Source organism: Trachypithecus francoisi, unplaced genomic scaffold, assembly GCF_009764315.1.
Source record: "Trachypithecus francoisi isolate TF-2019V2 unplaced genomic scaffold, Tfra_2.0 Lachesis_group15, whole genome shotgun sequence".
Taxonomy (NCBI): domain Eukaryota; kingdom Metazoa; phylum Chordata; class Mammalia; order Primates; family Cercopithecidae; genus Trachypithecus; species Trachypithecus francoisi.
This window is the reverse complement of record NW_022681460.1, coordinates 13,469,107-13,541,195: the sequence shown is the minus strand read 5'-3', so window position 1 is coordinate 13,541,195 and position 72,089 is coordinate 13,469,107. Positions and strand designations below refer to the sequence as shown.

At 41.0% G+C, this 72,089-nt stretch overlaps 1 protein-coding gene and 3 long non-coding RNA genes across 4 annotated transcripts in view; 1 reads left to right on the top strand and 3 right to left on the bottom strand.

Annotated features, from left to right (window-relative positions):
* LOC117097982 overlaps positions 1-3,143 on the bottom strand; it is a 17,708-nt gene extending 14,565 nt beyond the window's left edge. Inside the window, exon 1 of the long non-coding RNA XR_004443127.1 lies at positions 2,795-3,143. This is a non-coding gene — a long non-coding RNA (uncharacterized LOC117097982). The remainder of the gene's footprint in view (positions 1-2,794) is intronic.
* A 24,749-nt stretch (positions 3,144-27,892) lies between these two features.
* On the bottom strand, positions 27,893-35,290 carry LOC117097981. The gene is made up of 3 exons (XR_004443126.1): positions 34,831-35,290; positions 33,627-33,731; positions 27,893-27,947 (listed from the first exon to the last, which is right to left on the bottom strand). It is a non-coding gene; the product is annotated as an uncharacterized LOC117097981 (long non-coding RNA).
* Positions 35,291-39,928: 4,638 nt separating this feature from the next.
* LOC117097980 lies at positions 39,929-51,477 on the top strand. Its single transcript, XR_004443125.1, has 3 exons — positions 39,929-40,284; positions 48,740-48,805; positions 49,130-51,477. It is a non-coding gene; the product is annotated as an uncharacterized LOC117097980 (long non-coding RNA).
* A 4,675-nt stretch (positions 51,478-56,152) lies between these two features.
* On the bottom strand, positions 56,153-62,223 carry MARCKS (myristoylated alanine rich protein kinase C substrate). Its single transcript, XM_033234344.1, has 2 exons — positions 61,660-62,223; positions 56,153-59,804 (listed from the first exon to the last, which is right to left on the bottom strand). Exons 1-2 carry the CDS (start codon positions 61,759-61,761, stop codon positions 58,911-58,913), a joined length of 996 nt encoding a protein of 331 aa, XP_033090235.1. The 5' UTR covers positions 61,762-62,223; the 3' UTR covers positions 56,153-58,910.
* Positions 62,224-72,089: the final 9,866 nt, after the last annotated feature.

The window sequence follows — 72,089 nt, the reverse complement described above, 5'->3', positions numbered from 1 at the left end:
GTTTGAGTACAGTGGTGCAATCATAGCTCACTACAGCCTCAAACTCCTGGACTCAATTAATCCACAGGCCTCAGCCTCCCAGGTTGCTAGGACTACAGGCATGCACCACCACAGTTGGTTAATATTTTTAGTTTTTTATTTGTTTGTAGAGAGGGCTTCTCGCTATCTTGCCCAAGCTGGTCTCAAACTCCTGGGCTCCAGTGAGCCTCTTACTTCGGCCTCCCAAAGTGTAAGCTACTATGTTTTGGAATGACTTTTCATGCTGCAAAGTATAACTGGAACAGGTGAAGATTGAAAAAACCTTATATACAGTGACTACGTGATTGCCTTCCTGTCCTCCTTTCTGTCTTTGTTTTTAACAAGACAGAAGCTTCTCCTGATGCAGCAGGGGAATCTCCTGATTCCCCACCTACCTCCTTCTAGGCAGGGGCTGGGGCCCTCCACATGAGGCCTGCTGTCCCCCGGCCCTCCACATGAGGCCTGCTGTCCCCCGGCCCTCCACGTGAGGCCTGCTGTCCCCCGGCCCTCCACGTGAGGCCTGCTGTCCCCCGGCCCTCCACGTGAGGCCTGCTGTCCCCCGGCCCTCCACGTGAGGCCTGCTGTCCCCCGGCTCTCCACGTGAGGCCTGCTGTCCCCGGTCCTCCACGTGAGGCCTGCTGTCCCCCGGCCCTCCACGTGAGGCCTGCTGTCCCCCGGCCCTCCACGTGAGGCCTGCTGTCCCCCGGCTCTCCACGTGAGGCCTGCTGTCCCCGGGCCCTCCACGTGAGGCCTGCTGTCCCCGGGTCCTCCACGTGAGGCCTGCTGTCCCCCGGCCCTCCACGTGAGGCCTGCTGTTCCCTGGTCCTCCACGTGAGACCTGCTGTCCCCGGGTCCTCCACGTGAGGCCTGCTGTCCCCGAGTCCTCCACATGAGACCTGCTGTCCCTGGGCCCTCCTTGTGAGGCCTGCTGTCCTTGGGCCCTCCAGGTGAAACCTTTTGTCCCTGGTCCTGTGGCTGCACCTCCTGGTGGATGCAACCACAGCCACACGTCCACCTCATCTCTACCACATCTGAGTCACAGTTTCCAGATCAGAAAACCCTTGCTAACATTTAGGATTTAGACAGCATCTCTTTGCTTCTTTTTTCCCAATTTTAGACTTCCCTTGTAAGGAATGAAAACCATTATAATTCTGAGAAACATGGGCCAGACAAAGCCTTCCCAAGCTTCATGGCCATTTTCCTCAGCCCATAGTGCCCTGCTAGGCCAGGGGTAAGGTCACTCTCCCCACAGTCCATCCATCCTGTTCCAAGTCAGGAGCCCTCACAGAGTTTCTCAGCTTCCCACTAGTAGGTCTTTGTTCATCCCATTCTCCCACCTTGAAGCACATTGGAGCTACCTTCTTTTTTCCCCTCCTCTTGGGAGTTGCTTTATTTTGGGTTTCTTTGTACAAGTTGTTGCCATAGCCCTTGGTGGGAAGGATCAAGATGGATCCTCTCATCCTTCCCCTTACTGAGCAGAAGTGTCTGACCCTCTGGCCTTCTATGAACCACTGGGACCCACACAAAACATGTCAGATCCAAAGAGCACTGGCCTCTGAATATGGAAGTAGGTGGGCAACTGAAGGAAAGGCGAATAGTGAGAGCAGGGGAGGGGAGGACAAAGAGAAGAAGGGAAGGGCCGGGAGATAAGACACTGACATGTGCAGTGAGCTTAACTGGGTCTGGTGGTATGAGACCATAGTCACAACTCCTTGGGAGGCTGAGAGGAGAGGGTCGCTTGAGTCCAGGAGTTCATGTCTATCTTGGGCAACATGAAGAGACCCTGTCTCTTAGAGAGACTAGAAGTCCTGGACATGGCCAGGCTGTGGGCAGCCCACGGATGAGCTGAGATGTCAGTGTGATCATCCCTGGAAGTGTGAAGGAAGGGTACGGCGGGTTATTGAATGCACTGTGTCATTCAATTACTGTCATCATTTGGATTTTATATGGGATGGGGGTTGGGAATTCCTGGTCTACTTGTGCTGGAGAGATGTTTAGGTTTTCTCGGATGGTAACAGACGGCACCAGCAGTTGTTTGGTGGCATTGGAGGAACTGCTTTTTGTATCCCAAATGACCCTTTCCAGATAAAATTGAAGCTGGATTGAGACTTCGGGAGGATAAGTATAAAGTTGCAAGTGGGTGGGACAGAGAACAGTGATGCAAATGTCAAATCTTCTGCCTTTTCACTCCTATCTTAGGCTGAATGTGAGGTGCCCAGTTCTTTCCTTTCGGGGAGCCCTTGAAGCTTTTTTCCTTTTTTTTTTTTTTTTTTGAGACAGAGTCTCGCTCTGTCGCCCAGGCTGGAGTGCAGTGGCCGGATCTCAGCTCACTGCAAGCTCCGCCTCCCGAGTTTAAGCCATTTTCCTGCCTCAGCCTCCCGAGTAGCTGGGACTACAGGCGCCCGCCACTTCGCCCGGCTAGTTTCTTGTATTTTTTAGTAGAGACGGGGTTTCACCATGTTAGCCAGGATGGTCTCGATCTCCTGACCTCGTGATTCGCCCGTCTCGGCCTCCCAAAGTGCTGGGATTACAGGCTTGAGCCACCGCGCCCGGCTTTTTTCCTTTCTTTAAAGCTCACTTAGTGGTTAAAGACTTGAGATGGGCTGTAAAGGTGTGAAAAGCCTGGGAGGAAATGGTGTTGGCATGAAGGGGTAAAGCCAGGTTGGAGGAGTGCCAGTGGCAGGGACCCACACTGATTCCTCTTGTTCTTATGCCCTTCTAAATATGTCTCTGAAGCACGGGAGAACATTCTTGGGGAAAAACAATGTTCATTGACCTCATTCCAAGAAAATCAGTAACAACATCCAATTGTCTTTGAGAGGAAAGAGGAGGACATTGGGAGACATGGCATCTAGAGGAAAAGCGAGAACCACCGGTCTTCCTTTCAGACTTCGCAGTGGGATCTTGGTGCCTCAGATAAACAAAGGTGCTGGCAGAAAGGGAAGTGAAAATCAGAGGAGAGGTCTGGCAGGCCACAGCCAGAGCAGGGGCAGTGGTTGTGGGTCCGAGGAGCCTGGTTCTCTTCCCTAACAACCTTTGGGTTCCTCTTTCTGCAACAAGACTTGAGAGCATGTCCTGTGGCCTGGGGGACTTGGGTGAATCTGAGGCACCCCAGGTAGCAAGGATGGCAGGTTTTGCACTTGAGCTGGAGGGAAAGCCAGTGGTGCTGAAAGCAATGGAGATCCAGGGCACAGAGACCTTCTTGCCAAACCCATTCCCGGGCTTTCTGCCTCTCTGGGAATGGAGAGAGAGAGAATGCCTTGGCTGATTTCCTGAAATCCAGTTCGTGGAGCCACAACCCCAGTGAGTGTTCACTCAGAAAACAAATACGCAATAGAGGACAGGCACCGGCTAGGAAACTCCACTCGGAAGGGGATCAGCTGTTGTGCTCACGGGCACACTGCTTTGGTCCAGGAAGTCAGTAAAGCGCAAACAGGATCCCAGCGAGGTCATTTGTTTTGGAGAAGACAGAGAGAGGAGAAGGGAGGGGCAGCCGTGTGAACGTGCGGTTATGTCAGCAGTTATCTCAGATCCCTGGGACGTCCTGCCTGAGCACACCAGGGAAAACCTCTCCCTGCTCACTAGTCCTCGGGAAGTACAGCTCTCACTGAATGTCTGTCAGCGTAATTAAAAAACGAACACCCCTCCAATCGCAAGATCAACGCCAAGGGTTACCTTCCTGGGGAGCTGCCCAGGGGGAGCGTGGTTTCCTAAGAAAACTTTTGTGATTGTGATCTGCGTAGAGTATTTTTGTTCCTATTTTTTTTTTTTTGAGACAAGGTCTGGCTTTGTTTCTATCGGGACATGTTTGAATGTTCTTCCAGAAAGTCTACTGGTAAGAGAGCTCAGTTGGTCTTCTAGGAGAGGTAACTGTTGGCACATCAGGGGCCAGAAGCTCGTCTCTTCATTCTCTGGGCTTGGGGAAGAGGTGGCATCATTTCACCCTTAGAGCAGAGGATAAGTGTTATGATTATTCAAGCAAAAAGATGTTCTACTTGCTACTGTTGATTTAGCATTACAGTTTCTAATCTATCCCAAAGATGTACTGGCAGAAATGGAATGATGTATTCACAAGGCTGCCTATCGGAGCATGATTTGTGTATTAGAAACAACTCAAATATCCATTGATAGGGGACGCTCAACTATGGTACATTCACACAATGCAGTAGTACACAGCTATAAAAAAAAGAAGAAAATCTCTATATGCAGGTATGAAAAGATCTCCAAAATATATAGTTGATCAATTAAATATTAAGATATGATCATTAAAACTCAAAACAAAATGAAAAAAATCAAACCTAACTAGACATTGAGTTGGTGGCATATTCTCTTGGGAGAAAGTATTTCAAGTGACATTAAAACATGGGAATTGACTGCAGACATCAAGTGGGATATACCCTTACAACAAAAGGAACTGCAGAAACACACACATACACAAACTTCAAATGTTTCCAGTAATTACATTGTCATGGAAAGTTTTCCTATTGTTATTCTGAGACTATTGTATATGTTTCCTGGTAGAAAACAAGTGAGTAATGTGTAAGTGTTGTTGGGAACCGGAAATTTAGGTTGAAAAGAGATGTAAATTTAAGTGGGATCAAATAAAAGCCCTGTAGTCCTGAATCAGAATTTGAATTGGAAACATTCAATTATAAATATGATGTTTTATCTATCTATCTATCTATCTATCTATCTATCTACAGATCCATTCATTGATCTACCCCTAATCTCCTAGCTTTGTGCCCCGAAAAGGCCTAGAAACAAAGAGCAACCTGTCAGCAATGAGCATCCCTAACACACAGACAACGCTCCCCTAAGAGTTGGGGATCCTTAGAGAAGTACCCAGCTCCAGGTCTCAGTGAAAGATGTGCAAGATGCACATTTAACACCTGGTCCTACCTGAAAACAAGTATACTGTTGAAGACTGCCATGGTTGTGTCACAAGGAGTCAAGAGTCAATTTTCAGGGATTCCCATTTGAATATCGGAAATAATAACTGCAATAAGTTAAAGCACATCAATTATGTTTAAATTTATGAGTTTATAAAAAAAGAAATTCCCTGGGACGTGATATCTGTGTGTCAGTGACAAATTGCAATGATAAGTCAAGAACAATAGTGTGACCATAGCAATAACAGCAGCAAGACAGCAGAGCAGGATTCAGGGACTGACACTGGTAAAGCAGGGGCAACAGGAGCCTGAAGGCCTTGAGGAGAATGGGGGCATGATGCTGGGGCCTGGCCAGTGGACAGGAAGGCTGAGAAGGACACAGGTGGGACTGAGGTCCAGGGAAGACTGATGCAGTCTACAGGGAGGTCTCACTATTACATTCACCTCCACGTTGTTGCCTTCCTGGTGCTATGACCCAGGAAATTTTGTGTTAGCATTAAGGAAATTGAAGTCTGTCACTCCGAGAATCTCATATTATTGCAGAAAAATCCAAACCCAGAGTTTTATTATTAAAATCAATCAATTTTATTAGAAACCAAAATGTTTTTCTGCACTTTTATTTCAAGTAGAAAATTTGTTTGAAAACTAAGATCCTCTGCAGCCATCTCACTGGGATTCATATCTGCAAGAGGGTTTTCTCTTGTAATTTAAACTCTCCACAGTCCACCAATAATTCCTCTTTGCTCCTGCTCTCCAAGAGCTGAGTAAGTGACTCAGTTCGGTTTGGCTTTAAATTGTCTGTAGATACTATCAGGCCCTTCTGTGGGGGTGTGTCTGAGCAGTGACTGAGGCTAAGCTTGCTTTGCTCAGGAGGCCTGATGTTTTTCCTGACTGAGGTGCCATGATTGAATTTATGTATTTTTATGACTGTAGGCTTATTTCCTGGTTTTTCAGGTTTAAAAAGTACTATTTGAAATAATAAGCTTCATTGTTTTCTTTTGATTGAATCTATGGTGGTAATAAAAAAAATAAAGAACAGCTGCGCAGAGAGGTAACAATGACTCCATAAGGTCTAGCCAACTTTGGATAACAACAAAGGCCTACGACGCAAGAGAATGGAAATCTTCCTTCGGATAAACATTCTGGAAAACCTAACCCTAACCTTTGTGGTTTCTGTAATGTTCTGTATTTGTAAGAGAAGTGATCCACAGAGTGTAAAGACTGGAGACCCAGGAGCTGGGGGAAGCAGTTTGGTAGATTTTCCTCTTACTAACTGGTCTGATGTACTGGTAAATTTAAAACCTACTATTTCTCTCTCATCTTCCTCTGTCCAGGTTACACTCCCTTGATCCCCCAATGAAAGTGAACCTTTCAACAGCTGGCCTCACCTCAGACCCAAAGCAGAAAGGAGTTGAACATTGACTAAAGGATTTAGATTCCTTATTTTATATAGGGAGATGCAAAGTGCATAAAAACAGACACTTTCGTTATTTGATATAAATACTCAATTTGACCTATATCTAGTGGTGGGCTTTATGTTATACTGCCACCTGAGTCTTAAAAACAAGGTCTGGAATGGCATTCTGGCTTGCATGTTTGATTCTATGAAAGGTGTTTGGGAACTGAAATTCTATCTCATTTTCCCCACTAAATTTGCATGGTTATACATAATTTTCTAAAATTGTGCAGGGCCAATTTCTGATGCCTGCACATGGTTCATATTTATACAAGGACTCAGGAGATTGCTGAAATGGGCTGTACCCTGGGAAAGCTTTATAGGATAGATGATTTATGAGAATTGTTTGAAGAAGAAAAAGGGTAGGCTGGTGGAAAGGAGAGGCCAGGGATAAGTTTGGAGGGGAGTAAAAAGCTTGGAATTGCCAGAATAATATCAAGCAATGTGGAGGAATAAGTGGAATTTACTGGCTAGAACAAAGAAATCCAACTTACGTAGGTAGGCAAAGGGATGCTGTGGAAATGGCCATTGGTAACTAACTTTAATTTAACTAACTGTAGTTAGAAACTTTAATTTAAAGTAGTGAAAATTGGCAACTTGGATTTGTTGAATGATTGAGTGGTAGCCATTGGTGAGTTTCTGAATGGGAATATATCTTTCAGAGTGGGGAATTACGTCATTAAAAAATATACGAGGGGCTAGGTGCAGTGACCCATACCCCAGAACTTTGGGCAGCCAAGGCAGGAGGATTCTTGAGGCCAAGAGTTTGAGACCAGCCTGGGCAACATCTTTTGTAGAGATGCAATCTCTACAAAAGATTAAAAATTAGCAGGGTGTGATGGTGCACACTTGTAACACCAGCTACTAGGGAGGCTGAGGTGGGAGGGTGGCTTGAACCTGGGAAGTCAAGGCTACAGTGAGCTGTGATTGTGCCACTGCACTCCAGCCTGGGTGACAGAGTGAGACCCTGTCTCAAAACAAACAAACACACAAACACACAAACAAACACACAAACAACAAAGAAAGAAAGAAAGAAAGAAAAGAAAGAAAGAAAGAAAGAAAGAAAGAAAGAAAGAAAGAAAAGAAAGAAAGAAAAAAAGGATATGAGAAAGTTTCTTCTTAGTCTCAATAAGAGAACCTGGAAGAAAGGCATTTAGAGAAGTTTGAGGAATCTATAATGAGGTCAAAGGGCCTTGAGTCAGGTCAGTAGCCAGGCAAGGGCTCCAAGTGTTGCATGTAGGAAAAAGAAGTATTGTGAGAGAGCAGCTCCAGGGCTAGATATGAGGCAGAAGAAAGTTTTTGGTTGAAGGGAAACACAACGTAAAAAGTCAGGAAAATGTGAAGAACATAATGCCACTTCTAACAATGAAGCAAATGAGAAGAAAGAGGGATTGCTGCAGTAAAAAGAGTGATTGCTGTGTATAGAATATGGCATGCAAAAGCTTTTTGAAAGGTAAAAGTTAGCAGAGAGTTATGGTTCATAAAACATTTTGTAGATGCCTAAAGATTATTTTTAAGTTTTATTGGGATGGTGTACAAGAGTTTTCAAAAGGATATTTATTTTGGTCTTTGCCTTACCAATGGCAATTGGGTTCTTCCAGTGGCCTTGGGGAGGCACAGTAGGAGACCTGCAAGGAGTGCACCATGCGGGCACTGAGGCACATCCACAAAAGTAGATGAAACTGGGAAAGCAGGCCGATTAGAGCAGAGGGAATAGACCATGCCAGGAGTTTTAGATTTTACTCAACAACTAATGGAGGAATTGCTGTAGAAATTGCTAAGATGAAGGCAATTGATGCTTTTTCAATCCAGATAATGAATGGCATGGTCAAATGTACATGTTAGAAAAATCCAACTGGCAGCAGTAAGGACAACAGACTGAAGGCGAGGAGACCCTACAGGTGAGACCATCACCTAGAAAGGAGTTATTTAACGAAAGACCAGATGTCCCATTTACTGGAAAATGTTAGTTATGAAGATGCCGAGATGAGGACAGTTAAACAACATGGGCTAAATTCCCATGACATTTAGACTTAATGCCATGGCATCTATCGTACAACTAGAATACTGAGGGTTTTGAAACAGCTAGGGGTTAATTTGCTGCAGAAATTGCTAAGATGAAGGCAGGAAAGCATTTGAGTGAGCAGAGCCTTAAATGGAAAAAGATAAAGAATGTTCTGGTTAAGACGTAAATTACAGAAACTGCCTGTATCAGTCAGGGTTCAGCCAGAGACGCAGAATCAATAAGATATATATGTTTATAGGAAGGGATTTGACTTACACATGCATGAGGGCTGGCTAAGCAAGCCCAAAGTCCAAAGAGCAGGCAGGTGGGAAGGGAAGGTCATAAGCTACCTGGAATCCCATGAGCTTGAGCTGAAGCTTGGAGTCTCTGGGCTTTAGGAAGAGTCTAGTTGCTCCTTAAAAGGGCTTTGGCTTGACAAAATCAGGCCCAACCATATGATGTCCGTTTTTTATTAACTCAAAATTAACTGACTTGGGACTTTAATTATGTCTGTATAATCCCTGCTCAGCAGCACCTAGATTAGCATTCAGCAAAACAATTGGGATAAGGTGTGCATTGTCCACAAAATGGCCACTGCCCCCATCCATCCTCCAATTCTGAAAAGAGAATATCCTTGTGGTCCACCCTATCCAGAAACATGCTAGAGAGGGAATTCTGGGGGGTACAGTCCAAGCCATAACACTGCTATTCTAAGACGACATTTCAGGTGGAGGATACAATTCTTAAGATTCTGAAAGTTGAAAATACAAATTATATTCTGTCTTTAATAGTCATAAGGTGTAAGTTTCTCCATGAAGTATTGCAGGACTTTATTACTATTAAATGAGAATGTCTTATTTCAGAAAACATTCATGTTTTAGTTATATTTCATTTTGTATTAAGTAATATACACATTTAATTTAACAAAGTAGAATATATATTTATAATTTAAATAAAAGATATTCGTAAATAAGGACCAAACTTACAATCAGGACACTAATTTTCTAAGGAAAAGTCAAACGACCTCTGTTTTCATCCATGGCTTAGCTTCTAATTAGCTTAGTCTCCTTGGCCAAATCCATTATCCCATATCTGAGTTTTCTCAAAGTAATATGAGGTAGCCGACTCGACACATTCCAAGGTCTTTCAAGATCTGGAAGTCTGTTGGCAACATTCACAAAATAAATACGAAATTATTTCTTAAGAACTGTCTATTTGACATTATTGTCTACTTACATACAAATTCACTCAAATGATTCACTATCTCCTGCAAAATTAGCAACAGTTTCTATTGTTTTTTATATTCATGACTTTCTAGAAATCTGTATTTTATCATGGACCATCGACCTCCTTCAAGCAAATCCTCTTAGGCAAGCTCCAGAATGCTTTATTTAGCCTTCACTGGATGGAAAATTTGAACTGCAGTGGGCTCCCTATATCAAGATTGAACTGACAGGCTGGGTGTGGTGACTCACACCTGTGTGTACCAACAGTATATTTGGAAGGGCAAGGGGAGCAGCTTGCTTGAGCCCAGGAGTTCAAGACCAGCCTGGGCACATGCAAAACCTCATCTCTACAAAAAAAAAAAAAAAAATAAGGAAAAATTAGCCAGATGTGGTGGCACATGCCTGTAGGTAGCCAGATGTGGTGGCACAAGCCCGTAGTCCTAGCTACTAGGGAGGCTGAGGTGGGAGGATCATCTGAGCCCCAGGAGGTCGAGGCTGCAGTGAGCCATGATTGTACCACTGCACTCCAGCCTGAGTGACAGAGTGAGACCCTGTCTCAAAAAAAAAAAAAAGAGAGAGAAAGTGAGAGAGACTGAACTGACAGTATTACACATCACATGACTGTTGTAGAATAAGATATGGATGGCTGTTCCTAAGTTCTAAACTACTGTACATCGCAGACCAGATCATAGATTCACAGCCAGGCTTGAGGAATATTTACTCTGTATACTGTAGTCTAGCTCTGGAGTTACCCTTTTCTGGTTTGCTTCAGGATCTCAGCAATATAAATTAGTAAGCATTATTCCCCTAGAAAGAATGAATATGTCTAGAAAGAATTTCACAGCCGACATTTTGGTTCACATAAATAATTTTTTTTAATTTAATTATTGCCTGGTTCCTGGACAAGCCTCCAGGATAGGTTTTGGTGAGAACTCAAAGGTCTGAGTATTCTGAGGAAAAATGATATCAAACTGTTGATTCCACTTTTGATGGGAAGAAACATTATGAATGAGAACAAAACTGTGGCAATGTCTTTCATTTTTTCAAATTTAGCATTTAAAAAAAAATGAATGTGTAATACCAGGTCAGACAACATATTGAAGATCTCGAAAAGCTAAGAAAATGTAAATAATGGGAGAGAAAACACGAGACTGTTGAAAGGAGAGGAGAGAAGAAAGAGGAAGGAGGAAAGAGGAGAGGAAACAGCTAGGATGGTGTCTAACCTTATAGACAACAGTTAGAAATGACTATATTGCTACCCTCAAACTGGACTTTTTATTAGCTGGTTAGAAATATATGTCGTTCTTAACTTACATTTTTTTAAGTAATTTATTCATTCAACAACTGCATGCAAATATTTCCTAAGCTTCCACTCTATGCCAGACCTTGTCCCAGGGCTAGGAAAACAGTAGTGAACCAATGAAGACCTTTTATGGTTGATTCTCTACTGTGTCTCTTCTCTGGCCTGTGCATAATCTAAGCGGAAATATATATATTTGAAGTGTGAAATATTTTGGCCTCATAGGGAAAAATTTAAAAATTAAAAGGAAGCACAAAAATCCTATTTCTCTGATGCTCCTAGTCTATGTTTTTCTTTCCTTTTTTGTTTATGTTTATTTTTTACGTTTTTGAGACAGAGTCTCACTTTGTTGCCCAGGCTGGAGTGCAATGCTGCAGTCACCACTTACTGAAGCCCTAGCCTCTGGGACTTAAGTGATCTTCTTACCCCAGCCTCCAGAGTAGCTAGTACTACAGGTGTGCAGCACCATGCCCAGCTAATTTTTAAATTTCTTATAGAGACAGGGTTTTGCCATGTGGCCCAGGTTTTTCTTGAACCCCTGGGCTCAAGCAGTCTGCCTGCCCGGGCCTCCCAAAGTGCTGGGATTACAGGGATGAGCCACTGTTCTTGGCCCTGTTTTTATTTTCACAGAAGCAAGTTATGATCATTACTCCTTCCTAGGCATCTACAGTCAGGCATTATATGGTTTGTCCAACGTTATGCTTGTCCCCCCAAGAAAGGGCATCCTAATACAGATGACACACAAATATATAAATCTATCTATGTTGTGAAATTTGGCCATCAATAATTTCCCTTTGGCCTTCAGGAATCGAATTTCTTTAAGAGTTTATAATTACTTTTAGAAGAGGCCTTATCTTTTACATATATAGGCTGAAATATTTATAGACGAAATAATGTGATGCCTGGAATTCTCTTCAAAATAATCTAGGTGAGAGAAAGTGTGTGAGGATATAGATGAAACAGGATTACCCAGGAGTTAGTAACAATAATTTTCTTTCTTTCTTTTTCTTTTCCTTCCTTCCTTCCTTCCTTCCTTCCTTCCTTCCTTCCTTCCTTCTCTCCTTCCTTCCTCCCTCCCTTCCTCCCTCCCTCCCTCCCTCCGTCCCCTTCCTTCCTTCCTTCCTTCCTTCCTTCTCTCCTTCCTTCCTCCCTCCCTTCCTCCCTCCCTCCCTCCCTCCGTCCCCTTCCTTCCTTCCTTCCTTCCTTCCTTCCTTCTTTCCAACGGAGTTTTGCTCTTGTTGGCCAGGCTGGAATGCAATGACACAATCTCCGCTCACCGCAGCCTCCGCCTCCCAGGTTCAAGCGATTCTCCTGCCTCAGCCTCCCGAGTAGCTGGGATTACAGGCGCCCGCCATCATGCCCGGCTGATTTGGTAATTTTAGTAGAGATGGGGTTTCTCCATGTTGGTCAGACTGGTCTTGAACTCTCAACCTCAGGTAATCCACCCGCCTTAGCCTCCCAAAGTGCTGGGATTACAGGTGCGTGCCTCCGTGCCCGGCTTTAGTTAATAATTATTAAAGCTAGCTGATGGATACAGGGCATTCCTTACACTATTCTATCTAATTTATATATATTTGAAAATGTTCATAGTGAAATACTTTTTAAACCATCACATAATATAGAGTAAATTGCACGACTTTCTTCAGTGCTTAGAATTAGAACGTGAATGACTGATAAACTCAATCTGCGGAGTCAGAACACTCCCTGCCACAATGGTCCTTCCACGATGCGTTCAACCCACTGAAAAAAAGAGCGATTTGATTTTTAAAAATCAAGTCAAGGATTTTTATAACAATATTTCATGTGTGAAAACATCGACGATGATGTTTTTGGAAGTAAATTAAATAACTAAAAAGGAGAGAGAAAATGAAAGAAAAGAAAAGCCTGTAGTATCTCAACTGGTTAATTTGGGAAGAAAATAAACAAAAGCGTTTCATAAGCCAGGCTGAACATTTGGTGTCCATGAAGTAGAGAAAACACTGTGGATTGAGATCATAGAGACAGGAAAAACAATATTCCTCACCAAATGCAAAACCGGGCCTGTCAGCTGTCCCGCTGCATGTTTCCTACGTGCTCTCACTTTGTGCACTCCCAGACCATATGTTTAATAAAAGTATTTATGTCATGTGATTCCATAAACACAGAGTATATAAAGAAACTGTGGCTTATGAGACAATGTCTACACAGTGACAAATATCTGATCGGAAAATTTAAGTTACAATTAATTTTGATGTTTTAGAACATCTGGATTTCTGGTACTTTGCCTGTGCTTAGCAAATAGTTATTAAATACATACTATGCTCCAGGCACTGTTTGGGGGAGTTTAAAAAACAAGAAATAAAATAGGCAAAATCCCTACTCTCATGCCGCTTATATTCTAGTGGAAAAAGTCAGACAGTAAACACAGTAAGTTAGAGACATTCGTTGCAGAATAAAATAAAACAGGAACTGGTGCTAGGGAGTACAAGACAGGCAGGGAGGGAGGCACACTGTCATTTTCTTAAAGGCTGGTCAGAGAAGGTTCAGTGAAGACAAGTAAGAGGATCGAGGCACATAGACATCTGGGTGAAGATTATTCCCTGCAGAGAAATGCAAGTACAAAGGTCCGGAGGTGAGAGCACACCTGGGGTGTTAGAGAAACATCAGGGAGGCCAGGGTGTCTGGATCCGGGTGAGCGTGGGGAAGGGGTGGGAGGTGACGGGCCCTGTGAAGGCAACAAAGCTCTGACGGGTCTATCCACGCCTACAGAGCAAAGACTGCTACAGGAGTCCTCGGTTGGTCAGAAATGGTGAAGCCCCTGTGCTGCCACCTTTGTCTTTCGCAAGGGCCACCAAGACAGAGCTGTGACCTGGCTGGAAAGCTGAGGGGGACCCTGGCTTGCTCAGCGGCTAGAGGCTGGCAGTGCAGCTCACTCACCACAGCTGGGCAGAGTTCTTTCTTGTAGAGGGATCTGAGCAGCTTGCACGCTTTTAGACACAGAGCCTCATTTTAATAACTAAAACCTCTGAGCAAACAGAAACGCATACCTCCAAACTCAGTTCAAACTTAAAAGTTTTACCCCTCGGCTAAAACCTGTTTCAGGCTTGGACGCCTGTATGGGAGGGATGAGCATGCACAGCTGGCTCTTCTTGCCTAGTGTGAGTCCTCCCCACGCTTGGTCGTCAAGTCCAGAGGAAGCGGGATCAGAAGGAAAAGGGTTCCTTCCATCATACTTGGATGGCAAAGTTGGGGCCTTCTGGGCCTACTAAATATTCAGCACTGACTGTCTCAGAGGCAGGGCCTTAGGACTAGAGGAGAAAGGCAAAGCAGTCGCCTTAGGCACAAAATTTAAAGAGGTGACAAAAATCTCAATGGTCAAGATAAATTTTATATATATATACACACACACACACACACACACATACACACACACACACATACACACACACTCAAGATTAAAGCAAAAAAATATGATGAATAAAACTTCACATCCTTCCCTGGTGGTCCAGGATGCGGGGATATCGGCATATGTCCTATTACTCTCCTAGTCTGGAGCTGTTGAGGCAATAGAAAGAGTTGCATTTAGCATTATGATCTTTAATCTGGAAAGTACGTGCAGCTCTGCACATCTGCCTGCCTGCCTACCTACCTCTCCACACCTCTCTGCCTTGATTCCTTTAAGTTGTTCCTCATCTTATCAACCTTGTGTGCCTCTCACTCTTCAGGACCCAACTCAAGGGTTTCTCCTTCCTTGAATCCTTCATTGAATACCTGCTGCTTTTCCTGTTGCTGAGAAGAGTTTTCAGCTCTTCCATTATATTCCCCTCAAATATCACACATTTTCTTGACAATCATTTTGTGTGTCCTCAATAAATTCTGATATCCTCTTAATCACAAACACTTTTCTTCCCATTTCTTCAGTACTCTGCAGAGTACCTGGTGTTTAGTAGTTACTTAACAAAGTTGTTGGACAAATTAATACATGCGCATGCCTTGTTTGGCTTCTCACAGATTTGCCCAATGCAGCACTCTTTGGTGTATTGTAGCAAATATTTTTTCTTCAGTGAATAACATTTTGGAAACTAACAAATTGTACTTCTAGGGCTCCCAAACCTAATTTCTTAAACTTTTAAAGTAATTCTTTCTTGATTAGAGAGTAATTCTCATAATAGTTCTAAAAGTAGTTACTGGAGAATTAGTCAAGCACAAAATATGGGTCTGCATAATATCCTGGTCATTAAAAAAGTGGCTTTTCTTCTACAGTTGCTTGGCCTCCTGTTAAAAAAACCAACAGAATTTTATCAAAAAGTTACTGCCTTCTAAATGACAACATACAGTCATGTAGCCATGGGGGACTGGTTCCAGTAACCTCCCATAGATACCGAAATCCATGGATGCTCAAATCCCTGATAAAAAGTAGTATAATATTTGCATATAAAACATGCACATCCTCTTATATACCCTAAATCATCTCTAGATTACTTATAATACCTCATGCAATATAAATGCAATGAAAAGGGTTGTTATACTGTATGATTTAGGGAATCATGACAAGAAAAATGTCTGCACGTATGTGTTCTGCACAGACAGTTTTTTCTTCTGAATACTTTTGATCCACGATTGACTGAATCCATGGATGCAGAACCCATGGATATGGAGGGCTGAACTAGGAGTTCTTTTTGTTCTTCTTTTCCAGATAGTATAAAATAAAGATAGTGATTTCAATAAGGATGGCATTTTGAAAATAATAAAATGCCCTCTTAGATATGTTTTTAAGGGGTAAAGGAACTTGATGTATGCAACTGACTCAAATGGTTCAGAAAAACTTATGTAGGTAAGATAGAGTGGCAAACTGTTAGAAACTGGTGAATATGGGTAAAAGGAAGGTAGGAGTTAGTTGTACTAATGTTATAACTTTTTAGTTTGTTTTAAACTATTTAAAAATAAAAAGTTTTCTTTTTTCTTTTTTTTTTTTTTTTTGAGACAGAGTCTGGCTCTGTCGCCCAGGCTGGAGTGCAGTGGCCGGATCTCAGCTCACTGCAAGCTCCGCCTCCCAGGTTTACGCCATTCTCCTGCCTCAGCCTTCCGGGTAGCTGGGACTACAGGTGCCCGCCACCTTGCCTGGCTAGTTTTTTGTATTTTTTAGTAGAGACGGGGTTTCACCATGTTAGCCAGGATGGTCTCCATCTCCTGACCTCGTGATCCGCCCGTCTCGGCCTCCCAAAGTGCTGGGATTACAGGCTTGAGCCACCGTGCCCGGCTTTTTTTTTTTTTTTTTGAGAAGGAGTCTCATTCTGTCACCCAGGCTGGAGTGCAGTGGTGCTATTCAGGCTCACTGCAACCTCTGGCTCATGGGTTCAAGCGATTCTCCTGCCTCAGCCTCCTGAGTAGCTCAGATTACAGGTGTCTGCCACCACACTGGGCTAAGTTTTGTGTTTTAAGTAGAGACAGGGTTTTACCATGTTGGCCAGGCTGGTCTCAAACTCCTGACTTCAAATGATCTGCCTGCCTTGGCCTCCCAAAGTTCTGGGATTGCAGGTGTAAGCCACCCCTCCCAGTCATCATACATTTTTAAAGGAATCTACAGAGACTAAAAATGTGCCCTTCATAAGCTGAATGTCAAATTTTAAAATGCATCAAAAGCATGTATTAAAATACCCTTTTTTCTTTTTCTACCATCAACATTCCCTCATTCTGAACCCCATGCCTCAGAAAGGCTATGACACTGGCAGAGCCGTGCAGGGGAAAGGCGCCTGCAGGTAGAGTTTGAGGAAGAGAGCTCCAGTCAGGGCCCTGCGACGACCCTCCTCTTGGTTTGGTGGGTCATAGCACCTTAGGAAACAGCTAGAGGGGCAGGAAGTGTGTTGTCTTGAACTCAGCCCTGGTTTTAAATTCTGCCTCCAGCTCCTACTAGCTTTGTTCTGGGTGAGCCATTTAAATTGCAAGCCTCCCTCTCCTCTTCTGTAAAAGCTACAATGTAATCCCTATTTCCCATGATCACAGAGCTCATCCTGGTGAGTGTCCTCCTGGCCTCCCTCTGGGCCTCAGTTGCACTAATAATGAGCCCCTCTGTAATTTGGGGGCTCCTAACCATGGGAAGAGAGCCTATAATCCACGTAGAGAACTCTTCCGGGTAGAGACACCAGCCAAGTAGAAAAGGGAATCTAGAGACAACGATATTCAGAGAAAAGACTGCTTTGACTTCCAGAGCTAAGGCTCCCAATCTCTGCTGCATTTTCCATTGTCTTCCTTGACTATGTCACCCTTTCCTAAGGCTTCTAACATTATCTCTATTTCTATAATTGCCATATCATATCTCCATCCCTGAATTCTGTTCACAGGTCATAGGCATGAGTCACAGACTGCCAAAATGCAAAAATGTATAAAACCCTGAAATGAGAGTGGAGGCAGATGGTCCTAGATGATAGATGGCAGGTATGATTAAAGCCGCTAGGGATGACAGAAGCGTGGAGGGATCCCAAGCCCCTCCTCCCCAGGTCAGCTTTTCCCAGTTTTATATTCTCTGCCAAGATGCTCATGCTGTGCTCACATATTCTTTTCTCATCAAGACCATACTTTCCTGTATTCCATCATGTTCTTCCTCAATTCTGAGTTCAGATACCCCTTAGACAAAATTCCCAATATTCTTGGCCTTTCCTCTTCTTCTAGCACTGTTTATAGCATCCATTTCCACAAAGGCTTGGACTGACTTCAGGCAGGAGCAGGAAAACCCAGTGCCACTACCTGGGATGACTATGGGGGAATGGCCAGCACAGTGCTAGGGCAACCTGGAAGTGTGAATGACAGAATGCCCTGTGGGACAGTTGTTGACCCATGGAGGATGGAAGGTGATGGATAAATTCTTCCCTTGTCTTCCCCTTATTTCATAAGTCTTCTCGGAAGGTTCCTATAGGTTTGAGCCTCCACAATGGTGGCTATCGGATAAAGCATCTTTGTCCTGGCTTCCTGCTTCTTCCCTTTTGCATTTTCTCCTTCCTCATTCCTACTCCCTGCAATCACATTACCAAATAAACTACTGTCAAATGACAAAATTACAACAAATTTAGTTATAAATTGTATGGGCTTCATTTGTGATTCATGAATCAAGTCAGCTACCGTTCTAAAAATAGGATGAGAGTTCCCACTGGGCGATGACAAAATACTAGGTTAGGCAGAAACAAGGAAACAGAATAATAGGGAAAAAAGAAGCTGATTGGTTAACATCAGGTTACTTCAGGCTACTTTTTTTGGTGAAGGTTAAAGAATAGGGAACCTTCCAATTACACTGACTCAGCAAGACTGGAATCTCCTGTTTTCTGGAAAAACTGATCTGCTTGGGAATCTGTCTGCTTCCTTAAAGTTTCAGTTTGACTGTGTGGCATTTGGTTTGTTCTGTCACACTGGGGCCTCATGGAGGAGCTCAGCAGAAAACAATGGCTTCTCATAATTTTTGTTTAACATTGCCCACATATAAATCTTTCTTTCAGGCTCTACTTTGGGGAAATCCAAGCTAAGATGTGGAAAAACAGTGAATCATATTATGTAGCTTGTAAGATATGTTATGATAAATATGCATTACAGTGAAAACACAAAGGAAGGCACCAAAACTATACACAGGAATTGAGGAATTGAGGAAGTCTTCCCAGAGGAAGTGATGTCCACTTAAGAGTAAAGGGTGCCGGGTGCAGTGGCTCAAGCCTGTAATCCCAGCACTTTGGGAGGCCGAGAAGGGCGGATCACGAGGTCAGGAGATCGAGACCATCCTGGCTAACACAGTGAAACCCCGAATCTACCAAAAATACAAAAAACTAGCCGGGCGAGGTGGCGGGCGCCTGTAGTCCCAGCTACTCGGGAGGCTGAGGCAGGAGAATGGCGTAAACCCGGGAGGCGGAGCTTGCAGTGAGCTGAGATCCGGCCACTGCACTCCAGCCTGGGCGACAGAGCCAGACTCTGTGTCAAAAAAAAAAAAAAAAAAAAAAAGAGTAAAGGGTAAATAGCCAGAGAGAGTGGGAGGAAAATATTGGGGGTTGGGGGAGCAAACTTACAAAAAGGAAAAGGATGTATAAAGGCCTGGAAGTGATAAAGAATATGACACACTTTTATTAATGGTGTCACAACAGTCCCAGTAACCCAGGCTCAAAATCCCCTTGTGACCCTTGATTTTTCCTCCACCCAGGACCTTGACTCCTGCTAATCACCAAGTTCCACTGGTGCTGCCTCCTCCATATTCATTCCACTACCTTTCACTCTTAGGGTGACATCCTCGGTTCAGGCCCTCCTCCCTCCCTGTTGGCCATTGGTACAGTCTCCTAACTAGGATCTCATGCTCCTGCACCAATTCATCCCACACTCTGCAGTCAGAACAATGTTCTCGAATCTCTGAACAAACCTCTTTCCTATTCGAACACCTCCAGTAGTTCCTCCAGTTATGACTGCTTTCCCTTCAAGTTTACTTTATTGCTAAAAAATGCTAACATTGTGTGAGCCTTCGGCAAGTCATAATCTTTTTGCTAGTGGAGAGTTTTGTCTTGATACTGCTGGCTGCTGACTGATCAGGGTGGCAGTGGCTGAAGGTTGGAGTGGCTGTGGCACTTTCTTAAAATAAGAAAATGGGATTTGCCTCATCAATTGACTCTTCCTTCCACAAAAGATTTCTCTGTAGCATGCAATCCTGTTTGATAGCGTTTGCCCACAATAGATTTTTTTTTTTTTAATTGGAGTCAGTCCTCCCAAACCCTGCTGCGGCTTAATCACTAAATTTATGTAGTGTTCTAAATCCTTGGTTATCACTTTAACAATGTTCATAGCACCTTCACCAGGAGTAGATTCCATCTCAAGAAATAATGTTATTTGCTCATCCATAAGGAACAAGTTCTCCCCATTCAAATTTGATCATAAGATCGCAGCAGTTCAGTTCAGTTACATCATCACATCTTCATCTCCACTTCTAATTCTAATTCTCCAGCTATTTCTACCACAATATGTAGTTACTTCCCCCACTGAAGTCTTGAACCCCTCAACATCATCCACGAGGATTGGAATCAACTTCTTTCAAACTGTTAATGTCAATATTTTAATCTGAATCTAATGGCATCTAGAATGGTGAATCATTTCCAGAAGGTTTTCAGTTTAATTTGTTCATCAGAAGAATCACTACCTATGGCAGCTATAGACATGAAATGAATTCTTAAGTAATAAAATTTGAAAGTCAAAATTACCCTTTAATCTATGGGTTTCAGAATGAATGTTGTGTTAGCAGGAATGAAAACAACATTCATCCCCTTGCACATCTCCATCAAAGATCTTGGGCGACTAGGTGCATTGTCAATGGGCAGTAATCTTTTGAAAGGATTTTTTTTTTTTTTCTTCTGAGCAGTAGGTCTCAACAATGGACTTAAAACATTCAGCAGACAATGCTGTAAACTGATGTGCTGTCATCCAGGCTTTTTTTGTTAACTTACAGAGCACAAGCAGAGTAGATTTAGCATACTTTTTAAAGATCCTAGAATTTTTGGAAAGATAAATGAGCATTGGCTTCAACTTGAAGTCACCAGCTGCATTTAGCCCCAACAAGAAAGTCAGCCCATCCTTTGAATCTTTGAAGCCAGGCATTGACTTCCCTTTCTCTAGTTTTTAAGTCCTAGATGGCATCTTCTTATAATACAGTATAAGGTTGTTTTGTCTACATTGAAAATCTGTTGTGTTCAATCTGAGAAAGCTGATTGAGAAAAAGAGAAGGAAATGTATTCTTTAGTGTAATCACCTTCATCAGTGACCCTTGGATAACTTGCTGAAGCTTCTATGTCAGCACTTGCTGTTTCACCATCTACTTTTATGTTATGGAGATGGCCTCTTTCCTTACATTTCACAAATTAACCTCTGCTAGTTTCAAATTTTTCTTCTGCAGCTTCCTCACCTTTTTTAGCCTTTATGGAATTAAAGAGATTGGGTTCTTGCTCTGGATTAGGCTTTGGCTTATGGGAGTGTTGTGTTTAGTTTGAACTTCTATCCAGACCGCTAAACCCTTTTCCATATCAGTAATAAGGCTGTTTTGTTTTCTTTCCTTTTCTTTCTTTCCTTTTTTCTTTCTTTTTTTTTTTGAGACAGAGTCTTGCTCTGTGGCTCAGGCTGGAGTGCAGTGGCACAGTCTTGGCTCACTGCCATCTCTGCCTCCCAGGTTCAAGTGATTCTCCTGCCACAGCCTCCTAAGTAGCTGGGACTACAAGTGTGCACCACCATGACTGGCTAATTTTTATATTTTTAGTAGAAATGGGATTTCACCATCTCTACTAAAAATATGGAGTTTCACCATGTTGTCTAGGCTGGTCTCAAACTCCTGACCTCAAGTGATCTCCCGCCTTGGCCTCCCAAAGTGCTGGGATTACTGGTGTGAGCCACTGTGCCGAGCCTTTCTTTTCATTCTTGTGTCCACTTGAGTAACACTTTTAATTTCCTTCAAGAACTTGCCTTTTGAATTTACAACTTTGCTATTGGGCAGAAGAGGCCTAGCTTTGGCCTATCTTAGCTTTTGACTTGCCTTCCTCAAGAAGCTGAATCATTTCCAGCTTTTGATTTAAAATGAGAGACATAGAACTCTTCCTTTCACTTGAATACTTAGGGGCCACTATAGGGTTATTAATTGGCCTACCTTCAATAGTGTTGTATCTCAGGGATTGGGAAGTCTAGAGGGAGAAAAATGAGGAACAACTGATCAGTGGAACAGTCAGAACACAAAACATATATCGATTAAGTTAGCTGTCTTCTATGGGTGTGGTTTTTGGCACCCCAAAACAATTACACTATAAGAGCAAAGATCAGTGATCACAGATCACAGTAACATATATAATAATAATAATGAAAAAGTTTAAAAGGTTGTGAGAATAATCAAAATGTGATACAGAGAAATAAAATGAGAACATGCTGTTGGAAAAATGGCTCTGATAGACTTGCTCAGTGCAGCGTTACCACAAACCTTGAATTAGTAAAAAAACACAGTATCTGAAAAGTGCAGTGAAACAAGGTATGCCTGTATATATATGTGTGTACACAAAGATACACACACCCCACTTTTCTGTACCTTGGACTTTCTCTAACAATATACCTTAGACATTGTTGTGTTTATTTTATTTTATTTTATTTTATTTTATTTTATTTTATTTTAGTGACAGTGTCTCACTCAGTCACCCAGGCTGGAGTGCAATGGTGTGATCATAGCTCATCTCAAATTCCTAGGTTCAAGCGATCCTCTTGACTCAGCCTCTGGAGTAGCTAGGACTACAGGCATGTGTCACTATGCCCACTAACTAAAAAAAAATTTTTTTGTGGAGACAGGGTCCTGCTATGGTGCTCAGACTAGTCTCAAACTCCTGGCCTCAAGGGATCCTCCCACCTCAGCCTCCCAAAGTGCTGGGATTACAGGCATGAGCCACTGCATCCAGCCTGTTTTTTTTAAGCTATCTAAACAGCTTCATTTTATTGATGTGCCATAGTTCGTAAACAATCACCTCAAGATGGTTAAGTTTTTCTGATCTCTTGCTATAAAAATGGTGTTGTAATGACTGTTGTTGAATCTACATCACTTTGCACATGAATTGAATTTTTTGTTTTTTTTGAACCAAGTTTTACTCTGTTGCACAGCTGGAGTGCAGTGGTACGATCTCGGCTCACTGCAACCTCTGCTTCTTGGGTTCAAGCACTTCTCATGCTGCGGCTCATTTTTGTGTTTTTAGTAGAGATGGGGTTTTGCCATGTTGTCCTGCCTGGTCTCAAACTCCTGGGCTCAAGCGATCCACCCACCTCCACCTCCCAAAGTGCTGGGATTACAGGCACGAGCCACTGCTCCAGGCTGAATTGAATATTTGGTCAACAATTTAGTGACATGGGAGAATCACATTTGAGATTCTGTTCAAGCTTTATGTTTTGCTGAGATACCGGAAGCTATGAAATTCTCACTGTATAACGCTTTTTTCATATTTTGCATATTGCCTGACTCATACAACTGATTGTTTAGATCCTAATATAGCTTCGACAGATACAAACATGTTGAACATCCCCAGCATCTTTCTCCTTATCTAGTTTTTTTGATGAGGACACACTATGAAGTTCAGCTTAAAATCGGTGAAATAAAGGAGAGGAGAAATCACAAAGCCCCATGACTCCATGACTCCAGGGTGCTGCCTACTGAGTGGACCTTCTGGAACACAGCAACCACATGTGGTTTTCAAAGTGTTACTTTTCAGATTTAAGAAAATAGAAACACTTTGGGAGGCCAAGACGGGAGGATCACGAGGTCAGGAGATCGATACCATCCTGGCTAACACGGTGAAACCCCGTCTCTACTAAAAAATACAAAAAACAAGCCGGGCGTGGTGGCGGGCGCCTGTAGTCCCAGCTCCTCGGGAGGCTGAGGCAGGAGAATGGCCTGAACCTGGAAAGTGGAGCTTGCAGTGAGCTGAGATCCGGCCACTGCACTCCAGCCTGGGCGACAGAGCGAGACTCTGTCTCAAAAAAAAAAAAAAAAAAAAAAAGAGAAAGAAAGAAAGAAAGAAAATAGAAACACATGAAAACAATTACACAGGGGGAAAAAAAATTAAGAAAATTTGGAAGTATTTTTAGGATAACATAATGCAGCAAAAACACAAGTTTAGAAACATCTTTGAAATTCAAACTAGAATTCTTAGGTTATTTTTGAGTAGCTGAAGACAGTTGAGAAGAAACAAACATGTAAGACACCAACAAATCCCATAATTCTGTCACTGTGTGGTAACGGATAGGGGTGTGTGTGTGTGTGTGTGTGTGTTGGGTTTAAGAATACAGTGTTCAAGAAAAAATGTCAGGCCAACCATGTATAAACAAATCTCTCCAAGTTCCAAAAATTCCCTGGTGGAATATCTTATATCATCTCAGAATTTCAAAGTCCCTGAAAATAAACTAATTCGCTGAAGCCTGACCTAAGAGGTTACTCTCTAGGCCAAGTGTTTCAAATGCCCATTGCAAAGTGATAGCAATGGATGTCTGAAGGCCATTTCTGCACTCGTCAGGGTATTCATCCCTTGGTAGTCTCTTGAAAAACGCAATCTTAGAAAAGGAAGCCTCACCTTTGAAGTTACTTACTGATCTCTTTCTCCAGGCTTGGTCCATGCAGAAGAAAAAAATCAGATGCACTTCTGGGTTTCACCTGGAAGAAAAACTCACTGAAGCTGTACCTGCTCTCCTGCCTCTCAGATGAATGAATGTGGCCCTATGGGCTCAGTCTACCCTGCTACCTTGGATCTTAATCATGAGCCATAGTGACATACTAGGAGCAGCCCCCGAGCTCCTAGATTGCAAGGCATATAGTTCCCCAGTTTGAGGTGAGGCTGGGCACCTGTCTGCAGGTGAGCACACATCCGTTGTGACTCACCTCCTGATGTTCCTGGACTGGGACCCTGTCTCTGGGTAGAGCCAAATATGCAATGCCTGCCTTCTTCCTGCTCCCTTATCACTCACCTCCTCCCCTCACTTAATTTTGCTCTGACCTCTAACTCCATATCTCTTCAGTCGGACACACTGGACCAGATGCCAACTTTGGAAACAAACAGATTTAGTTCAAATCTGGCTCTACCACTGAACCAGCGTGTGAACTTGTTGCCTAGAAGAGTTAGCTCCTGCCTCACCTCGCAACACCCTAATCCTAAAGAACTCCATGTTACTGCAAAACAGATCTTAACCTTACACGTGCACATAAAGCCAGTCCAAAATTATATTTAAGACACTCCAATACAGACTATCTACTGGAGAGGGCATAGGAATTAGGCTATTGTGGGACAAAGACGGGAAGTATACTTTTGTTGCATATCTTTTTAAATTTTAAGTATTTGAATCATTTGAATATATTATCCACACAACAAAAGTTTAAGAAGAGAAATGAGGCTAGGCTCGGTCGCTTAGGCCTGTAATCCCAGCACTTTGGGAGGCCAAGGCGGGCGGATCACGAGGTCAGGAGATCGAGACCATGGTGAAACCCCGTTTCTACTAAAAATACAAAAAATTAGCCGGGCGTGGTGGCGGGCACCTGTAGTCCCAGCTACTCCAGAGGCTGAGGCAGGAGAATGGCGTGAACCCAGGAGGCGGAGCTTACAGTGAGCTGAGATCGTGCCACTGCACTCCAGCCTGGGAGACAGAGCGAGACTCCGTGTCAAAAAAAAAAAAAAAAGAGAGAGAGAGAAATGAATACAAATACATCTTAGAAAATTTTTATGCAAATCAAATGACTTTCCCGTAGATAAAATATAATAGATTTATTTTATTTAATATAGAGTTTGACAAATGCATTTACTGAAATAGTCACAAATATGAAATCTAATGAATCATATTATACCTGAATTAGAATCTAAGGTAATGAACAAAAATTGTATTATTTCAATTCTCTTTCCTTATTCCATCGAATGTGCGATAAAAATGTCTTGAGTAAAATGCTAACGTTTATAGAGCAGTTAACAGTTTACAAAGTCTTTCATGCACTCTAATTATGATCTTCCACTCACAGAAGCAGCCAGGGCAGGCATGATTATTTCACTTCCCAGCTGAGGAAATAAATTCCCATTTGTTCAAGGTCACAGAGCAGAAAAGCGGCAGAACTGGAATCCAGTTCTCCTGGCTCTGAATGATGCCGTAATATTTCCCCTAATTTCAGGCAGAATTCATACATTAATTGTTTAAATTTAGCTTAAGAGACTGGAAAAAGAAAAGTAAAATTTAAATAACTATCCTATTGACACCACCACTGTACTCAAACATACTGTGTTTTACACCTCACTGGTTCAATTTCTCTATTCTGAGACCGCCAGTGTATTGCTCAGGAACACCTGACACCGTCTCAGATCACAAAGTGCACATATTTATGGTGCATCCCTGCTTTGAATGGAGTCAAGAGTAGAGTTGGAAACAGATGGTCTAGGTGAGAAATGAAAATCAAGGCCGGGTGCAGTGGCTCAAGCCTGTAATCCTAGCACTTCGGGAGGCTGAGGTGGGTGGATCATGAGGTCAGGAGATCGAGACCATCCTGGCTAACATGGTGAAACCCCATCTCTACTAAAAATACAAAAAATTAGCTGGGCATGGTGGCACACACCTGTAGTCCCAGCTACTTGGGGGGCTGAGGCAGGAGAATCACTTGAACTCGAGAGGCAGACATTGCAGTGAGCCGAGACTGCACCATCACACTCCAGCCTGGGCAACAGAGGGAGACTTGGTCTAAAAAAAAAAGGCTTCTTTTACCCTGAAGAGCATGATGAACTAATACTGATACTATATGATGACAAGATATGCTATGTTGCACATTGGAAAAAGAGTATTTTTACATATTTAGTTTATTTAAGGGAAAATGGTAAATTTAATTATGTGTGCACCATGATATGAAAAAATGTGAAAAGGGAGAATTTTACTGTTTTGTTTTTCCCCCCACTCCCACAAGCAATTCTCTTTTTAGCAGTAACTAAAGAAAGCTAAACATTTATTTTTATCTTTTAACTGTTCCATTTTTGTCTTGTCATCATCTTTTGGTTGCATGTAACTTTTTTTTTTTTTTTAATCAGAAAATTTAGGGCAATCTAACTGCAAGGCTTAAGTGTGCGCATGCACGCATGGGCTTTGGAATCAGAAGGCCTGGGTCGTGCCTGGATACTTAATACCTGTTAAGACTTTGGGCAAGTAACTCAGACATTCTAAAGATGACTTCCTACCTTAGAATGATGCGATGTGACAATCAAGCTAAAAAACGTAGGTAAGTAAAAATGTAGTTCTTGGAACATGACATTCATTTGCTCATGTATTCACTCATTTGTTCATACATTCATTTGATGAATAGTTACTGGCACCTATTTCATGCAGGCCCCGAGCCAGGTCCTGGAGATACAGCAGGGAACAAAACAGAGTAACTCAGGCCCAGAGAGTTTATATTCTCTGAAAGGAGACAAACAATAATATGTAAGGTAAAATTTTAGAGTGGCAATTAGTCTATTGAAAAAGTAATAGGTATAGGGGACAGAGTGCTAGGGGTGCAGTTTTAATTTGATTGAACAAGGCTATGCTAAGAAAGAATGGGTTTAATTCAAGTTAGTTGTTAAAATTATTTTAATTGTTGCTGAGCACAGTGGCTCCCGCCTGTAATCCCAGCACTGCAGGAGGCTGAGGCGGGTGGATCCCTTGAGGCCAGGAGTTCGAGACCAGCCTGGAAAACATAGTGAAACCTCATCTCTACTAAAAATGCAAAAAAATTAACCGGATGTGGTGGTGCATGCCTATAATCCCAGCTACTTGGGAAGCTGAGGCAGGAGAATCCGTTGAACCTGGGAGGCGGAGAATGCTGTGAACTGAGATCATGCAACTGCACTCCAGCCTGGGTGACAGAGGGATACTCTGTCTCAAGAAAAAATTATTATAATAGTAATACATTCTCCATTCATATATCATATCTACATGTCTTTGTGAGTAAACTAATGACTGTGATATAATTATAAGAGCAAGCACAGAAGATCATTAAACACACATGCACAATGGCCACGCTCACCTTTCCTCTCTGAAAAGAATTTAACGTCCTAGAATTGTTCTGTGGCTCCCTATCATTGAACACTTAGTTTACATAAAATGTTATAGTAGATCTTGTATAAAAGTTATAATAATATTATGGTGAAAACTAGCCTGAATTTACCAAGCAAATGAAGAAGATAGATCTAACTCTCCAAAATAAATGCTTTCTGTAGTGTGGAGTCTCCATTTTGCAGTTCCTTGACTTGGCAAAGTTACTTGCTCCTGGTCTGAAGCTTCCTTTGAAGCAGTTATTACATCTGGAGAAAACAGGGCCCTGTACCTGAGGTCAGGACATAAGGAAAGGTATTTTATTACTCTTCAGAAAATAGAATCTTTATTCAGATTCCTTTTATTTTCTTGGCCCCACTAGTTCTTCCCTTTATTTCTTACCTTTTAATTTTTTTTCTTTCTACCTTTTCCTTTCTTCTTTACTTTCTTCTCTCAGATTCCTCCTCTTCTTCCTCTCTTCCTTCCTTGTTTTTGTTAGCTCTCTTCTCAGTGCAAGCTATGTAAAGAATAGGAAGCATTTTACCATCAAGTGAGAGCATTTCAGACTAAACAGAATGAGAATCTTCATAATCGATAGGCTCCCTTCACTCTGGAGAGCTTGAATCATCTGAAAGCTTGGCCCAAATCTCCAGTAAGAGGAGTGGTGCCGTGCACCAGCTGTGTGTCTCCAAGAACTCAACCTCGCTGAATCTCAGTTTCCTCAACAACCCACAATTACACATTCTGGTGGAAGCTTGTTTTATCCATTAGAAATAATAGATGAAAGTGCTTGGCCCTTTGGCATTGCAATGCGGCAACTACGGAGTGATGTCAATGCATGACATTTGAAAGGATGGCGATGGATTCATTACGTGTTTCAAAAAATATTAATAAGTTATTTTTAAAAAGTGCTTGGCATTCTGTAGGTACTAAAAAATATGAGCGATTGTTTCCTCGCTCGGAGGTGTTCTCTGCGGTTTTCTCTTGCAGCCCAATCCTTCCTTTCTATCCTCTCGGGTGTGTCTGTGCTTCTTCTCAGTCTAATACAAGCTTTTCCTCAGTTTCTTTGGGTTACCGAAGCAGCAGGTCCTTTCTTTCTGATGCTAAAGACCTTTGCCTAGGTCTGCGCATGCATGAGCTGATCCTGTCTTTCTCAGTTAGTTGTTGGCAATGCCAGGGCAGGAACCGGCGCGCCTTGACTATGGTTGTGGGGATTTTCCTTCGTGACACCATATGGCCTCTGAGAGCTGGCATATGATTTTCATTTCATTGAAATTCTCTTAGAAGATCATCAACAATACCATTAGCAGGAACCAGCTTTTTAAATAGTCAGAATAATCAGTGTCCGTTTTTGGAGATGTCTTGCTCCTAGAGCAGCTGTGACTGTGTGAACTCATCAGTGATGTGGACACTGCCCAAGTAGTAATCAGCAAAGAAATCTTAGAAAATTACCAACAGATTACTGCTTCAGCCTGCCAGCACTTTCAATGCCAGCCAGCCTGTTTTTGTTTTTTCTTTGTTTGTTTTCCATTGCAATAGGTTTCAATTTAGAGTAAGTCTTTGTGGACTATGAATGAAAATAGAGTTTCACACTCAATTGATAAGCTTTGACAAATGAAAAAACACATACATGGTATATTTGGAAGAATAAACAGGAACGTAGAAAACTAGGGATTCATCTCCCCCTTTCCTTTACCTTAATAATATGAGACAAATATAATAAAACTCTGTCTTACCCCCATCATAATGCTGTACATGTAAGGAATGCCAAAGAAGTAGATGATATTTCTTGCCCTTCAAGGATAAATGTCAGAAATTGTATCACAATGACCATGGTACAAATAATTCACCAGGACAGAAAAGAAAAAGAGGTTAAAAGTTTCCATTTGCATATATTTCGATGCACTTTGAAGTCCAAAGGATATAAGTTACATAACATATAAGTTAGATGCATTTCTAAACATCTTAGTGCTACCTCTGCTTGCTGTTGTTCACATTCTCAATTTTCCCCAGTGCCTCCTTCAGCCGTCCCTCAATGACTTCTCTAAGTTACATTTTATAGATTCTTCAAAGAATCCTTGCTTCTGTGAGGTTACCTAAACCAAGATCCCATAAAACTAAAGCAATGAGACAGGAACCACTGAGAGCACTGCAGGTGGCAGGGCAATTCTCAAATCACCAGAAGTTGATGCCACCAAATGGCTCCAGGCCTGAGCTTCTTCCACGTGCTTCTACCTACTTTCTACCTCAAGGGAACTGTTCATTTTTTAAAAAAAAAAAAAAAACAGATTTACTGCTATTACTATCCAAACAGCTATGCACTATTTTTTCTACTCTATTTTATGTCCTTCCTCTGGATGCATTTTGAAATTCTGTTTTGAAAGCATTTAGATATTTGGGGAGCATAAATTTTTTAAGATTTAAATCACTTTTGTCTTCACTACTGATTTTTTTCTTTTCTTTTTAATTGATGCATAGTAGTTGCACATACGTATGGGGTACTATGTGATAGTTTGACACGTCTACACACTGTGTAGTGATCAAATCAGGGTAATTAGCAAATTCATCACCTCAAAACTTAATTTCTTTGTGTTGGGAACATTCAAAATCCACTCTTGTAGCTTTCGAATATAAATTATTCAAAAAAATGGAAAGTAAATTTTTGTTAATTGTAGCCATTCTATAGTGCCATAGAACACAAGGATTTATTCCTCCTATCTAGCAGTAACTTAGTATTTGCTAATCAACCTCTGACTAGCTCCCTACCACTCCAGCCCAACATACACCTTCCTCAGCCTCTAGGAGACACTATTCTACTCTCTACTTCTATGAGGTCAACTTTTTTGCCTTCCATAAATGAGTGAGAACATACAGTATTTGTCTTTCTATGCCTGGATTATTTCACTTAACATAATATCCTCCAAGGTTCTCATTTTAACCAAACAACATGTCCTGGTATAGAATGTGAATTAAGATTTAGCAGGCAACTTTTATTTCAACACCGTGGAGTTTGGAAAGCACCCAAGAAGCCAACAATAAACCAAACCTTTTAAGAAGCCTGGGGCAAGTGTGTTTAAGTCCATTTTCCCATCTATCACCAGGGCACTGGGCGAGGCCACACAGGCTCTGTCCTGCACAACTTCAAGGAACATGCAAAGAGGCAGCCTGTGTATAACATGACGAAGGATGGACAAGTTAACTGATTTTCAAAGTCCCTCTGAACTGAAATTTAATCGTTCTGACAATGGATACTCCAGCATTTCTCTATATCTTCTTCACATTTGCTTTTCTTTTTAAAACGTCATTTTTTAACATATATTGTTTTAATAACTGTTCTGAATTAAATTTAGTTTAGAAATAATTTTCAGTTTGTGTGCTACTTTATGTAATGAAATGAAATAGTAAATATTTAAAATGTTAATGAGTTTTAAAACATTAATCCCATGAAAATCAAAATCTAGTAACTCATCTGTCAGGCCATAGGCACAGTGATTTAAATTGAGATCTCTAACAAATGTAAATGGATTATTAGATATCAAATACTTTTACTTTCCATTGTAATTTAAATTGAATATGGGCAAGGCTTAAACATCACCATAAACACTATTTGCTCTAGAGTGAACTTCCTTATAAGAATTACTGGTCTTGGAACTCAACCAAGGGAACTTAGTTACTGAATTGCTAACAGGAGACCCTGGGTGAAGTGATTCTCCCTGTTAAGTGGCTCTAATAGTGGTAGAATCCAGCTCTTTTGTTTTAGACAGTAGTATATTTATGTCAAATCACTATACTTCATATCCAAAAAAGATACAGGGAAGCTTCCAAGTTTACTAATGCCATCTTGACTGACACTGAGTAGGTGTTCCTTTCTTTGCAACTTCCAGCTCAATAGTATCTTACAGTGCAGTGTGCCAGGAAGTCTACAAACTTGAAGCTAAGCCTTTCCTGCTATAAATTAAACCTGTTTCCTCCTTGGTACAAACCAAATGCTTAATTATCTCTCTCCTCTTTCACAGTCCCTTCATGCAGGCCAAGACTCTTTGATCTTCCTATTTTTTTCCACATCTAGAAATGGGCATTATTTTAAAACTTCCACCAGTTTTATGGTTCATCTGGAGTCTACACCAACTTAAAAACTGGGCAGAGTATTCACTTTGATGTCTGAGTGCTTACTATGTGTCAAGATTAATGTTCACAATATCATGTGATACATGTATTATTACCCCATGAATCCTCACAGCAACCTTAAGAGGTAGTTCTGTTATCCTCCTTTTACAGATGAGGAACTTGAGGCAGAGAGAGGCTAGGTAAATTGCCCAAGGTCACGTTGCACAAATTCCCCAAAGCAGAATGCGTGCCCATAACCACTGCTCTGCACTCCTTGTCCGTTACATTAAGCTTGCTGGTTTGGTTGCCCAATTCCTAAACACTGATGACCAACATATACTAAATAGCCTCTAGAACATTCTTCTGGTAAGTAGTATTATTGGAAGTCTAAAATCAGGCTTACCCATGGAACACATTCAAGTAAACTAAGAAATTATGCTCTAGGCCTGGCACAGCACCTCACGCCTGTAATCCCAACAATTTGGAAGGCTGAGGCGGGAAGATCACTTGTGCCTATGTGTTTGAGATCACTTGGGGAATATAGCAACACCTCATCTGTACCAGAAAAAAAAAAAAGAAAAAAGAAAATAAAGCCAGGCATGGTGGTGTGCAAGTAATCCCAGTTACTTGGCAGGCTGAGGTGGTAGGACTGTTTGAGCCTGGGAGGTCGAGGCTGCAGTTATCCATGATCATGCCACTGCACTCCAAACTGGGTGACAGAGCAAGCAGAGACTCTGTCACAAAAAAAGAAGAAAGAAAGAAAGAAAGAAAGAAAGAAAGAGAAAAGAAGTTATGCTCTAAATATGTCTCCTCATCCAGTACAGTCTCCTCTCAGACCACTCCCACTTAGTTTTGTGGATTTCGTTTTTCAAATGATGATTTTGATATTCAACCCCTTTTTCATCTTGAAAAGATGGTATATATACACCATGGAATACTATATAGCCATTAAAAAGAAGGAGATCATATCCTTTTGCAGGGACGTAGATGGAGCCAAAGGCCATTATTCATAGCAAACTACTGCAGGAACAGAAAACCAAATACCGCATATTCTCACTTATAAGTGGGAGCTAAATGATGAGAACACGTGGACACATAGAGTGGAATAAGACACACTGGGGCCTTTCAAAGGGTGGAGAGTGGGAGGAGGAAGAGCATCAGGAAAAATAACTAACGGGTGCTAGGCTTAATACCTGGGTGATGAAATAATCTCAACAACAAACTCCCAAGATACAAGTTTACCTATGTAACAAAGCTGCACTTGTACCCCTGAAGTTAAAAGTTAAAAAAAAAGAAAAAAAAGGAAAACATTGAATTTTACTTTAACTATCAGATATTGTCTTGCAGCATTTAAAAACGTACTAAAGCAGCCAAGCCAAGTGGGAGATAAAAATAATAAAGGTAAAAAATTAATATACTACAAATATGGAGATTATATAGTAAACTATAAAAAATTTCGAGGCCGGGCGCGGTGGCTCAAGCCTGTAATCCCAGCACTTTGGGAGGCTGAGACGGGCGGATCACGAGGTCAGGAGATCGAGACCATCCTGGCTAACACGGTGAAACCCCGTCTCTACTAAAAAATACAAAAAACTAGCCGGGCGAGGTGGTGGGCGTCTGTAGTCCCAGCTACTCGGGAGGCTGAGGCAGGAGAATGGCGTAAACCCAGGAGGCGGAGCTTGCAGTGAGCCGAGATCCAGCCACTGCACTCCAGCCTGGGCGACAGAGCGAGACTCCGTCTCAAAAAAAAAAAAAAAATTTCGACTAGCATTGGTAGTTGAAAAGTAAAATAACAATCAATACAGTGAGAAATATAAAAATAATATATTCTTCTGAATTGTTCATAAGATAGATGAAAAAGACTTCCTTAGGAACAATTTTCTACACGTTACACTCACTTCAGCCACTGCATGGTATAAATGTGTGTTTTCAGATAATTGGGGCAAACCTAATAACTTTGAGAAAATAGAAATCAAAACAAACTGAAATCCTAGTTTGAAGGCTGAGACTATAATTTCAGTAAGTCTAAATTTAGTGCTTAATCCACTAAGGAGTGTCCTTGGCAGTGAAATTGAGATACAGTACACACCGGTGACCTCTGCGTGTCACTGCTGAGCTTTCCTTGGCTCCCTTCTACCAATCTCTTCAACGGGCTCCCACTCCAGTGCTATTGGTGTGCTTGCAAAGGCAAGAACTAAAGAGAACAGGTTTTTTTTTTTTGTTTTTTTTTTTTAATTTTAAATCACAGCTAATCTTTTCCCAAGACAAACAGTATTCAGTGTGAAGAGAAAGCTCCTGGTTAATTTATGTTGCTTAGAAAACTGAAACAGATAAAGGAATCTCCTTTAAAAATCACCACCAGACTGTAATATAATCAGGAACTGGGTAAATTCAACAATAGAAGGAAGTCAAATAGACTGACCTTTCCCAAGTTGTTTTAAAACTGACATGTGAGTGGAAGTGACTGGTGTGGTTTTGTTGCCGCTTCTTGTTTTCCTAAGGAATTTGGAATCTGAGCAGGGAAGTCGCCTGCTCTTTAAGAGTAGAACAAGAAGGAATACACTCATCCTTCTGGAAGACAAAAAAAAAAGTTATTCTAGCTGGGATGCACCTCCCCAAAAGAGATAGATAAAATCACCAACCAAGAATTTAAACAAGAAGTATTATTTATCTCTTACTATGGACCCGTACTGTCCTAAATATTGGTAGTGATGAAGGGAACAATTGTGCAAAAGGAGTATTGAAACACATGGAGTTCATAAATGGTCTCTTCTGTCAAGAAGTTGACAATCTAACTCAAAATTGTTGTATTTTAAGCATGTTTGGAACTATTTAATTTTTTGCATCATTGTTGCTTGTCATTCTAAAAGTTACCGCTATGTCTACAGAAACTGTGGTTCCTGAGTTTTCTGACACAGAACCAATATATTGTTATATGTTACATATTATTTTGTCTTTTCATCTAAATACATTAACAAATTATCAAAATGTAGTGGCTATTGCTAAGCCATCTGCTTTAATTTGGGTTTATGAAATGTGATCACTAGAACTATGCCCCAAGTTTTTAAGGGTGCTTATCCAATTTATATTTTTCAGTCAAAAAGTAATGTCTCCAAATAAAACAGCATCAGTCATTCCAATCTAGGTTGTATCTTCACCCAGAATTGTTTCATGTTTGAAATCTTCAACTTCAAACCAATAATCAAATTATCTTCTATTCATCTAACTTCACTACCTTCTCTCCCATTACCATCTCTGAGTCTGCATGGGTGCTGCTGAGTTTCCATTGTCACCTATTTCTTTTGGGTTCCTGTGCAGGACTGCGTGGTCAATGGCTTTTAACATCTCTCACATCAGTGTCCCTTCACATTCCTTCATCCTCCTCCCACACTTGCGCTGTTCATCCTCAACCCTGTATCACTTCACGATCTGTTTCCTTTGTAACTGAGTGGGCAGAAAAATATCTCATCGCTGCGTTGATGACAGTGTGGCAAATTCATGTATTTTTTGACCTGACTAGTCTACTTGTTCTTACTTTTAAAATTCATTTCCTACCTATGGAAATGCTGTTAACCTTTTTCATTCTCTTCAAGTTTTCCTCTTTATTCTCAAAAAATCATATTTAGGAGATAACCTTTCCTCTTCTTTCACATAAAAAATAGAAGCTGGGTGCAATGGCTCATGCCTGTAATTTCAGCACTTTGGGAGGCTGAGGCAGGTGGATCACCTGAGGTCAGGAGTTCAAGACCAGCCTGGCCCACATGGTGAAATCCCATCTCTACTAAAATTATAAAAATTAGCCAGGTCTGGTGGTGCACACCTGTAGTCCCAGTTACTCGGGAGGCTGAGGCAGGAGAATTGCTTGAACCCAGGAGGCAGAGGTTGTAGTGAGCTGAGATCATACCACTGTACTCCAGCCTGGGTGACACGGCGACACTCTCTCTCAAAGAAAAAAAAAAAAGAAAAAAAGAAAACCATCAGGTTTGACTCTTCTCAGTCTTCTTACTGCAACTTGTCAATATTTATAGGTCATCATTTCACTCTTCAAGACCTAGCTCAAAAGCCATCCCTTTATTGTGGCCACCCTGGATCATTCTCTTCCAGTTCTGGTGTCAGTCTTTATCAGTCACATTGTGAATATAATCACTACCAAAATGACAGATATTGTAGGAATATATTTCACATTTCTTGCTCTCTACCAAATATCTGTTAATTTTTAGTTCAGGACATGTAGCCTATGATACTTGTTATAATTTTTAGAGTTTAACTTTTAAAATAAGGTAATACATCCATATTATTCAAACTTCACCAGGCACAAAGATAAATTAGTGAGGATTCTTACATTCTTGGGTTTAACTACACAATTTCTTGTGTATTTTCTAAAGATATTCATGTAATATGTAAGTAATTAATCTTGCGTTTTCCCCTGCACCCATACTTTTTGCATACATACATAGTATATTATAGTATGTATGTATCATTATACTGTACTGATGTATACCCATTACTTAACAATAGGTACTAGAAATTATTCCAAATCAATACATAAAGTATTACTTCTTTATATTTTATAGATGCATAGTATAGATTAGAGACTGCCACAGATTCCTGGCCACTTCTCTAATTAAGAGGTAGAGTCCACTTTTCTCCCCTTGTATCTGGGCTGGCTCTGAAACTTATTTTTCTCTATAGAATGAGATAGCAGTGATGTTGTATAATTTCTGAGATCTACAGCTTTTGAGATCTTAAGATATCTACAACTTTATGTCCTGAGAAAACTCCCTGTTGGAAGCTAGCCACCAAGCTGAAAGAAGCCCAAGCCATGAAGAGAGGTCACATGGAAGAAAGCTAATGCTAAAACCCTCCAGTTCGACAGTCCATGCTGATTTCCCATCCAACAACCAGCACCAACTAACATGCATGTGAGGGAGCCATCTTGGATATTCCAGCCGATTTAACTCTCCAGATGACCCTGTGATGACCCTAGAGGACATCACACAGAACAGAATTTCTCAACTAAGCACAGTCACCCATGGAATTGTGAGAGAAAATAAATAATCGTTATTGTTTTAAGCCACTATGTTTTGGGTGTTTTGTGACTATCAATAGATAACCAAAACACACAGTAATCCATCATGTGGGTATACGCTGTTTTATTTAACCCAACCTCTACTGATGGACATTCAGGTTGTTTCTCTTCTTTCGTTATTATAAACAACGTTGCAATTAATAATTATGTAAATATGTCACTTTTCATGTGTGACTGTATCTGTGGGATGAGTTCCTAAAATTAGAATTTCTAAATATAAGAGAATATGCACTTACAGGTTTGATAGATATTACAAAATTGTTATCTGGGAGATTTCACTAACCTACACTTCCAGCAATAATATATGAAGTTACTAGTCTCCTATACCTTGACTAATACTATGTCATTAAACTTTCTGATTTTTGCTAATCTAATTGGTAGAAAATGGTATAATTTTAATTTGCATTTCCATTTTTAAAATAACATTGATCATATTTTAATATATTTAAGAGCCATTTGTATTTTTGCTAAATAGTCCATGTTCTTTGCTCAGGCTCTACTGGGATGTTGGTTTTTTAAAAAATTGATTTATAAAAACTCATCAGGGAATTTAATCATTTATTTAGATGAGTGGCAAACATTTTTTCTCAGTTTGTCATTTTTCTTTTGGCTTTACTTAGAGTAATTTTTACCATGCATAACTTTTTACTTCTATGTTGTCAAATTTATCAAAACTTTAACTACTCTGCTAGGAATTCTGCCTTGGATTCTTCTAACACTTTTTTTCACATTTAAATTTTATTGTATTTTTTAACATTTAAATTTTCTCTGAGACATGAGTTTCCTTTTTTAGGCCATTTTCTGTTATATTTAATTATGTTTCAAATCTTGCCTATTGCCTGTGTGCTTCTCAAGGGCAGGAAACCTGTCTTTTTCATGGCTGTATCCTGAAAACCTAGCACAATGGATCATATATAAAACACTCTCAGTAAGTATTGATACCATATGAAATAAACTTTGGGCCTGCACTGGGTTCCAAAGATAAAGCCACTCTTTCTGACATCATCTGAGAGGAATTTGTTGACCATGAACAAAGAAGCTGCATTTTGAACAAGCATGTTTGAAACTCTAGAACTTAAAGCTCAGCAGTATAGAAATATCTTTGAGTCTCCTTTTCTCCAGCTATATTTACTGTCTACCATGTGTGACTTCTCTTTCTTCTGATGCTAATTAATTAATACCCCACATGCCAAACCCTTATTTACCACCCGCACATGCAGACTTCTATTAGAAGTCCGGAATGTTGATGGTTGGGTAGGTATTTTAACCTAGCTTAACCTCTATTACAATAATTAATTTTAATTGCTTTTCACCTTGGTTACATGATCCCCCAACTCCATGGAAATGATATAACCTTGTAAAAAATTAAAAAAAATGAAAACCTTAACATGAGCTTCTTAAAAAAACAGACGTGAGATTTGACTTGAGCATTCAGTAACCAAAGGTATAAGATATTCAAAACAAAGGAAATGTGGTGCTTTCACTGCTTGTTTTTAGTGCTGCCACTGCTCTCCCAAGGAATGTCGCTGCCTTAAACTCTGTTCCGTGGCAGATACTTCCTGCCCCTATACATCACCTTCAGATGTACTAAATGATCAAAATCTTGACCATCTGGCCACTCCTCTAGCTCTAGTATTCCAAATGACTTATATTTTTAATGGTTCTTTGTGATCTCCCTGATATAGAAATCCATGTATGCAGGCGTATGTGCACTCAAAAAGAGTCTGTCTTCCTTCTTTGCATTCCTGTGTGCTTTAGCCAGAAGAGATGCTTTAGGATGGTGGTACAGTGAGAAATTTATGAAACAAGGGCCACTGGGACACTGAGATGACTATTTGTGGTTAAGCAGAATCCAAAAGGATGATACGGGGTGTCTCTTTCTTTACAAGTAGTAGCCACTGCCATTGAACAAATATTTAAATAATACAAACAATTGTTAATAATTATTTAGCTTCTCTTAAATTGAGTCACGTACCCCCTTTTCATGTATAAAAACTGTACTTATACTTTGTGTTTCCCTTGTGTTTCTCAAAAGATCACAATAAAAACATTCTCTTGAAAAGTTTACTTAATTTCACTGACATAGAAAAAAAAATTTTTACTGCATTTTATGCTAGATTCACACACTTCACATGGTGGTTGAACATATAAGGAAAGATATATTTTTACCGTGGCTTGATGACATTTCTTCAATATGCTATCCTCACAGCAGATTATATTTATTCAGAAAATTTGAAGTCATCTATTTGAAATTACCTCTAGTAGTTTGTTAAAATATAAAAGATCCATTTATAGACTTTTAAAAGATGGAATTTTTATAAAGGTACAGTTTGTTTGTTTTTTAGACAGAGTCTCGTTCTGTCGCCAGGCTGGAGTGCAATGGCACGATCTCGGCTCACTGCAATCTCCACCTCCTGGGTTCAAACGATTCTCCCGCTTCAGCCTTCTGAGTAACTCGGATTACAGGTGGGCACCACCACACACAGCTAATTTTTGTAGAGACGGGAGTTCACCGTGTTGGCTAGGATGGTCTTGATCTCCTCACCTAGTGATCCACACGCCTCAGCCTCCCAAAGTGTTGGGATTACAGGCATGAGCCACTGTGCCCCACCAAAGGTACAGTTATTATATGTCAATTATACAATAGATTCCCAATAGGGTAAGATCCTAGGGGAATAACATCACTAGAATCTGATGTGTCCATCTCAAATAGTTTTTTACTGAATTGATTACATCTCAATAATGTTTTGGAATCTTGATAAAAACTCATGGCTAAAGTATACCATTAACGTGACAATATTCTATAATAAATAAGCAATGTTATTTACCATATTACCTTTACCATGTGTATTTATATCCAAAACACACTAACTTATACCATATCAGGGCATAGCAACTCCAGCTTGTTTGAAGAACATTACTTGATAAACAGCAATGAAGGCAGAAGAGTTGATGGAAATTCTGGTATTACTACCACCTCCTTCCCCTACTACTGCCCTTGTAAAAGACCGAAATACTCTGTTCATGTGACCAAACTGAACTCTTCTTTCACTCAGGAATTTAGAGTATCCAACATGTACTGTGGTGCTTTAAAAACAGTCAAAATTCTTTGACATCATCTCAAGAGGTGGTGTCAATGTCCTTCTTTCCCAGAATCTGGGTGGGCTCAGTGACTGCTTTGACCAATAAAGCATAGTGGAAGTGAAGCTGTGTCAGTGTCTCGGGCTCAGACTGTAAGAGATTGGCAGCTTTCACTTCCTGTCTCTTGGAAGTCTCTTGAAACTTTGGACCTGGGGGAAGCCAGCTGCGGAGTGAGAAGTCTGACTATCCTGAGATCACTGTGAGTATAGAGAATTCCTGCTAGGTCTCCTGTGTTTCAGCCATCCCAGCCCAGGCACCACAACACATTATCAAAGGATTGTCTTGGACCTTCTCATCCCAGCAAATATCCAATGGAGAAGAAGGAAGACCCCAGACATATGATCCCACTCTAGCCATCCCAGGAGCCCTCCGCTATCCAAACAACTACAGCTGTGGCCACAAACATTGTGTATCAGGGACAAACTCTCTCTGCTTATGGCTACTCTAATCCTTGATCTACAGAATCATGAACTTTGTGGGTCCGGTCATGATCTTGATTTTGGCAATGGCTTCCCAGGTGTGTGTATGCTTATCAAACTGTGCACTTTAAAATGTGCAGTTTATTATATGTCAATTATATACAAAGCTGCTCAAAAATTTTTAAAAAATTATTTTTTTATACCACTGAGTTTTCAGATGGTTTGTAATATGACAATAGATAACCTGAACATGCACTTACTATGTTTTAATGTTTATTTCTTCCTGATATTTATTAAAATAAAAATATTATTAAAATACAAACTTGGCATATAAAACTTTACTAGGTACATTAAGTACTTTTTTTACAATATTCAATTTGTTTTTACTAAATGTCTACAATCTAAACTATAGGTTATATAGTCTAGATTCTAATCTAATCTATAGATTATATAGTCTAGATTATAATGTATAGATACATAATAAGTTATATTATTAGATATAATATGCCAAATTAAATGAATTGGCTTTAAAAAAATCACATTATGGATTATTACTGATAACATTCGTATTAGTATTGTTTTTTACTCAAGTGAATTTCCTACCAGAACAGATTCAAGTCCTGTGTACATTCACTCTTTTTTTTTTTTTTTTTTTAATTATACTTTAAGTTCTAGGGTACATGTGCATAACGTGCAGGTTTGTTACATATGTATACTTATGCCATGTTGGTGTGCTGCACCCATCAACTCGTCAGCACCCATCAATTCATCATTTATATCATGTATACCTCCCCAATGCTGTTCCCCTTCCCGAGTCCGAGTGATCTCATTGTTCAGTTCCCACCTATGAGTGAGAACATGCAGTGTTTGGTTTTCTCTTCTTGTGATAGTTTGCTAAGAATGATGGTTTCCAGCTGCATCCATGTCCCTACAAAGGACGCAAACTCATCCTTTTTGATGGCTGCATAGTATTCCATGGTGTATATGTGCCACATTTTCTTAATCCAGTCTGTCACAGATGGACATTTGGGTTGATTCCAAGTCTTTGCTATTGTGAATAGTGCCGCAATAAACATACGTGTGCATGTGTCTTTGTAGTAGAATAATTTATAATCCTTTGGGTATATACCCAGTAGTGGGATGGCTGGGTCATATGGTACATCTAGTTCTAGATCCTTGAGGAATTGCCATACTGTTTTCCATAATGGTTGAACTAGTTTACAATCCCACCAACAGTGTAAAAGTGTTCCTATTTCTCCACATCCTCTCCAACAACTGTTGTTTCCTGACTTGTTAATGATTGCCATTCTAACTGGTGTGAGATGGTATCTCATTGTGGTTTTGATTTGCATTTCTCTGATGGCCAGTGATGATGAGCATTTTTTCATGTGTCTGTTGGCTGTATGAATGTCTTTTGAGAAATGTCTGTTCATATCCTTTCCCTACTTTTCGATGGGGTTGTTTTTTTCTTGTATATTTGTTTGAGTTCTTTGTAGATTCTGGATATTAGCCCTTTGTCAGATGAGTAGGTTGCAAAAATTTTCTCCCATTCTGTAGGTTGCCTGTTCACTCTGATGGTAGTTTCTTTAGCTGTGCAAAAGCTCTTTAGTTTAATTAGATCCCATTTGTCAATTTTGGCTTTTGCTGCCGTTGCTTTTGGTGTTTTAGACATGAAGTCCTTGCCCATGCCTATGTCCTGAATGGTACTACCTAGATTTTCTTCTAGGGTTTTTATGGTATTAGGTCTAACATTTAAGTCTCTAATCCATCTTGAATTAATCTTCGTATAAGGAGTAAGGAAAGGATCCAGTTTCAGCTTTCTACTTATGGCTAGCCAATTTTCCCAGCACCATTTATTGAATAGGGAATCCTTTCCCCATTTCTTGTTTCTCTCGGGTTTGTCAAAGATCAGATGGCTGTAGATGTGTGGTATTATTTCTGAGGACTCTGTTCTGTTCCATTGGTCTATATCTCTGTTTTGGTACCAGTACCATGCTGTTTTGGTTACTGTAGCCTTGTAGTATAGTTTGAAGTCAGGTAGCGTGACGCCTCGAGCTTTGTCCTTTTGACTTAGGATTTTCTTGGCAATTCGGGCTCTTTTTTGGTTCCATATGAACTTTAAAGCAGTTTTTTCCAATTCTGTGAAGAAACTCATTGGTAGCTTGATGGGGATGGCATTGAATCTATAAATCACCTTGGGCAGTATGGCCATTTTCACGATATTATTCTTCCTATCCATGAGCATGGTATGTTCTTCCATTTGTTAGTGTCCTCTTTGATTTCACTGAGCAGTGGTTTGTAGTTCTCCTTGCAGAGGTCCTTGACATCCCTTGTAAGTTGGATTCCTAGGTATTTTATTCTCTTTGAAGCAATTGTGAATGGAAGTTCATTCATGATTTGGCTCTCTGTCTGTTACTGGTGTATAAGAATGCTTGTGATTTTTGCACACTAATTTTGTATGCTGAGACTTTGCTGAAGTTACTTATCAGCTTAAGGAGATTTTGGGCTGAGACAATGGGGTTTTCTAAATATACAATCATGTCATCTGCAAACAGGGACAATTTGACTTCTTCTTTTCCTAACTGGATACCCTTGATTTCTTTCTCTTGCCTGATTGCCCTATCCAGAACTTCCAACACTATGTTGAATAGGAGTGGTGAGAGAGGGCATCCCTGTCTTGTGCCAGTTTTCAAAGGGAATTTTTCCAGTTTTTGCCCATTCAGTATGATATTGGCTGTGGGTCTGTCATAAATAGCTCTTATTATTTTGAGGTACGTTCCATCAATACCGAATTTATTGAGCGTTTTTAGCATGAAGGGCTGTTGAATTTTGTCAAAAGCCTTTTCTGCATCTATTGAGATAATCATGTGGTTCTTGTCTTTGGTTCTGTTTATATGCTGGATTACGTTTATTGATTTGCGAATGTTGAACCAGCCTTGCATCCCAGGGATGAAACCCACTTGATCATGGTGGATAAGCTTTTTGATGTGCTGCTGAATCCGGTTTGCCAGTATTTTATTGAGAATTTTTGCATCGATGTTCATCAGGGATATTGGTCTAAAATTCTCTTTTTTTGTTGTGTCTCTGCCAGGCTTTGGTATCAGGATGATGTTGGCCTCATAAAATGAGTTAGGGAGGATTCCCTCTTTTTCTATTGATTGGAATAGTTTCAGAAGGACTGGTACCAGCTCCTCCTTGTACCTCTGGTAGAATTCAGCTGTGAATCCATCTGGTCCTGGACTTTTTTTGGTGGGTAGGCTATTAATTGTTGCCTCAATTTCAGAGCCTGCTATTGGTCTATTCAGGGATTCAACTTCTTCCTGGTTTAGTCTTGGGAGAGTGTAAGTGTCCAGGAAATTATCCATTTCTTCTAGATTTTCTAGTTGATTTGCGTAGAGGCGTTTATAGTATTCTCTGATGGTTGTTTGTATTTCTGTGGGGTCAGTGGTGATATCCCCTTTATCATTTTTTATTGCATCTATTTGACTCCTCTCTCTTTTTTTCTTTATTAGTCTTGCTAGCGGTCTGTCAATTTTGTTGATCTTTTCAAAAAACCAACTCCTGGATTCATTGATTTTTTGGAGGGTTTTTTGTGTCTCTGTCTCCTTCAGTTCTGCTCTGATCTTAGTTATTTCTTGCCTTCTGCTAGCTTTTGAATGTGTTTGCTCTTGCCTCTCTAGTTCTTTTAATTGTGATGTTAGAGTGTCAATTTTAGATCTTTCCTGCTTTCTCTTATGGGCATTTAGTGCTATAAATTTCCCTCTACACACCGCTTTGAATGTGTCCCAGAGATTCTGGTATGTTGTATCTTTGTTCTCATTGGTTTCAAAGAACATCTTTATTTCTGCTTTCATTTCGTTATGTACCCAGTAGTCATTCAGGAGCAGGTTGTTCAGTTTCCATGTAGTTGAGCGGTTTGGATTGAGTTTCTTAGTCCTGAGTTCTAGTTTGATTGCACTGTGGTCTGAGAGACAGTTTGTTATAATTTCTGTTCTTGTACATTTGCTGAGGAGTGCTTTACTTCCAATTATGTGGTCAATTTTGGAATAAGTGCGATGTGGTGCTGAGAAGAATGTATATTCTGTTGATTTGGGGTGGAGAGTTCTATAGATGTCTATTAGGTCCGCTTGGTGCAGACATGAGTTCAATTCCTGGATATCCTTGTTAACTTTCTGTCTCGTTGATCTGTCTAATGTTGACAGTGGAGTGTTGAAGTCTCCCATTATTATTGTATGGGAGTCTAAGTCTCTTTGTAAGTCTCTAAGGACTTGCTTTATGAATCTGGGTGCTCCTGTATTGGGTGCAATATATTTAGGATAGTTAGCTCTTCCTGTTGAACTGATCCCTTTACCATTATGTAATGGCCTTCTTTGTCTCTTTTGATCTTTGATGGTTTAAAGTCTGTTTTATCAGAGACTAGGATTGCAACCCCTACTTTTTTTTGTTCTCCATTTGCTTGGTAGATCTTCCTCCATCCCTTTATTTTGAGCCTATATATGTCTCTGCATGTGAGATGGGTCTCCTGAATACAGCAGACTGATGGGTCTTGACTCTTTATCCAGTTTGCCAGTCTGTGTCTTTTAATTGGAGCATTTAGTCCATTGACATTTAAGGTTAATATTGTTATGTGTGAACTTGATCCTGTCATTATGATATTAACTGGTTATTTTGCTCGTTAGTTGATGCAGTTTCTTCCTAGCCTTGATGGTCTTTACATTTTGGCATGTTTTTGCAATGGCTGGTACCGGTTGTTCCTTTCCATGTTTAGTGCTTCCTTCAGGGTCTCTTGTAAGGCAGGCCTGGTGGTGACAAAATCTCTAAGCATTTGCTTATCTGTAAAGGATTTTATATCTCCTTCACTTATGAAACTTAGTTTGGCTGGGTATGAAATTCTGGGTTTAAAATTCTTTTCTTTAAGAATGTTGAATATTGGCCCCCACCCTCTTCTGGCTTGTAGAGTTTCTGCCGAGAGATCTGCTGTTAGTCTGATGGGCTTCCCTTTGTGGGTAACCCGACCTTTCTCTCTGGCTGCCCTTAAGATTTTTTCCTTCATTTCAACTTTGGTGAATCTGGCAATTATGTGTCTTGGAGTTGCTCCTCTGGAGGAGTGTCTTTGTGGCATTCTCTGTATTTCCTGAATTTGAATGTTGGCCTGCCCTACTAGGTTGGGGAAGTTCTCCTGGATGATATCCTGAAGAGTGTTTTCCAACTTGGTTCCATTTTCCCCCTCACTTTCAGGCACCCCAATCAGACGTAGATTTGGTCTTTTTACAGAATCCCATACTTCTTGCAGGCTTTGTTCATTTCTTTTTCTTTTTTCTTTTGGTTTCTCTTCTCGCTTCATTTCATTCATTTGATCCTCAATCGCTGATACTCTTTCTTCCAGTTGATCGAGTCGGTTACTGAAGCTTGTGCATTTGTCACATATTTCTCGTGTCATGGTTTTCATCTCTGTCATTTCGTTTATGATCTTCTCTGCATTAATTAGTCTAGCTGTCAATTCTTCCACTCTTTTTTCAAGATTTTTAGTTTCTTTGCGCTGGGTACGTAATTCCTCCTTTAGCTCTGAGAAGTTTGATGGACTGAAGCCTTCTTCTCTCATCTCGTCAAAGTCATTCTCTGACCAGCTTTGATCCGTTGCTGGCGATGGGCTGCGCTCCTTTGCAGGGGGAGATGCGCTCTTATTTTTTGAATTTCCAGCTTTTCTGCCCTGCTTCTTCCCCATCTTTGTGGTTTTATCTGTCTCTGGTCTTTGATGATGGTGACGTACTGATGGGGTTTTGGTATAAGTGTCCTTCCTGTTTGATAGTTTTCCTTCTGACAGTCAGAAGGACTGTCTATTGGTCTGTTGGAGATTGCTTGAGGTCCACTCCAGGCCCTGTTTGCCTGGGTATCAGCAGCAGAGGTTGCAGAAGATAGAATATTGCTGAACAGCGAGTGTACCTGTCTGATTCTTCCTTTGGAAGCTTCCTCTCAGGGGTGTACTCCACCCTGTGAGGTGTGGGGTGTCAGACTGCCCCTAGTGGGGGATGTCTCCCAGCTAGGCTACTCAGGGGTCAGGGACCCACCTGAGCAGGCAGTCTGTCCGTTCTCAGATCTCAACCTCCGCGTTGGGAGATCCACGGCTCTCCCCAAAGCTGTCAGACAGAGTTGTTCGCATCTGCACCGGCCCCCGCTGCTTCCCCTATTGGTCTTCAGCTGTGTGCTGTCCCCAGAGGTGGAGTCTACCGAGACAGGCAGGCTTCCTTGGGCTGCAGTGAGCTCCACCCAGTTTGAGCTTCCCAGCGGCTTTGTTTACCTACTTAAGCCTCAGCAATGGCAGGCGCCCCTCCCCCAGCCTCGCTGCTGCCTTGCGGATAGATCGCCCAGACTGCTGTGTTAGCAGTGAGGGAGGCTCCGTGCGCGTGGGACCCTCCCGGCCAGGTGTGGGATATATTCTGGTGTGCCTGTTTGCTTAAAGTGCAGTATTGGGGTGGGAGTTACCCGATTTTCCAGGTGTTGTGTGTCTCAGTTCCCCTGGCTAGGAAAACGCATTCCCTTCCCCCTTGCACTTCCAGGTGAGGCGATGCCTCGCCCTGCTTCAGCTCTCGCTGGTCAGGCTGCAGCAGCTGACCAGCACCGATTGTCCAGCACTCCCTAGTGAGATGACCCCAGTACCTCAGTTGAAAATGCAGAAATCACCGGTCTTCTGTGTCGCTCGCGCTGGGAGTTGGAGACTGGAGCTGTTCCTATTCGGCCATCTTGCTCCGCCCCCCACATTCACTCTTAAGTTTCTAGATCCAAGTCCATTCCCTAGAACATATTAGGTATTCAATAAGTGTTTGGTAAAAAATAAATGAAATATGGAATAGAATTGAAACCTTTTCTTTTGTTTTAATATTTTTATCGAGTGTATCTTAGTTTAAATGTATTGCAAATGATTTCAGGACACCAGTATCTACCTGAGCTAGATTGCTTTCAAGTTTTAGTTTAATATTCAACCAAAAATGCACATTATAAAACAATGTACCTTATATTACAAAAAGTTTGCATGTGACGGAGCCAGATTCCTTTGAGTCCAGCACTTGAGTGTCTAATCACTAATTCATTCTCGTGACCCCATCAGGAAATAACATGACCAGAAGTCTAACTGACAGGAATGAGACCTACAGAAGAACAAAAAAGAAGGAAAAGTTACTAATGTTTATTCTGTCCATTTTCTTCTTTACTGTAGGTCAGATGTACATGATGGTTACCATTGTAACTACATACTATGAAAGATTAATCAGTGGGAAAAAAAATTAAAGACACACAAAAAACTTTAGAGAATCAACTTCTGGTCAAAAAAGTCCTCCTTTAGCCAACTCTAAACCTCATTCAACCATTATTCTCTATACTCTTAGAAAGCATTCAGAAGATATAATATTTTTTAAGGACTTCAAACAGCAAATGGCAGAATTGACAAAAATTGAAAATAGAGGAAAATTTTGGTTTAAAGAATTCTAATTTTAATAATGGGAAGCATGCATTCATGTTTATGCCTAATTGATCTATATATGCTATATATATATATTTCTTGTAAATGTACTTGTGCTAATGAAATAGGAATTCAGGACAATAAGGTCGAGAAGAAGCATGCTTTATGAATAATTGGTTTCAATGATCATATTCTTGATCTAAACAATAAAAAATCAAAACTCTGCATTTTCTTAATAAATATGTTTTTCTCTGTGTTTTAAGTCTCAAGAAGTTATGGTAGAAATGCTTCGCAGAAAATATTTTTCAAGTCAGGCATGGTGGCTCAGGCCTGTAATCCCAGCACTTTGGGAGACTGAGGCGGGCAGATCACTTGAGGTCAGGAGTTCAAGACCTGCTTGCCAATATGGTGAAAACTTGTCTAGACAAAAAAAAAAAAAAATTAGCCTGGCATGGTGGTGCACACCTGCAATCCCAGCTACTTGGGAGCTGAGGCACGAGAATTGCTTGAACCCAATTGCTTGAATTAAAAAAAAAAAAAAAAATTTTTTTTAGAGTTTGCATTGGGCTGAGATGGCACCACTGCACTACAGCCTGAGTGACAGAGCAAGCAAGATTCTGTCTCAAGGGGAAAAAAAATGTTCATACGATGATACTACAGCTAGAATGCTAGAATTCTTTTTCACTAATAGTTATATTAAGTCCTTTTCTGTTCACTAAGCATTACTAAGCATTACTAAGCATGAAAAAAGTCTTTGTGCTGTGGTAAGAATGTTGAAAAATGTATAATTTCTCAGGAGATATGAATAACAACTTTCACTATGGTTTGGAAAATAAACTAGTATCGGTATATTTTTTGTTTGTTTTAAATAAACTCATCACTGGAGTTGTAATAAATTTTGCTTCTAGACCATGTGAAAATTTTAAATTAGAAGCTATGCAGCAACTAATTTTTAAATTAACATAAAAATTCTCATTTTAAATGTTCTGAAAACTTTTAAACATATGCAGTTGCTATAATTTAATACATTCCTCTGTCTTTTACTGTCATTTAATACATTTCTCTGTGTTTTTTGTATCTCTTGTATTTCCTGGCAGTAACTCATGCTTTCAAAATATCAGGAAGCAAATGAGAAAAGGAAAAGAAGACATTCATTGTATATTGTAAGCCAAATAATGAACTAGCTAGATAGTGCCTCAGAGACTGGAGGAAAATGACATTGTTAACATAATTGTTTTTCCAGTTAATAATTAGTATTGTATAATCTGACCTTAATCTATAGGCGTCTTTTTCATTATAATCTCACCAGAAGTCCTTAATTCTATTCATATGTTATCTATTTTAGATTATCTATTGCCTCATCCAATGCTTCCCAGTTTCTCAAATACACTAAAATAAGTAGCTCTAGTTGGTGTTTATTTAGAAAGAAATGTTACCCCATGGTCACTTAAATCCAACATCCCCAAAAGTTCTTTTTTTATATAAAGCTGTCAAGTAATCCTGCCAAAGGACACTCTGGGCTCCAGAGTGAGAATAATTTTTCCTTAAAAATTGCCAATTTCTTGACCTATATTCTATGATAAAAGTTTTAATATTTTATATTAAATTTGTCAATAATATGCCTATTGATCAACATGTTCTATTTAGTGTACTGCTTCACCAAGTGCCAACATATATGCCTCCAGTGACTGCTGATCACTGAGTCTCCTCATGTTAGTAAATTTCTAAACATTTTTCTTAGTACATGGAGTAATGTGTTATGTTGATAAATGTTTCATGACGCTTAAATGTAGCTACATTGCAGTAATTCGAAGGTAAGAAAAAGTTACCATGACTCCCATTTCTTTGAAATTGTGTACAATGAAAGGCTTTTCAGCATGATACCCCAACTAAAATTTAGGGGTGTGACAGCACTTATAAGTAAATCCATTCTGTTTGAGTAAATATGGAGTTTCATTTACCTTTTAGCAAATTCCCAAGTAGCATCTCCATAAATTTAAACTGATTTTACTTATTGAGTTCTATTATTAACTTTAAAAGACAAGCTACTTTGGGTCATTTTGAGCATCACATATTGCTTACATAAAATAAGTTTAAACCTGAGTCCATAATGATACTAAGCAAACAAATACAGGCATTGGTCGCTGTATGGAGTCTGTTTTCATGCTGTTGATAAAGACATACCCAAGACTGGGCAATCTACAAAAGAAAGGTTTAATTGGACTTATAGTTCCATGTGGCTGGGGAAGCCTCACAGTCATGGTGGAAGGCGAAAGGCACATCTCACATAAGAGCAGACAAGAGAAAAGAGCTTGTGCAGGGGAACTCCTTTTGTAAAACCATCAGATCTCATGAGACTTATCCACTATCATGAGAACAGCATGGGAAAGACCTTCCCCCATGATTCAATTACCTGCCACCAGTCCCTTACATAATACATGGGAATTGGGTGGGGACACAGCCAAACCATATCAGTCACCTTTGAAGAATACTAGAGAATGTATAATTATTCTGAAAATTAGTAAATAAAGGGAAAGAAGCAAACATTTTTTCTGTCTTTCCATAAAAAAAAATGTACTTTGAACAACCAAATGGGTGATAATGAAAGTTTGTCTTTATAAAAGTAACTGAAGAGCCCAGGCGTGGTGGCTCACGCCTGTAATCCCAGCACTTTGGGAGGCTGAGGTGGGCAGATCACTTGAGCCCAGAAGTTTGAGACCAGCCTGTGCAACATACCTAGATCCTATCTTTAAAAAGAAAGAAAACATTTAAAACAGTAACTGAGCATCAGCTATTGTGGGCACACTGCCTACGGGTAGCCCTGCTCCACAAGAAGCAGTTAAAAAAAAAAAAAGTAACTGAGCAGATAAGTGAGAAAGGAATGATAATTACAATAACAAGATGTGGCAATCCTGATTTAATTAATGAATCTAAGCAAAAAGCAATGGCTTTGAATAGAATACAGAAAAGAAACAACTAAACATTATGTGCTTCCTGGTAGAAATATACACCATTAGCTATGATTTCATCTTTTGAACCTGAATCTGATCAAGCCTCTAGATCTATTCATCAATTTACAGAAAACACAAGGGACAAAGAAAAGACAAAGGAACATACTAAACTACAGCATGAGGTACAATCAGCAAAATTCATACCATGGAAACTATAGAACAAATAATTTCGTTTTTTGCAGAAATAAATTGCAAGGGAAAAACAAAGACATGGATAAAGACTCTTCAGAGATATGCTTACCAGATGCAATTCATGGATGTGTATTAGCGTTCTCCAGAGAAACAGAACCAAGAGGATATATATGGGTATATAAGAGGCAATTTATCATGGGAGCCAACTCACATGATTATGGAGAGTGAAAAGTTCCGCAACATCCCATCTGCAAGCTGTAGAACCAAGGAAGCCAATGTTGTAATTCAGTCTGAGTCTGAAAGCCAGAGAAACTGGGGGCATTGGTGTAGTCTTGGAGTCAGAAAGCTCAAGAACTTGTTGCTCTGATTTCCAAAGGCAGGAGAAGATGGATGTCCCAGTGCCAAGAGGCAGAGAATTCGCCCTTCTTCCCCTTTTCTTCTATTGGGACCCTTAACAGACTGGATGATGCCTGTCCATATTGATGAGAGTGGTTCTTCTCTACTCAGTTTACTGCTTCAAATGCTAGTCTCTTCTGAAAATTCTCTCACAGACCCACCCAGAAATGTTTTACTAACTATCTGGCTATCCCTTAACCCAGTCAAGTTGACACATAAAATTAACCATCACAGAATGTTCTTTGGATTCAGATTTAAATCAACAAAGTGTGAAAACATCATAAGATTATTGGAGACATTTGTGCATTGACTGGATATTTAGTGACAAGGAATTTTTCATGTTTGAAGGTGTGCTAATGGTATTGTGGGTTTTGTTGAGTCTATATATTCTAAAAATACTTCCTAAAATAGTTACAGAAGAAAACATGTCTAATCTGAAATTTGCTTCCAAATTATCCAAGAGTGTGGGGTTGGGGAGTGAGTGGAGGTATAGACAAGTCAATCTTGGCCATGGGTTCATGCTCAAATTTCTTATTCTAAGGACACCAATCAGATTAGATCATGGCCCACTCTAATGGCCTGATTTTAACTTAATCACCTTTAAAGTTCTCTTTCCAAATACAGTCATATTCTGAGATACTGGGGGGTTAAGGTATTAGTGGGAATTTGTGGGGACATAATTCAGTTCACAACAAGTCCATTCAGAATCTTGCCATATTTATTTGTAATATCAATGCCATATAAACTGCTTAAAATGGTTACCTTCAATATTGGCTCAAAAGCTGAACTGTGTAAGCTGCTGGCATTAATCACCATGCTATACTTTGCAAAGCCCATAGCCCAACAATCCTAACCACTCCTTCACTTTCAGACTAATTATATAGATCTATTTTCTCCAATATGGCAGTCACACATCAAGTAGTAAACGCGTGAAATGTGGCTGATCCAAACTGAGATGTGTTGTAAGTATACATTACACTGGATTTCAAAGACTTAGCAAGAAAAAAAGAAAGTAAAATATCTCATTACTAGTTTTTGTATTGATTACATGTTGAAATGATAGCTTGGATATACTAAATTAGATTATTAATTTCAGCTGCTCCTTCTTACTTAAAAAATATGGCTAGTAAATAACTTTAAAATTATGTGCTCACATTATATTTCTATTGGATGGAACTTTTCAAAAATATAGGTATCTGTCATTTGACCTAAGATTTGCTTCAAAGACTTTCTTAGCCTTCCAATGTATAACTCTCTCCAATAATCCCTTTCCTTTTTGCATCACACATTTAATAACCTAGGTGCAGAATTCTAGTGCTATGTGCAGTTCTTAATTCACATTTCAAACCTAAAAAACATGTGCCTACTTCTTAGGTAGACAATATGTAATGCTAACTTAACAAATGACACTGAAATTTGTTATATTTATTGAAATCCTAAGTGATGGATAGTTCTGTTGCCATTAACCATTTCCAAGGAAAAAGAGAAGCTATAATAATATGAATTGACAAAGATACTCTCATTTTTCCTTTACCAGTGGTACTAGATATTCTCAGACTGGCGCAGTGTCTCACATCTGTAATCCCAACACTTTGGGAGGCCAGTGTGGGAGGATCACTTGAGTCCAGGAGTTCAAGACCCCATTTCTACAAAAAAATTAAAAAAAAAAAAAATAGCTGGGTATGGTGGCACATACCTGTAATCCCAGCTACTCTGGAGGCTGAGGTGGGAGGATCACTTGAGTCTCAGAGGTCGAGGCTGCAGTGAGCCATGATTGCACCACTGCACTCCAGCCTGAGTGATAGAGTGAGACTTTATTTCAAAACAAAATAAATAATTTTAAAAAGATACTCTCATATTTCATTTACAAACACTAGACAAAGTCTTATGCTCCAATTTTATCAAAACACTAGAACTGGGCTTATATATATTTCTAAAAATTTTTGCAATACTTATATATTTGCAGCTGTTAACTTTTATGACAAAGATAAATATTTCATTTTGCTTAAAAGTTGATGCTGAGAGGAGGAATTGTAGTTAGGAGTATTTCAGCATCAGTAATTTTTTACTTTTTCAGGAACATAAAATATGATTAACATCCACTGCTTGTATTTCTTGGCAGGTTCAGTTGTATCTTACCCAGATTTTCATTTTAGTACAATTAATCCATATAGGTTTAATTAGGTAGATTTAAATGATCATCAAATGAGTATACTTATTTGGCAGCACAACAGTGGCTCAAAACCTACAGGATTAAAAACTTTGCAGTTTGGCTTATCATCTATATCCCTGAATGATAGTTTCCACAATCATCAAAGTAATCTTTAAGAATTGCTAAGAAACCAAATAATGAAAACATCAGTTTTTAAAATAATTTTAAGGCATTGAAATAGGAAAAAAATAGCTTTTTGGAGAGTCAAGTTTTTATCAAGACTCCTTGTAATTAGATCTCTTTTTCATATCCTTAATTTTGATTGTCTCCTGTAAAAGTATTAAGTAAGGTCAACATAGAATCTCAAAATAATTATTTTTATAGTTGAAGTATCCTTCCAAACATTTCTTCAAGCAGTACTTTTGTACTTTTTTTTGTGGAGTTTGAAACCATTTTAGGGTGATGGGATTTCCTGTTTGGAGGACTGAGCTGGAGGAAAAAGGGGAGAGGGAGAGTACCCTGTTACAGAGAAAGCAAAATACTGTAGAAGTGGATTGCTGAGTATCTTGTTCCTTGAATGCACTTCAACACTGCACATTAGTAAGCATTAGAAAGAATCAATGCAAACATTAGTTTAGCTTTCTCAACATTATAGTCTTTAAATGAAATCCTTTAGATTTAAATTGATTGCTATAAAAGGTTTACTTTTTTTCCCTTCTTGTATTTCCAGGGGCATACTATGCCACTTAACTGTGTATTTAACTTCATTTAGCCTCCATCAAGGACCTGAAACAAAATGCTTACAAAGAATGCTATTTTGTCTTGGCACGGTGGCTCACGCCTCTAATCCCAGAATTTTGGGAGGCAGAGGTAGGCGGATTGCTTGAGGCCAGGAGTTTGAGACCAGCCTGGCCAACATGGCAAAACCCCATTCTCTACGAAGAACACAAAAATTAGCCGGGCATGGTGGTGCATGCCTGTAATCCCAGCTATCAGGGAGGCTGGGGCACAAGAATTGCTTGAACCCAGGAGGTTGCAGTGAACTGCACTCCAGCCTGGGCAATCAGAGTGAGACCCTGTCTCAAAAAAAAAAAAAAAAAAAAAAAAGAAAAGTTCGTATTTTGATACTAGATGGTCGTTAACTTTGTAATGTGGAGTTTGAGACCACAATTACCCCAGAATTCTATAAAGAGATACACAGTTTATTTTTGAACATTGAAATTTCAAGTCTCATAAACAAAAATTTTTTTAAAAAAATGTTTCATTCACATTTCCAACATCAGTCTATAAAGAATTTTCTAAGAATGAAACACAATTTATATACCTAAATATGGGGCTTCCCTTACAGTGGTCTTGAGAGGTTTATTCATTCATTTAGTTGATGCTTTTAAGATTCAAAGTATTTTTAGAATTTAACAAGAAATGCCTATTATCCAGAAGACAGTTTTTCTAAATGATGCCAAATCCTCATCTTTTGAGAAAAGGTATGGCTTACGGTAAGTCATTATCACTCAAAGTAAGAAAGAGATCAAACTACATATTACCATTTTTTCTTACATATGAGCCGTAATTATAAATAATAAGTACATTTCCATATGTCTCTGAAAGAGGAATTTCAGAAAATCTTTTGGGTTGAATAAATTCCAGGCAAAAAATTGATCTCAGTGTCACCTACCTACAACTTAAATGAAGAACATATGTAAATAAGTAACACTGAAAAGATTGCTTTTTATAAATTCATTAGTGACTGGCATATTACTAGAATAAAGAAAAAATAGAAAAAATGACAATCTTATCAGTTTTAGTCAACTACACCCACGTATATCTATTGAATACTTTAAAAATATTGAAAATATATAGGAAATCCTAAAGCTGTTGAAATTCACACCTAACCTTTTAAAAGTATTTATTTTCCATTTTCAGAATAGCATTCTTGAGTATAATTTAAAAAGAGTGCTGGAACTTGAATCCCCAACTGGGACTGGAACATTTACAGAATAAAAGCATTTTAAAATTCCTGTGTGGCACACTACTTTCATAGGATGTGGAGAGGGGAAAAAAAAATGCTCAATTTGCAGTGAATGATTAAAGGGAAGTTAAAAGCTAATAGATCTCTCACTTAAATACTTTTAAAATTTCTCAAACTTGACTGAGGCTACATTAAACTATGCTCCCCTACCAACTGCTAGTCAAGCATCTATCTAAAAAATATGGCTGCATGTCCAGGGACGGATGGTGGCTCACACCTGTAATCCTAGAACTTTGGGAGGCTGAGGCAGGAGGGTCGTTTGAGGCCAGAGTTCAAGACCAGCCTGGGCAACACAGTAAGGCACCTGCCTACAAATAAATAAATAAACTTTTATATATATGGCTGTGAAAAGTACCTTACCCCAAATCCTTAACTTTAGTTGCAAGGTTACATTGTTTATATTCATATAAAAAATTGCACTGTTTCTCAAATATATTATCAAGTTTTATCATTAAAATTTTTAATTGGCTTGGGGGCATACAACTCACCTTCAATGGATATAATTTTATACGTTAAGTAAAATGCCAAGCATATCATTTAAATCTCTTAAACTGAATGCTTACCTTTAACACCTAAGATTTTAAAATTTTCTCTAGAAAGATTTGCATTTTAAAATAAAATTTGTAAAAAAAAATCCTATTTTAGCAGGCTTGATTATATCAACTGGTAAAACTTTATTTTACAAGCAATAGGAATTGGATCAAATGATTATTATAACCCAGGGGAAGTATTTTGTAACCACAGCAAATGCCGTTATACATACTGCCAATACAGATTTAATAGACAATACTGAACTGTACAAGAGTTATTTATTTTTCCTTAATCTCAAAGCTATTTTTAGTAATACAAAAAAGCCATATTAACATTTTTTTTTTCCGTTAGAAAACATGATGTACAAAACTTTGGATGAAAAGATACGTCAAATTTCATTTAATCGCTTGGAGGAAAATCCACCAACTCCATCAATACCACCCAAAGTGTTTTAGGCAGTGAATAAAATCAAAATAATGCATCTTAATAAATTCCAGCTGTTAAAAGAACAAACTCAGCAATATATAACAGTTTGCTACACAGGATTTTTGACTATTCACTTTGGGAGTTATTTTTAAAAATCTACTTTTTTACTGAGTCCTACTACACACCAGGCACTGTACTTGGCCATCTAGGTAACTAAGAAAAAGTTGGTTAAGATACGAAAGGCTCATAAATCAGTCCTTTGGTTACCAAATTCAATTTTTAACTTTCAAACATCCTCCAAGATCAAGAAACCCTAACTAAAAATATACACCCTTCTAAGTGTTATTTGATTTTATTAGTAGCAAGGGTGTTTGGTAAGGTCATGAACCACTATTTTTGATCCATTATTCCAATTAAGAGTGTGTGTCAAAAGCTAATTTGTTATTTTTCTAATGAGTTTAAGATTTGGCATTCAGTTGTTACACATGTGGTTCAATGATTTATCATGAACCCTAAACTGCACACTGCTCAAAAACAGCAAAACAGATGTGCATTAAATGAAATAATGGTTTTTAATACATATCTTAAAATTCAATCAGTTTAGGGTCCAGTGAAGAAAAAGATAACCAGTTACCGGGTGGTAAAGGGCAGAGGAGGTAAACTAGTCAAGATTATTAATATTCAGTGAAGTATTATTGTCTATCTTATCCTTTGAGTAACAAGATGCTAACACACTTGCAAAAAAAAACAAAAAACAAAAAACAAAAACGCTTAAAACTATGCTAAAGGCCCATGAACTGACATCATCCATTCAACACCATTACTTTGTTACATAAACCTGTTTTCTTAAGGTATAACATATTAAGCAATAATTTGGAAATTAGCCAAGCACTAAGCAATTACAATAGCAGGTAATACACCATCAATTTTTGAAACACATTTGGCCACATTTCATGACCCATCTGCACTATGGATTCTATAGACTCTCAGTTTAAAATTTGTTTCTGGACCTGAATTACAAGAAAATGGCTTTATGAAATTTTCTCATAAGACATTTAAATAGTCTTAGGTTCACACCCCTTTTGTTCTAAATGATTTAATCTGACATGCTATATAACTACAATAAAAATAATTACGTTCAATTCTTAAATGAAAACTAAATGCCAATAAATGGTAACAGATTTGACATGGAATGTTGTAAGATCTTCCGCTACGTAATCTGACACTGCGGATTATGAATTTCAGAGCTTGAAAACTTCAGATTAAGAACCACAAGAAAATTTACTCTTGATAGCATGCAAGATCTTCCAAAAAATTAACCTAAGACCTAGAAGTCTCAGTATTATTAGAACATAAAAAAACACAACAAATTTGTACATTTTATTCACATTTATTTTTCGCTTTTAGTGTGCTCACAGAAAATTAGAACACCTTAAGCAGGAGTTTAATAGCAATTTTTGTAAGCAAAGTTACATTCCATCTCTAAGTCAAATTGGTCAAAGCTTCTCCAGTATTTACAAAACATGATAGACAAGATGCTACACAAAACCATTGCATCTGAAGATTTTTTTTCCTTTATTCTCAAAGACGACTGGAAAAGAAAGCATTATCTGCTGTAATCAAAAACATACCACAGTATAAACAGTAACCATTCCACTTATCACAGCTTGGTTGAGTTTAAAATTTGTGTTTTAAAAGGTCCAAGATGACTGCAGTTTTACAAAAATGGGCAGGGTGGAAAGTTGCAAACTTCATGTGCTTCTGGATATCAAGATTTGTTTTTATACAATAGTCACAGTTAAAAACACCCTGCTGGTAATACATAATTACACTTTATTAAGGTCATAAACCAGCAATAAACAATAAAGCCTATACAACTTGTAGTTCTACTTAATCACTGACTGGTACAGCTAACATGAGATAAGTGAAAAGTTCCTATGGTTTAAATGAACTCCTAAGACTATGATCTTTTTTTTTTTTTAAATCTGGGTATTGGTGTTTTTTCTTTTTTCCTTTCCTTCTTAGTCAAGACTTGTAGTGTTGTAAACCTGCCTCACAAAATACATGGTAATAACTTTTCTTTAAAAAAAAAAAAAAAAAAAGACAGCCTTTACACCATTTCTAGTGGCACATTGTTTTGGCAATGTTATGCACCACTCCAATTTCCCCATTGTGACCCCTATCACTTCATTTGATATCCCTTTTTGACCCACCCATCTCCTTCATATATGGGCATGTCCATAGATTGACAAAGAAAGTTTACATTTTTGAATAAAGATGCAAAGTATGCAAAAACATTAATACTGATGCGAAAAAATAAAAAATAAAAGAGAAACAAGGCAGAGGAAGAAGGTGTTTAAGCTCTCCTCCACCTGTTGGAATGGTGGTTAACAGAATGATTTGAGATGGGATCTGTGGGGGTGGGGGGGGGAGAAAAAAAATTTGGTGCTTAAAAAAAGTAAAATAAAAAAAGACATCTTTAAAATCAATCCCTGGTTGTAGACAAGTTCTCCAAAACCAGTACCTGGCACCACTCCAACAAACAAACAGGGGAGAAAAGTTCTTCGATTATCTCACAAAAGCTTGCTCTTTTACTCTGCCGCCTCCGCCGGGGGGGCTTCTGGACTGCACTCGGGCTGGGCCTCCTGTGACGGGGCTGCGCAGGCTGACGAGGCGGCGGCGACCGCGGGCTCCTCTGCGGGGGCGGCCTCCTGCTCCGGGGGCGCGCCAGGCCCGGCGGCCGAGGGGGCCTCGCAGGCTGCGGCGCTGGCCCCGGCCTCCTCGGCCTTCTTCTCCTCTACTTTGCTGGGCTCCTCGGCGGCCTTGGTCTCGTCGCTGGCGGGTGGCTTCTCTGGCGCGACAGCAGCCTCCTCGGGCTTGGCCTCCTGCGGGTCGCCACCCGCCGCCCCCTCCTCGCCAGCTGCCGCCTCCTCGCCCGGCGCCGCTGCCTGCTCCCCGGAGGCCGCGCCCGCCTCGGCGGCGGCCGCAGCGGCGCCCCCGGCGGCCTCGTCCTTGCCGCCTTCGGCAGCGGGCGCCTCGGCCTCACCGCCTTCTCCAGCCTCCTTCTTGTTCTTCTTGAAGGAGAAGCCGCTCAGCTTGAAAGACTTTTTGAAGGAAAAGCGCTTCTTTTTTTTTTTCGGGGTCTCGTTGCTGGGCGAGGGCGTGGCCCCGTCCTCGGCCTTGGGCGAAGACGTCGAGGAGGTGGCCGATGCGGCCTCTCCCTCCGCGGCCGTGGGCGAGCCGGGCTCGGCACCCTCGCCCTCCGCGGGGGCCTCCTTCTCTACCGGGCTGGCCCCAGCCTCGGGGGCGGCGGCGGCCGGCTCATCTTTCTCGGCTGCGGAGGGCGACGCCGCCCCACTCCCGGCCGCCGCGGGCTCCTCCTTGTCGGCGGCCGGGGCGCTGCCGTTGGCCTGCAGCTCCTCCTTGGCGCCCGACTCGGCGGCCGCGGGCGAAGCGTCGCCGTTTACCTTCACGTGGCCATTCTCCTAAGAGGCAGAGAAAGCGGGAGCGTCACTGAAGCGGCCGGGGCGCCGCCATTCCCGCCCCCAGCCCTGGACCGGGAGGGACCCGCTTCCCCCTAAGGCCCCTGTGGCCATCGAGACCCCACCCCCGCCGTTACGGGGAGGCGCGGGTGGATGCCCAGACGAGAGCCCCACGAACGAGGAAATGGGCACCGCTGCCTGGAAACCCCTCTCCCAAAACACAACTGTAGCCCCCAAGTAGAACAGTGACCACCCAGCCATTCAGCAAGTGCTCTAAAGATGAAGTCCGAAACGTAGCAAGCCAAGGCTAACCATGCCAGCCCTCGCCTTATGGGGGGCTTAGGGGAAAAAAGGTGCCAAGGAATAGTTGACACAGCAAACGCCCTTTGGAAGAAGGCACAGAGCCAGAGCTAGTGGTCCGCGCCTACGTTTCACATCCCTCTTTCGCCCTAAATACATAAAGGCCTCTTCAAAGAAAAAAAAAAAAAAAAAATACCAGGAATTCCCAGGGGGACCACAGCACTCGAGCCAGGAGCCCCTCCCCGCACGGGGCCCTCCGAGGTCCTGCGCCCGCTCAGGGCCTTAGGACCGGCAGGGGGCGCTGTGCCTCCACTGCGCCGCCCTTGGGGCAGGCAGGCGAGGAGGGGCGGAGTCGCCGGGCCACCCCGCCCTGCCCAGCCGGGCCCTGCCCGCAGGCCGAGGCGCCCCCGAGCCCGGATCGCGCAGCTCAGCAGTCCGCAAACAAAGCTCAGGTGGCTTCCTGGCCTCTTGGTCTGTCCGAAACCAACAAGGCAGGGGGAAACCCATTATTTCTGAGGTCTCGCCTCTGCTTCCACGCCCACCTTCCCCTGTGATTCTGCGAAGCCTGGGCGCTCCTCGGCGGTTCATTTTGCATTTTTAACGGGTTTAAAGCCTCTTGGCAGACTTCGCTTTCCCCAGTAGGTTAGAGCAGGCGAAGCGACACGATCTCTTCTCTAGGAAAAGAGGCGTGGTGGGTGCCCAGTGTTTGCGAAGCAGCCACCCATGGCCGACCTCTTGGGTCCACCCAACCGTGGCTATCTGCCTGGGTCCGGGCAGCGCCAGGCGGCCCCCCGCGGGTGGTCGAGGCGCCACGCACAAGAACAATCCCGACCCAAACGCACGAACCGCCTCTTTTTGACCATCTGGAAAGGTTCTTAAAGGACCCCCGAGTGTTCCCACCCCACAGATACCATTTAAAAATCAAATGGGTGTGTAATTCCACAGACAGCTACGAATAAAGATTTAGGACAGTGGGAAAGCCCCATCAAAAGGTACCGAAGCCCTCTGTCCAACCCCAGCCAACCACCTTTCCAAGAACCCAGGGAACGCCGCCGCGGCATACAATAAGACAGCCCTTCCCTCCTCGCCTTTCTCCACCACCATCCCCATTGCGCCCCCCTTTCCCGACTCCCCCACCCCACACACACAATCACACCACCAGTTCAGAAATCTCGAAGACAATCTCGCTTCGACAACAAACCCGAGAGCCACCCAAACACCATTGTGCCCCCAAACACAAATGCAACCTGGCTGGGGGCGGGGGAGGAGGGCACCTAGCTAGTCACGTTCTGCCAATCTCCAAACCACGCCATTTTAGACGATTTATCACTCCTTTCCTCCCGTCTACTCAAGAATTCTACAGGATTCTAAGGAACCACTCCTTTGGGGTGGGGGGAGACCCCTGCTATAAAAAATACACAATTTAGGCTATCCATTCCATTCAACTTTCAGACTAGAATCCAGCCACACTCCTCTACACTAATGAGCCTTGGGAGCCACCAGGAGGGAAGGAGAGACAGACACCACGTAAATGACCACAACCACAGGTAGAATTTACCTGCCCGTTCGCTTTGGAAGGCGACGAGGCCACAGCCGCCTCCCCGGGCCTCTCCGCGGCGGCTTCTCCCTTCGCTGCGGTCTTGGAGAACTGGGCACCCATGCTGGCTTCTTCAACAAAGAAACTCAACAGATCCAAGAGGGGAAACAAAGAGCCTCGGGTTGGTGTAACGACGGGGCGAGCAGCAGCAGCAGCGGCGGCGGCAACAGCGGCAGCGGCACACACACCGGAGGGAGGGGGGTGGGGGTGGTGGAGAAGACAGAACAGAACCGATTAAATACACTCCGGATAAAAAAATTTTAGTCGAAGAGATCAAAAAGCAGCAGCACAGGAGGGAGGGAAAAAGGGTGGAAAAGTCGAGCACAAAAAAAGGAGCCCAAGTGTAGTTCGAAAAAAAAAGAAGTAATAAAAAAATCCCAGATTTGTAGCCGCACTGTAGACAAGAGGAAAATGGAGAAATCTCCCTGGTTGCTAATAAGATGCGGGGTCCAACGCCCAAGTGCACAGATGAATGGGCTCGCGGGCGCTGACGCGGCCCCCGCGCGCATCGGCCAATCCGCGCGCCGCACACAAAGCAGGGGGCGGGGTCTGCGCGCCTGGCGAACAATGGAGCCGCGCTTTGCAAACGGTTTGAAAATCAGCCTCAGACCGAGAATTAATGTCCTCCAAATAAATAAATCAATTAAAAAATACATGGCACTCGCCTCTCTCTGCTTGAAAATAATAATGCATTTCTTGATTGCTTGCTTTGTTTGGAATTAATTAACGCGGGAGGGGGGTAGTTGTGCATCGGGGCGGAGAAAGCGTTAACTTGACTCGCATTGATTCTCGTCGGTTTATATCCGTGTGTCTCTCTCTCCACTCGCTCCCCTCCCCCATCTTTCCGTGTGTTTATGTGGATGTGTGTTTATGCGAGTGTTGAAGACAATGGTCGTGATTTGTGTGTTTGCAGCATGCTTTCTTTCCTTCTTTCTTTTTCCATATTGGCTTTACAGATAAAGCGCAGGGTTGGTTTCTTCAACTGCTGCAATGGTTAAATCGTCCCAAATTGAAAGGTATTTAAACCACGAAGATCGAATTTCATCAAGCGAGATCGCAAGTTAGAATTAGGTCTGTAGGCCAGATGTGGAAAATGCAAAAGCGGCAGACAGCGAAGCCACACTCCCTTCCCTCTCCCACATTGGCATGCAATAAAATATTTTCAGATTGGCCTTGGGCGCTCAACAAATTCCCCCTTCTCTGGCTATTCCCAATTAGTAATAGTTTTTTTCCACAATTCAAAGTGAGAGCCATTTACAGAAGATCGAAACTCTTCGCATTTTATCACTGTTTGAAATGACATAATTTTCCTCTGTGGTGAAATGAGACACAGCCTCAAGTAGACGAATCCATATTTACGGTTGGGATATTATTCGCGTCAATATGGATCGTTTTCAGCCTACTGCCAGAATCGAATGGACTCTTTTTGAACGTGTGAGTGTGTGAATGCGCACGCAGGCGAATGTGCTCCTGGAAGGAAGGGAGGCAGCAATGATGACATTCTAAACCGGACTGCAGTTCTAAGGAGAAATGTTCTGCATGTTGAGAGATAGCAAGATCCCTGAGCTCTCCAAGTCTAACTTGGGTTAGAGGAAAAGCTTCTATAATGGTACACAGGATACCTCCATCTGTCACTGCACTCCTTGCCACCGAAGTACCAGACGCTATTTGTGTGTGAGAGACAAGGCACTGACTTAAAGTATGGGGGGTGAGGGGAACCAAGGAAACAGCTTAATAAGCATTTTCTTCCCAAAGTTTTCACTCGTGGCAAAATCAGACCACCTTTTCTCGTTTACATTTGGTGATCCTGCAAGAAATAATCTTTCGCTTATGAAGGTGAGAAGCAGTCGAGGGAATAGTTCATTTCTCCTGGTGCTAGCTCTGAATTCTCAAACAGTTTTATTTTCTGCTCACTGTAGGGAAATAGGTCACACTCTGAGTGAAAAAGACGGTTGGTTCAAGCCAATAACTCTTTGTTCAAGCGTTGCTTTGAAAATCACCAAGCTGAACATTGTTACGTGAAGCTTCGTCTTCTCACTGTTCAGTTCCTTCAGATGCATTATTCGACCATGGTCATATTCCCCAGAGCTGATGTAAAGACGTTTCCGTAGAAATGCATCTTGCCAACAAACGTGTTATTACCCTTAAGAGAGCCCGCTGGCCTGGTCCACGACCCCAGCCGCCAGAATGGACGCGAATCCCTTGTATTAGCAGTTCCAACTTGAAAAGCCAGCTGGGCTGATCCGACACCACCATCCAGGCGATTCCCAAAAGCCCATTTAAGGCTCTTGATTCCCCCCCACCCCCAACGTGAATCATGCCCCTTCCTCTGCATCCCCCTCCCATTTTAAATTGAGGTGACTGCTAGCTCGCTTTCGGATTTTCTCCCAGACGCGTCCTTCGCCCTCCATTTGGGGGCTGCTTTTATTGCTCCTTTGTTACCAGGCTGCCGTGTAGCTTTCCCCCCTTTTCTTTCTCGTACGCCTATTTGCCTGGTATCGGCTGGTCTCCCTGGCAACGGCCAAGGAAGATTCGGAACACGGGGCCGGGGGAGGGGGAAGAGGCGGAGCCGGCGCTGGGGGGTGACGGAGGGAGGGGGCGGGGGCTGGGAGTGGTGGAGGGGAGAGGGGCAGAGTGAGAGACTGGGAGACAGACTGCGAAGCAGATGGCCGCGCGAGGGGGCGGGGTGAGGGCGGGGCGGGGCGGGGCGGGGGGACAGCCCTAGCGTCAGAGGCGCGAGAGAGCCAATCAATTCCCGCAGCAGCTCTGGGGCAAAAAAAAAAAAAGTGTAAACACATAAGTTCCCTCCTCACGAGCGGTCTGAGTGTCTAGTTTACGGTAGGAAAGATTTTTTTTTTTTGATACGCAAGCGCATTCTAAGGTAGCTGGAAAGCAAGTGGCAGGCGGAGGCTCCTTGGGGGCGCTGCCGGCGGCCGCTGAGGGCTGGGCCACCCTTTCCCCAACCTCCCCCAGCGACTAGCGTCGTCCGAGCAGGGGATTTCTTGAACTTTATGGGGAAGGGGGTCCCGGCGGAGGATGGGTGAGGAAGAACGGACTGGCAAATGGAAAACGGTTCTTCTTCTTCTTGCAAAACTGTTTAATGACAGGGAAAGAAGGCCAAGAACTTGGAACTGGTAGGGAAGCAGCACAGTACAAGCGTGGCTCCTCAGGAGTCTGGTGTGCTCACACGCAGAGTTAAAGGTTTCAAACAAAGCGCCAAAAATGTTTACAGAAATATGACTAAAGAACCCAAGAGTTCATAGTGAAAATGTAAAACCGGTGTCTGTAACCAAACCAAATTAATAATGTAGGAAGAAACGGTCGTTTATTCTTCATTTGTACTCCCCTTTCACCCTGCCCTAACATATTTGCAAGATAATAATAATCTGTGTATAGGTTTCTTTAGAAAAAAGAGCAATTTATTTAAGAGACCTGTTATTTTTCTGTAAAATGTTAGCGTTGGAAAGAATTTTGGAGACTATTCCACAAAATCTTGAGGGCCCAGTGTGTCAAACACAATAATCTAGATCTTGTTTTCATATCATTGAACAAGATAAACTCGGTCTCTGACCTCAGGGGGCTTCCATTTTAGAAGATCATCTACTGAAGTTGAACTGGAGCACCTGGCTTCCCCCTCTCAACGATGAAGAAATAGGCACGGGAGAGTTGCCAGATTCTCAGAGGGCAGAGCCACGAATAGAGGTCAGGCCCCTTGATGACCGAGTCCTGGCTTTTTCTACCACTGCCGGTGCTGCCATCTTCCCTTGATGGCACAGATTCACTCAGTAGGTCAGTCATTCATTCCTGAAGTATTTATTAAGGTCCTCCTAAGTACGAGGAAAAAGGCTTTAGACATCAGCTTACACCAGGGACAAATATGGACATGGTCTTTCATGCAGCTTACATTTGTATTATTGTTTCTTAAAACTTCTTAACATGTGGAGAAAGAAAGCAAAAACAAGATTAACTGTGTGCTTAAAAAACACACAAAAGATGACGAGCACTTTGTAGATTCCAAATTAAATACACCTTTTTCACCTGGAAGCATTCATGCATTCACAACATATGCGATCCCACTGTGCAGGCAGTGTTCTGCTCCATCCTTCATCTTAGATTTTATGCTACTTGAAATTTAATTCCACAGAAATTGATTAGCTTGCAGTGTGGTGGAGAAGAAAACAGACACAGCCCCTCAATTCATTTGGCAAGTATTTACTGAACTCCTATCATGTAGTAGGCATTTGGGATGTATCAATGAACAAAACAGACAAGAAATCTTTATAAAGCATACATTCTTGGGTGGGGAGAAAAGCACAAGTTGAAAAAATGTAAGCCAGCAAATTATATGAAATGTTAGAAGTCTGTAAGTGTTGTGGGAGGGGTGGAGTGGTGGGGGAAACTAAAGCAAAATAAGAGAGATGGGAGTTCAGGGGAGAGTTGAGTTGTAATTCCGTATAGGCCGGGAAAGGCCTCATTGAGAAAACAAACCTTGAGCAGATTTGAAGAGGTGAGGAAATTAATAATGCAGATGGCTCACTCAAATGCTTCTAGCCTAACAAGAGAAGGGAGAAACTATAAACACACAACAAGATCATAAGCTGAAATATAACTTTAAACCATCACATGTACTCTGAACGAAAATAGAGAGTACATTTGACCATTTAAAGTTCTATTTTGTGCTATGAGATAGTATAATTTCATTAGGAGAGTCAAATAAGGTCTTTTGAAATATGTGACATTTAAGTGGAAACCTAAAGGAAGAGTAGGCATTAGCCAGGTAAAGAGGTGAAGAGCTGTGTTCAGATGGAGGAAATAGCAAAGCCCATAAGGAGGAAGAGTTCAGCATGGATTTGGGAGGAAGGTAGAGAGATGAGTTAGAACGTATTTTCAGATTCCTATAAAACATCTCAGTAGAAGAGTGAAGTTCACAAATGTGAGTCTGGAGTTCAAACTACGGTTTTGAATGTAAATATTGATTTGTGATCGTTCCACATGAAAATATTTTCAGAAGCCAAGTCACAGGAAAATGCAAAAGATACAAGATTACAGAATGATGCCCTGAGTAATTTCTGCTCTCAGAGGATCCGTAGAAAAGGAGCCAAGATGGCAAAGAAGACTGAGAAGGAACTCTCAAAGAGTAGACAGAAAGCCAGAAGAGTGTGGGGTCAGGAAAATCGATAAAGACAGTATTTTAAGGGGGAGTGGTAAGTTTTGTCAAATGCTGTTGAGTGTTCAAGTGAAATACTGAGATGTTTCCATTGCATGTTGCAGGACAGAAACTACTGGATACAGGCTCCAGGGCAGTTTTTGTAGTATGTTGAGACTGGAAGCTGGATTTCGTGTGTTTAGGATAAAATGGAAGATGAAGAAGATTATGGCGTAGTCACCTCTTTATGAAACTGGACTCAGTAAAGGTTTAGGGAGACAAGGCAGTAGCTGGAGAGGGCTGGGACAGATTGAGCATCCCTGTTGGGAAAATCTGAAATCCAAAATCTGAAATGTTTGAGTGTCAGTATGACACCACAAGTGGAAAATGCCACACCTGGCCTCATGTGAGGGGTTATGGTAAAAACACACATGCATGACACACAGTTTATTCAGTGTCTACAAGGAGAAAACACATCCCCCCCAGCCCCTGTCAGCTGCAATATATGTTTTCTTTGCACGTCCAGATTCCTCCATGCAAGCACACCACAAAGGGTAATAAAGTAGTTCAATGTACACAAATTTTTTTCACAATGTACATCAATTTCAGTGTATACAAATTTTGTTTCATGCACAATATTATCTAAAATATTGTATGAAGTTATATTCAGGTTCTGTTTATAAGGTATATTTGAAATAAATAAATTTCATATTTAGGCCGGGCGCGGTGGCTCAAGCCTGTAATCCCAGCACTTTGGGAGGCCGAGACGGGCGGATCACGAGGTCAGGAGATTGAGACCATCCTGGCTAACAGGGTGAAACCCCGTCTCTACTAAAAATACAAAAACTAGCCGGGCGAGATGGCGGGCGCCTGTAGTCCCAGCTACTCGGGAGGCTGAGGCAGGAGAATGGCGGGAACCCGGGAGGCGGAGCTTGCAGTGAGCTGAGATCCGGCCACTGCACTCCAGTCCGGGCAACAGAGCGAGACTCCGCCTCAAAAAAAAAAAAAAAAAAAAAAAAAAAAAAAAAAAAAAATTTCATATTTAGACTTGGGTTCTCATCCACAAGATATCTCATTATGTATATGAAAACATTCCAAAATTCAAAAAAATCTGAAATCTGAAACACTTCTGGTCCCAAGCATTTCAGATAAGGAAAGCTCAACCCAGTTAATGTTTTTGGCTTGTGTGGTACTGTCTTGGATGGAAGGCATCAGAGCACATTTGACTGATCTGGAAACTAATACAGTAAAAAGGAAAATGAAGATGTAAGAGGAAAAGGAATAAAGAATGGAAAAGCATTTCTGAGAAGGCAGGAAGGGATGGGGATATAGGGTACGTGCTGAGAAATTGGGTTTTAAAAGATATTCTGCTTTTTTAAAAATTCTGTAATGAGAGAAGAAGACGATGGTGGGAAGATGAGAAAGTTTCCCTCTGATGGTTTCTATTCAGCTAAGAGGAAAGAAGAAAAGGGAGAGTTGCAGTTTGATGACCTTATAGAAGGTGTGAAACAATGAATGGAAGGCATAGGATTGAGATTTTGGGGCATAGTAAGACTTTAGAGCAGTAAGGAGGGCCCATTTGAGGTTGATAAATCTCAAGTATGCTTAATCAATATATCAAATGTATCTTTCTACAATCCTCTTTAAGATTACCAGCCATTCACTCCCTCAACCTATGCCCAATTTGTATTATATCTATGCAGTCAATATTCGCACAAAAATAAAATACAGATTAAAATGGTGCTACTGTAATAGCAGTGCTATTACAAAGCACAATGTCAGTTAATCCTGTATTATTTCATACAGATATGCAGAAAGAGAAGGAAGGAGGGAGGAGAACCTACTCTGTATCAGGCACCACACTGTGTGAGTCTGCTAGGCTTGTGTTTCACCCTTCCAACAGAACCTGAACTTCTATCATTTTCCCATTTGACAGATTTGGAAATTGATGTTCAGCAAGGCTTGGAAAATACAGTTCAATAGTGTGTTAGCCATTGTTCATTGAAGGCTATCTGTCATCTAGGAGTCTAATAAGAGCTCAAATGGTTGTAATAGGCGCAGAATCTTATATGTGGTTGGAGTTTTTTTTTTTTTTTTTTTTTTAATTAAAAAATAGAGACAGGGTCTCACTATGTTGCCCAGACTGGTCCCAAACTCCTGGGGAGTCCTAAGGTCTCCCACCTTAGCCTCTCAAAATGCTGGGATTACAGGCATGAGCCACTGCCCCCAGCCTGTAGTAGGAGTTTTATTAGTTTTTAAAATTGATACTAAAACTGCAAACTTCTTTACTTTTAGATTTTGTTTTAGTGTTCTTTATTAACTATCCAGTAGTACTCAAATAGAAGGATTCTTTCATAATTAGGAAACATCAGAGTCGCTGTTTATCTGTCTGAAGAATCAAGAACTAACATACCTACAACAGGAGTGAAGTTTCTGGCGTATTAGATCTCCACATGGCCGGAATAGGTGGTCACCACAAAACCGCTATAAACAAGAGTGTGTTTTTTGGTCACTGCTATTCAGGCACACCAACTGACATATATATATGTATGTGTATACACACACATGCATACACACACACACACATATATATATATATATTTTTTTTTTTTGAGACAGGGTCTTGCTCTGTTGCCTAGGCTGATCTAACTCCTGGGCTCAAATGGTCTTCTAACCTCCTCCCCAGCCTCCCCAGTAGCTGGAACTATTTGTTGTAGAAACAGGATCTCCCTGTATTACCCAGACTGGTCTCTAACTCCTGGGCTCCAGTAATTCTTTCACCTCAGCTTCTCAAGGTGCTGGGATTACAGGTGTGAGCCATTATGCCTGGCCAAGATTTTTCAATATTTGAAAGAGTAATCAAAGAGTAGGACATAATATTAGAGACAAGTAAACAAAAAGTACGAAAATTTTTAAAGAAAAAGTTTTATCCAGAAATTTTCAATCAAAGCTTATCCATAGTAGCATTTCTCAAAATGTGCAATACTTATCCTCCAGGGATAGGCTGAAAACTTTCCATATAAGCTTTTGGAAGAACGGAATGAAGGTGGGGGATTGGGGAGGGCACAGGGATAATTCCCTTTCCAACTTTGTTCTCAGAGATAAGAGGCAAGTAAATAAAGAAAAGCAATCAAAGTTTTCATGAAAAGGATCAGGCGATCAGGGTCCTGGTCTTATAGAGTTACCTAGTCACTTTTCTCATTGTTCTTACCTGGCGGACCAGAAGTGGAAGTAAAACATTCACATGGAAAAAAGTTGAATCTTCAGCATGATAAGTATAGGGACCATACAAAGGATAATTTTTCATTGTTTTTTTAGTCATAAATACTTTCTGATATTAAAAAGGAGATTTAAACAGTGGCTGAAATGAGTTATTTGAACTAATCTATGGTTCTAGAAATTAAAGTATAAAATCAAACACTTCCTTTATTCCAAATGACGATGTAGTTTTAAAAAAAATGTATTAAACTCGTAGAAATAACTAGTGGCAATCCATAAATAGAAAGTTTTTATTAAGCTACTGCTAAACTAGAACTTTAGTAAGGGCCCCTCCAGTTTGATGGACTTTTCAGTGCCTTCAACACTCTATTAGGTTTTGTGATGAGATGACTGGGAAGGACTTCGTTTGCTCAGCAGATATTTATTAGGTACCTACTTTATGTCAGACACTGGTGTACAGTGATTTGCCTCCATTACATATTAGAATCCCTACAGTAATCTTATAAAATAGAAACCATTACTCCCATTTTCTTTGTAAATCAAATCCCTGAGGCATAACATAACATGCTCAAGTTTATGCTGTTCATAAGTGGTCTGGACTGGGTTCTCAGTCCAGCTCTTGATGATTCCAAACCTGTGACACTGTTTCCCTGACTACATTATGCTGCCTCAGATAAAGTTAAGAATTTTATGGGATGTTTCCAGCTTTTGTGAAGGTTACAAAAATGACCAAGATACACTAAAAAATGTCTGAAATATATTAAATATTAAACTTTATGTGTTGTAAGAGAAGTATTTAGGGCTACATCTACAAAGTGGGAGTTAGCATTCAAAGAAACACACACATGCACAAACAGAATCCGACAAGTCAGATTCTTGAATCTGGAAATATCCTTAGTAACTTTATCCAGAATATTGTCATCACAAAACATATTTTTGGACAACTGAATAAAAGCATAAATGGTTGAATTGTGCCAAAAACTTACCTCTACCTTTCCTGGGGCAAAAGTGTGAGTGTTGCTTGGAGCAGAGTGAAGCTTTTTGGAATGTAGGTAAAATAGGGTGTAGAGAAAGGGAGAGAATGTTACAGTTGGGAAGAGAATCCAGATATGAGATGCAGCTGAGACAGGAGATCAGAGGTAAGAACGTATAGCCCTTCACAGCGCCACTGTGAGAAAACTGTAAGGATTCCTGGGATGGATGGGACTCATGGTCGAGAATGTAACGGGTGATGAAAATGTGACATTCTTCCATTAAGGCTACAGTTGGAATTTGATTTACATTTTGATTGTAGGTGTAAACACTTGACAGTTTTAAAATTTCAATTACTATTGTATATATTATTTTATTTAATACCCACAGTAAATTCAGAGATCAATTAGATCAATTAGGTGAATTCCCAGTTATAAGGCTGTTAAATAATTTGCTTAAAATCCCAACTACAGGCTGGGCGTGGTGGCTCACGCCTGTAATCCCAGCACTTTGGGAGGCCGAGGAGGGAGGATTATGAGGTAAGGAGTTCGAGACTAGCCTGACCAATATGATAAAACCCTGTCTCTACTAAAAATACAAAAATTAGCCAGGCGTGGTGGCATGCATCTATAATCCCAGCTATTCAGGAGACTGAGGCAGGAGAATCTCTTGAACCTGGGAGGCGGAGGTTGCAGTGAGTGGAGATCACGCCACTGCACTCCAGCCTGGGTGACAGAGAGAGACCTCATCTAAAAAAAGAAAAAAAAAAGGTCCCCAATCTCAACTATAGCTACCCAGACCAGCCAGTATCTTGTGGTCTGAGACAGACAGGGACTTTGTCACTGCCCTATCCTGCTGTCTCTGCCTCTTCTACATGTCTTGCACTCCTCTTCCTCTCCAGTGTGTGTATGTGTGTATTTTTTTTTTTTAGATAGGTTTTCGCTATGTTGCCCAGCTGGAGTGCAGTGGCTATTCACAGGCCTAATCATAGCTCACTGCAGTCTCAAAGTCCCAGGCTGAAGCTACTCATCTTCCCGAGTAGCTAGGTCAACAG

Bases quoted from the DNA above. Each gene is read 5' to 3' on its own strand.
- MARCKS (XM_033234344.1), bottom strand. From the start codon at position 61,761: ATGGGTGCCCAGTTCTCCAAGACCGCAGCGAAGGGAGAAGCCGCCGCG. The intron at 59,805-61,659 runs GTAAATTCTACC...TCTGCCTCTTAG, and splicing joins CTTCCAAAGCGAACGGGCAG to GAGAATGGCCACGTGAAGGT.